This window comes from Canis lupus, chromosome X (assembly GCF_048164855.1).
Source record: "Canis lupus baileyi chromosome X, mCanLup2.hap1, whole genome shotgun sequence".
Classification (NCBI taxonomy): domain Eukaryota; kingdom Metazoa; phylum Chordata; class Mammalia; order Carnivora; family Canidae; genus Canis; species Canis lupus.
Window position 1 is genome coordinate 101,235,431 of NC_132876.1, and position 72,089 is coordinate 101,307,519.

The 72,089-nt window shown below is 37.9% G+C and overlaps 2 long non-coding RNA genes across 2 annotated transcripts in view; both read left to right on the forward strand.

Moving 5' to 3' along the window:
• The first annotated feature begins 23,536 nt into the window (after window positions 1-23,536).
• On the forward strand, window positions 23,537-53,208 carry LOC140628676 (uncharacterized). The gene is made up of 5 exons (XR_012026686.1): window positions 23,537-23,801; window positions 40,140-40,334; window positions 48,142-48,302; window positions 49,227-49,408; window positions 51,126-53,208. It is a non-coding gene; the product is annotated as an uncharacterized lncRNA (long non-coding RNA).
• A 17,986-nt stretch (window positions 53,209-71,194) lies between these two features.
• The window catches only part of LOC140627778 (uncharacterized), a 1,529-nt gene continuing 634 nt past the window's right edge, over window positions 71,195-72,089 (forward strand). Inside the window, exons 1-2 of the long non-coding RNA XR_012026384.1 lie at window positions 71,195-71,459; window positions 71,632-71,719. This is a non-coding gene — a long non-coding RNA (uncharacterized lncRNA). The remainder of the gene's footprint in view (window positions 71,460-71,631; window positions 71,720-72,089) is intronic.

Below are 72,089 nucleotides of genomic sequence, written 5' to 3' on the forward strand. Positions count from 1 at the left end.
CTTGAGGAAAAAAAATAACTGTAATTCAGGAGCAATTAAGCCAGTGTGACCAATTTAGGAGGCCAGAGATTTAAACTTCAGGAGAATTAAATGATTATTTAATCAGTGCTCTTTGTTGGGAATTTTGACCACAGGTGTACTGTCTATATTTATAGATATTAGCCTTTAAGTGTGCACCTGGAAAAATCTAACTTGTAGTGTAGTTCTTCTCAGCATCACACCTTGGTATAATGATTTGAATCATCTCAATCAGCATGTCACAATTATCACTGCATGACCGGTAATCAGATTAGAATTTAACTCATCCTTTAGTGGGTTTTAATCTATTTTATAAGTTATAATATGGAAGTGTTTACTATAAGGAAGTTATTGTTATTACACAAAGATCTGGGTTGAGGGCCACAAAGCTTTGAGGGTTTAAATGTTTACTCAAGTTTATATTATTAGAGGGTGGTAGAGCTGTGACTAGGAAGCAGTTATTCTATTACAACCCCTATTCTGTTTTCATTACCACTGGGACACTTCTCCTTGAGTGCAAGGAACAATTTCACTATATTGTAAAAATTCTCAGAGTCCAAATAAACCCCTAACTTAAAATTACAGGGGCAGATTAGGGACAGAACCCATTTTTTCCAATATAACAGATGAGGCTGGGTTTTTTCTTCTTCCTGGCTCTACTTTTGGCTAACAAGCTCTTTTCCCTAATTTTTCAACCCTAGGGAACCAAGTCTTTTGTAGTTGACTACCCAAACAAGAACCCAAGGCTCTGGGGAACATTGATGGATCACCACAGTATTTATTGAGCCGTGAAGGGGAGAAAAAATACACCCACCATCCAAAAATATGCCTCTCTGGCATAAGGATTATACTGAAGCTGGTTATTATTTTTTAAAGTTTTATTAAGTAACCTCTACACCTAATGTGGGGCTCGAACCCAGGACCCCAAGATCAAGAGTTGTATGCTCTTCAGACTGAGCCAGAGACCCCACTGAGCAGGTTATTTTTAAGAAACTGCAGACACAGGAGCAGCTCTAAAACCAGAGAAGTTACCCCTATTCATGAGAAACTGATATTTGAAAAAGAAATCCCCATTTGTTAGGGTGTCTCCCTCTCCACCAGGAAGAGAAAGAAATATCTAGAAACGTTTAGCAATGGAAAAGGCAAGGATTTACACCTGCATAACAATCACACTCTTGCTTTTTTAACTTTGCCTGCCTCCCACCACAATCTCCCAGAACTGGCTCCCCCACTTCCAACATACTCCTTTGTCTTTAGCTAGAGATGGTATTTAAGGTGGTTGCTCTAGCCATTTTGGAGAGTTACTCAGTTTTACTGAGTTTCAAACATGTATGCAGGAGATATAGATGTCATTAAATTCATGTTTGCTTTTCTCCTATTAATTTGTCCTTTTTTTTTTTTTTTTTTTTTTTTTTTTTTTTACGGGGTTTCAGTGGGAAGGCAATTCAGCCAAGAACCTGGACGGGTCCTGGGATGAGTTCTCCTCCCGCACAACTTCTCTGATGCACCAGAAACTGTACAAGATTCTTGGATACATGAAAACTAAGACACAATCCTACTGCTCCTTTAATAAGTAGGATGATCAATTTGTCCCTATTTGCCTGAAACAATCCTAATTTTAGCAATGAAAGCTCTACTTCCTGGGATCCTTCACAGGTTTGGGCAAATGGAGTGGTTGGTCACCTGCTTTTGAGGAGTTTTTGGTCTAGACCAGAGTCGTGCATGTAAATATGCAATTAGATAGCACCAAAGTGTTTAATGGTGAAATACTAGAAGTACAGTAGAAGCAAAACACAAAACCTTTCACATTTATCCATCAAGTCCATATTAGTGCAAGTCTCTTAAAATCATGCCCTTTCTAGCCTCAACAACGTCTCCAAGCTCACCTTTTAATCTCCCGCACTAACATTAACTCATTACTCTATTTTCTTTAACATTTTGGGCTGCATTTCCTTAACTCTAACAGGTCATATCCCCTATTATTTTTTCTAATAAATTTCTGGGCCAGCGCACTTTAGCAGAGGCCTGGAATAAAGTAGCACTTAAGAGACAGTTTGTTGAATGAATGACTCAGCATTTTGACTGTTTATCTACAACATAGATAAAGTACGTTGGACAAAGTCCATCTTTGTTCAACATAATACAGGAGGGTAATTTTTATGAGTGTTTCCTGATTGTGAAGTATGTGTCAAGCACTTAAGTTTCCTCACTTAATCTCCTTAACCACTGTGAAAGAGAATGAATATTATGATTATCATCATTTTATAAAAATGCAAAGCAGGCACAGAGAAGTTAAGTAACCAGATCACTGGTGTAACACAAAAAAATTCAGCTCCAGGTCTGTTTTACAACAGATCTTCTGACTGCACCATGCTGTCTCTGGCCCTCAATACACTGAAAACCTTAGTAGCAAAAGGATATCATGATAGGCAATAAGCAGTTTCCAAAAAGCAAGCATTAGCCAACAAAGACCTTCAACTAGGAGAAAAAGGGTACCCCAAGAGTTGGATGGACATAGCTATTTGGAATCTAGTACTAGGAATTTATGACATTAAGCCAATAATCCACAACACTTTCACTGGCTATAGCTATTACAATTCATTTACAAATCTGTGGACACAAAACTGAGTATGAAAAGATTTCTTTTGGAGACCTAGCCTGGAATTCAGTAGCGCTGCCAAGGAATGAGTAGAAAGAACCCCCTTTTAGAATTCCCTTAACTGTGCTCAAGACAGCCCCCCAAAATATGCAATTTAAGAAGAATGACTACAATGCAAGCAAGGCTTCAAGGCAAATTGTTTTCCTCTCAGATCCAAACAGCTTCCCAGTGCTCGCTTCGGCAGCACATATACAAACAGCTTCCCAAGCACCACCTTACATACAAAGAAATTCTAAGACTGTCACTGCTTAAGACTGAGATCAGAGTATCAATCACCAGGAGAGAAAGGGTCAGATACACAGCCACCAAAAAGATGTTCAGATTCAGGCAAATGGGAGAACCAGAAAGCAATGCAGTCACTAGCATGAAGGACGACAAAGACTTGTTCTCAGTAAAAAGAGAGAAGTACACTTACTAGGATTTGGGCACAATGTCCAAGTCAAGCAAGCAGCAATGGATGAGGACCTAAGCAAAAGCCACTGGTGAGACAATGTAGCCCTCCAAAGTTGTCTGCTATATTAGTTTTCTTTGACAATAAGTTTTCAGTTTAGAGTTGCAGTACAAACCCATGATACATGAAATCTATACTTAAGATTCAGGCAGACCCAGTTTGTGACCTATTTTACAAAGATTACAGAGTAACAGTATTGCAAATCTAGGTAAGTAGCTAATTAGTCACCTTAACTATCTTGGGTAGTAGGCATTGCAAATTTCCCAAATGTATATCTTTAAAAGTTAATTCAGTAGACACTACAGCTCAAGAATGATTCCATTCACTTGCTTGGAATTAAAAAAAATCATGACCATCTTGAAAATACATACATATTTCTTCAATAGAAGTCGTTTCTTTTTTTTTTTTAGAGTTTTTTTTTCTTTTTTATTTATGATAGGCACACAGTGAGAGAGAGAGGCAGAGACACAGGCAGAGGGAGAAGCAGGCTCCATGCACCGGGATCCCGATGTGGGATTCGATCCCGGGTCTCCAGGATCACACCCTGGGCCAAAGGCAGGCGCCAAACCGCTGTGCCACCCAGGGATCCCTAGAAGTCATTTTCTTCAGTGAATTTAAAACTATTCCTTAAAAGAAAAGTAGAATCAACATATCCTTGAAAGTAATAAATATCTTTATTCTACAATAAAACTGTCTAATTCGGGATCCCTGGGTGGTGCAGCGGTTTAACGCCTGCCTTTGGCCCAGGGCATGATCCTGGAGACCCGGGATCGAATCCCACGTCAGGCTCCCGGTGCATGGAGCCTGCATCTCCCTCTGCCTGTGTCTCTGCCTCTCTCTCTGTGTGTCCCTGTGTGACTATCATAAATAAATAAAAATTTTAAAAAACTGTCTAATTCAAGACGCAGATTGTTAACATAAAGCACACTTAGAAAACCACTGCTAGATAAATAAGTTTAGTAATGGTAAAAATTCAGCCTCCAATACATGGTGGGATTAATCTACTTTTGTTTGGCAAGGCATCTTGACTGAACAAAGTCACAAACATATTTACCGACATCAATTAGCAATTCACTATAATCACATAGCAAAAAAAGGGGGGGCAGGTGACAGCAAAAATAAATCAATGCCACCTGTTTGATTAAAAGTTTCTATTCAGAACAGCTGAGTTTTTCAACTGGCTATCTTTTTAAGACCAACCTAGAGCAACAGGACCAAAAGAAAGAACTTAAAATTCTAATTAGAAAAGTTTATACTTTGCCATTGTTTTGGGCATTAATATGGTCCTAAGTACGTAACAGCAGATTTCATTTGTAAAACAAGACAATAGATTTCATTTTAAAACCACCCACTAATAAACTTTCTTTTGTACTTTGGAAGTACTGGATTAATTACCTTCTTTTTTTTAATTTATTTTTTATCGGTGTTCAATTTACCAACATACAGAATAACCCCCAGTGCCCGTCACCCATTCACTCCCACCCCCCGCCCTCCTCCCCTTCCACCACCCCTAGTTCGTTTCCAAGAGTTAGCAGTCTTTACGTTCTGTCTCCCTTTCTGATATTTCCCACACATTTCTTCTCCCTTCCCTTATATTCCCTTTCACTATTATTTATATTCCCCAAATGAATGAGACCATATAATGTTTGTCCTTCTCCGACTGACTTACTTCACTCAGCATAATACCCTCCAGTTCCATCCACGTTGAAGCAAATGGTGGGTATTTGTCATTTCTAATAGCTGAGTAATATTCCATTGTATACATAAACCACATCTTCTTTATCCATTCATCTTTCGATGGACACCGAGGCTCCTTCCACAGTTTGGCTATTGTGGACATTGCTGCTAGAAACATCGGGGTGCAGGTGTCCCAGAGTTTCATTGTATCTGTATCTTTGGGGTAAATCCCCAGCAGTGCAATTGCTGGGTCGTAGGGCAGATCTATATTTTAATTCTTTGAGGAACCTCCACACAGTTTTCCAGAGTGGCTGCACCAGTTCACATTCCCACCAACAGTGTAAGAGGGTTCCCTTTTCTCCGCATCCTCTCCAACATTTGTGGTTTCCTGCCTTGTTAATTTTCCCCATTCTCACTGGTGTGAGGTGGTATCTCATTGTGGTTTTGATTTGTATTTCCCTGATGGCAAGTGATGCAGAGCATTTTCTCATGTGCATGTTGGCCATGTCTATGTCTTCCTCTGTGAGATTTCTCTTCATGTCTTTTGCCCATTTCATGATTGGATTGTTTCTTTGCTGTTGAGTTTAATAAGTTCTTTATAGATCTTGGAAACTAGCCCTTTATCTGATACGTCATTTGCAAATATCTTCTCCCATTCTGTAGGTTGTCTTTTAGTTTTGTTGACTGTATCCTTTGCTGTGCAAAAGCTTCTTATCTTGATGAAGTCCCAATAGTTCATTTTTCCTTCTGTTTCTTTTGCCTTCGTGATGTATCTTGCAAGAAGTTACTGTGGCCGAGTTCAAAAAGGGTGTTGCCTGTGTTCTCCTCTAGGATTTTGATGGAATCTTGTCTCACATTTAGATCTTTCATCCATTTTGAGTTTATCTTTGTGTATGGTGAAAGAGAGTGGTCTAGTTTCATTCTTCTGCATGTGGATGTCCAATTTTCCCAGCACCATTTATTGAAGAGAGTGTCTTTCTTCCAATGGATAGTCTTTCCTCCTTTATCGAATATTAGTTGCCCATAAAGTTCAGGGTCCACTTCTGGATTCTCTATTCTGTTCCACTGATCTATGTGTCTGTTTTTGTGCCAGTACCACACTGTCTTGATGACCACAGCTTTGTAGTCCAACCTGAAATCTGGCATTGTGATGCCCCCAGATATGGTTTTCTTGTTTAAAATTCCCCTGGCTATTCGGGGTCTTTTCTGATTCCACACAAATCTTAAAATAATTTTTCTAACTCTCTGAAGAAAGGCCATGGTATTTTGATAGGGATTGCATTAAACGTGTAAATTGCCCTGGGTAACGTTGACATTTTCACAATATGAATTCTGCCAATCCATGAGCATGGAATATTTTTCCATCTCTTTGTGTCTTCCTCAATTTCTTTCAGAAGTGTTCTATGGTTTTTAGGGTATAGATCCTTTACCTCTTTGGTGAGGTTTATTCCTAGGTATCTTATGCTTTTGGGTGCAATTGTCAATGGGATTGACACCTTCATTTCTCTTTCTTCAGTCTCATTGTTAGTGTATAGAAATGCCACTGACTTCTGGGCATTGATTTTGTATCCTGCCACGCTACCGAATTGCTGTATGAGTTCTAGCAATCGTGGGGTGGAGACTTGATTAATTACCTTCTGAGAAATGCAATTCATCGCTGGTCTTTTCTTCTTAGGTCTCCTGTTTGACAGGATCATAAGATCCAACAAGAGACGCTCCTCGCCACCAGCTTCCCCATATCCGTTATATTAAGCATAATGTTCGTGAAATTCTTTCCATTAGGCCAACTCACACACAGGTGGTGTCCATCCGGGGTTTCTTTTTAGCAAGTTCAAAATCCACACAGCCTAGGACTGGGCAATTTGGAGGGAATTTTACAGGACTTCGGGTCATCATCAAAGAAGCCCGTCCTTCTGTGTAAAAGCCACCTTCCAACCTCAGAGGTACCAGGGCCACGTGGCAAGCAGGAAGCCGAGCTCGCCCCAAGACGCTCTGTTGCAGGAGCCCACGGAGCGCAACCAGCTGCGGGGCGGCCGCTCTAACCCGGGCGGCCCAGCGGCCTGCTCGCAAGAGCTGAGTCTGCGCGGGGCGAGCCTGCGCAGTGAATGTGCGCTTAGGCGGTGGAGCGCGAGCGAGCATGCGCAAACACACCGGCGGGCGCGTGCTGTTCTCCAGAGTTGGCAGCGCCGTGAGTCTCTCATTTTTTACCTTCCCTCCCAATTCTATGCTGTTTGGGAGTATGAGAATAATCGTACTAGTCACTAACCTCAGGAAATGTACTTTTTTTGGATGATCTTTGTTGCTTATAAAATATATTGTAAGTCGGGTTGCCAGATTTCGTAAATAACAGCAATACAGGAATGCCACAGTAGTTAGTATCTCAGGCATTAATAGAACAATTTATTAAGTATAAGCTTATTCTACGTAATATTTGAGGAATACCTAGATAAAAAAAATCATTCTTTTTTTTTAAAAGATTTTATTTATTCATTCATGACAGAGAGAGAGGGAGAGAGACAGGCAGAGGGAGAAGCAGGCTCCATGCAGGGAGCCCAATGTGGGACTCGATCCCGGGTCTCCAGGATCACACCCCAGGCTGAAGGTGGCGCTAAACCGCTGGGCCACCCCGGCTGCCGCCCTCATTCCTTGTTTTTCATCTGAGTGTCCTGTATTTCATCTGGCAACGCAAGTTAACAGTCTTGTTAAAAAGTATAGTTATCACAACCAAAAAATTTTTGCTTGGAAACAATGACTCAGGTCCTGGTTGACTGCAACACCTTATAGTCTCAGTGATCTGATTATCAGTTAGTGATGCTCAGCCACAAGACTGCATTTGTAGCATATTATGTGTGCTTTATCAGAGTACATGTATTTTTAGAAATTTTATTCTAATAAATGTTTAACCATCTTGTTCAATGGATCCAACATACTTTGTCCCTAAATTAAATGTCTCTCTCTAAAAAGCAAACAGAAATAGGTATGGACATAGTTATGCCATATGGCTTTATCTACATGAATGAACCCATCTGAACACCAGATTTAGAGTTTAGCAAGTGGCTGGTAGCTGCGCTCTTCTTCCCTTTCTACTAGGGAGTCCCCTGGAAGTTGCCTACTTCACCTTCCAGTAACTACAAACTTATATCATGGCAATAAGCCTGACAAGTATAGTTCTCTGAGTTCTGAGCAAAAGTTAAGCTTCTTGACTCAGTACTGAATCAGGGCAGAACATAGTTTACAGATGATGAGCATGTGGAGAGAAGAGGATTCTGAGGTGGGGACAGTACACAGTCTTGGATGAACTCCACAGGAAAGGGTAGAAAAACCAAGGAAAGACAAACAGTACCATTGTTTACACGTAAAAGATTAAGTTTCTAGAATGACCCGACAAAACCAGCAATATAGAATTACCTTGAGGGAGATCAAAAGGGAAATTCAGTAGAGCTAAAAGAGACATGCAACCACATGTCACCAACGCAAGCCAAGGATGGTTAGACAGAAATAGCCCCCTGCAGATATTTTGTGACAGCCACTCCAAATAAATTCTTATTCTTTTAATCCACAATGCAGTCTTTATGCTCATCATATTTTCTGAAATCACAGTACTCACATTGATATAAATATAGAAATTGAAATTGTTTTTCTTCACGTTCCAAAATTTTGAAAAGATAACATTTATAGATTGATGACAGTTCAGCTCAAAGCACAAGTGAATTCAGGGGGAGGAGGGCAGTTAAAATGTAAAAATTAAGGTGTTCTCTGTGGATTTATACTTTTGTTTTAAAAGTTAGCTACATTTCAAGGTGTTTGATTTGTTGTCTTCTATTGGTATAGAAGAAACAGGAAAGACATCTATAATTATGCATACTTTGCAACGATTAGGCATTTAATATGCAATGAGATATTTGCTAGAGAAGTATGTCTATGGTTAGAACAGAAAACAGGCTCCAGGGTTATGTCAAGCTGCAAAGTGATATGTATGCGAATGAATTCTCAGGCTCATTAATCATTTTTATACTTGAAGTGCTAAACTGCTAATGTTACACTGAGAGTGAAAATGAAGTAATTAAGGAGTTTAATAGCTACAGTCTTTTGAGGAGAAAACAAGTTGATAATGCTTCTTTTAATATGTTACATAAATTGGATTTTTTGTTGAATTACAAAAACCAGGTTCATCTCTTGTGCAGATTTAAATGGCACAAATCATTTGATTATATTTATATAGGAGGTCAATAGACGGCTATGTGAAGGCAAAGCAGTTCGCTAGACCACGTTTATAAGAGAAAGTCTGTGTTACCAAGAGCACAGAAACACCTATCAGGTTCTCACCTTTTTCCCTTTTGATGTTCTAAAGCACTATTTCTCACATTATCTGTGGTGAAGGGCCAGTTTTTGTTCCTTTGTTCTCAACTCATCACAGATAAATCCTTTTGTAAAATACAATACCAATTACTTGAGAAATGAAACAAAAAGACATACAAAATACTAGCCTGTTTTTAAATTACTGGATTCAATGGACATAACAGTAACCAGTCACATTTCTATAAAAATCTCTAACCTCAATTACCCTATAGACCAGAAATAGTGCGAGGACTCACAGCAGCCCACACTGAGATGAACTACTCTAAAAGCAGAAGTCTGGGGAACAGTAGATTGGTCATACACTGACACCGATTCACGTAAGAGCTGCATGCTCAGGTTGCCTACAGACCAGGGATGCCAGAAAGGAGTTAATACCCCATGTTAGCCTCCTGCTGCCTTTACCAAGGTCTGTGAATTTGTCCAGGTAAGGGTAAGAACAGCACTCGTGGTTAAGTGTCTCTGTTAGGTTCCTTTCATAGGAATTTGCTTCTTTCTTCTCTAGTAACTCTAAATACTTTTTCTCCCATTCATTCCCCTTTCCTTTTCCTCCATTCATTTTTCTTCTCCCCATTTTGGGAGATTTCCATGCAGTTAAAAATAAATAATTTAATTTAATTTAAAAAACAAACCTTGACCTTGGAGATGGGCAGAATTGGGTTTGAACAGGGACACTGCTACATTCTGAGTATGAGAAGGCAGTCCTGGAACTCAGTCCTGCTAAGTCAGGATTTCTCATCTGTAAAATGGCCACAAGATTATCCTTTACACAGTATGAATGGGATTCTAAAATTAGGTAAAGGGAAGCAATATGTAACCATCAGTTGCTGCTTACTTCTTCAATCCCTTCCTTTCCTAATTGTTTCCTTTTTTTTTTTTTTTAGCGGTATGGAAGGGGATGTCTAAGAGAGAAAGCTGTATTTGTATAGTCTAAGTTAATGTATTAGCAGTTAGACTTGTGCCTTATAAACACAATTCTTCTCAGAAAATTGATTACATAAAGCCAATCAACTAACAAACCAGGTAAACAACAGACAACACTGTGTCTTTTTTGCTTTCCCAGGTAACAGTACTCTCTCCACAGTGGTCCAAGCCAGAATCCCTGGAATCATACTCACACCTATCTCAATTCCAAATGTCACACGCCCCAAAAATTATTCCCCCCAAATGATTCTCACATCCATTTCTTCACTTTTACCCCCCTTGCCACTCCTTCACCTCTTTTCTGAGGTTTTGAAATCGATGCTTCTGTAATTTTTTCTCAAACCCATGTAGTCAGTCATCTTCAACATTGCTATCAGAAGGCTCATTCTGAAATAAAATCCTCCTCAAAAATAATAAATAAAATTACATAAAATCCTCCTCAAGTCAATTTCTTGCTGGAACCTTCCCCAGAGGCTCATTCACTATGACCTATGGAGAAAAGTTCAGAAGCCTGAAGGTTTAGAAGCTGTCACAGTTCTGAAATTGTTAAACTCTTGAAACACGAGTTGGTAAATAAGAGCTTCCCTAGATCCAAGACATGCTGGCCATTCCCAAGGCACCCCTCTGTAACTCTGCCACCATCCAGCATTTAAATGGTTAAATCTTGGGGGCGTATCCACTCTCCAGCAGAGCTGTCCTGATAGGTGGTATCCCAGCCTTATCAGATGGAACATATTTTGAACAGATGATGACATTAGAGAATATAGAATGTTCTTTGATCGCCAGAAAGTTTATTCTGTTATATCCAAAAAGTATCACATGTAAATTGGTTTTCCTTATTATCCACTCATGTTCTATTTTGCCTATTAACATCTTTATTAATTACTATAGTTTCATGGTAGAAATAACTGTTCATGCTATATTTCATCTCCTGAAGCTAGTGTTTTTACATATAAACACAAAATATTATAATTATAAAAATCTAGCCTATTTAAAAGATTTTTTCACTGTGATTAATTGAGTATAAAATATATGACTAAGCCTTCTCAGTGATCCATTTAATTTCGAGATTACTTAGTCTAACAAATCCCCCCTAGGCACAAATATTTGGAATCAAACTTGACCTCAATCAATTACTAAATTCTTCAGCATTTACTTGTTAATGTGAGTATATGAGCTTTTATATCACCAAGATGTTGTTACAGAAATACTAATTTTCTATTTTCTTTTTAATGACACAGTAGTTACCCTCAACTAAATCTTATTTTTATACATCAATTGCATATTAATCTTTTTTATTGCAGTTCAATTTGCCAACATATAGCATAACACCCAGTGCTCATCCCATCAAGTGCCCCCCTCAGTGCCCATCACCCAGTCACCCCCACCCCCCACCCACCTCCCTTTCCACTACCCCTTGTTCGCTTCCCAGAGTTAGGAGTCTCTCATGTTCTGTCTCCCTCTCTGATATTTCCCACTCATTTTCTCTCCTTTCCCCTTTATTCCCCTTTCACTATTTTTAAACATATGTATGGCACTCCGAGGAATTAGACTTTGTTAAAGAAATGCTAGTATTTTTAATTTTGTTTTAAAGACAAATTTGCCTTCCGCAATTGAATTTTATTCTTATACATCAATTCCATATTCGATTTGAAATCTAGATGGCTAGTTTTCCTGTAAGAAAGAAGCAGACTTAAACACAGGAAACCTAAAGCAGACTAGACTTGGAGCTGAGTATAAATCATAGCACCTTTTTTGGTAATATAGAACATTTGAGAATGGAAAGAGGCCAAGGTGTACATTTAGGTCTGGCCCATCTTTGAGTTATAAATATTATTATAGCCTACTCTGCTTTCTCCCCAACCTCTTCTTGCCAAAACTATTTTTAAATTAGACTTGTAATACTTTCTTCTTTTGCTGGCCTTGCTGACTTATTCTATGTTATCCGTTCCCAGCGTGATGAGTCTCTTTATATTTCTTTGTGACTTTTCTTTGATAGAAGCTAGTGGTGCTGCTGGCAGTTGACATTTGTTCAAATAGTTAGGATCACTGTTCCTATCTATTCCCTAATAACTGTGCAGATATGAAATAATCCCTTCTTAATCTCTTCACTCTCAAAGCACACAGTTTTGAAATTTCCTCTTCTGTATAGCAATGCTCACAGTTGAATATACACATTTCTAGTTACTCAATGTTCTGTCATTCTTTAAATAATAAATTTCTATCAGAATATAAATTTGAGTATTCTATATCTAATATTTCTTATCTTACTTCACCCTTTATCTCTTGCATCTAATATAAATCTTGGCTTTTCTATTTTAAGGAAAAATCACAGGGTGTTCGAGAATAAAATCTTAATTCTTATCTATCAAGATAAGAATACACCTATTCTTTAATGACTATTAACACACCTATTATTTAATGACTAATTTTTTAGAGGAGGAAAACACATAGGAAATAGCCATTAACTCCATTATAAAACCAAAACACTAATAGATTTAAAAAAAAATCATAAATACCTAAATGCACTAGCGTTCAGTATTTATCCTGGGCATGACATGAGAAAACAGAAAAATTACATCAAATTAACATAGTTGCAACCTCATAATTCCCACCACAAGTGTATATGTATGTACACATACACATGTACACAAATAGTCATCCCTACTCTGCTTTGTGATAGGAGAAGTTTCACAGATGAGGAGTTACAGTGGTTTCTCCTTATACAGGTATGAAAAAGCCAAAAAAAAATAATGCAGGTAGGAATGTTTCCCCTCCTCCCCATCTCTCCATCATCTAAAACTCAGAGCACTGGTCCTCAAAATTAAATGTTTTTTTTTTTTTTTTTTTCTGATTTTTTGTTTCTAGGCAGATTCTTCAGCACCATCAAGGAGGCCCTGGAATCTTCATTTTAAAACAAGCATTCCAGAGAATTCTGATCTGAGATTCAATGATTAATCTTTTCGTTTTTTTCTATCACAGTTTTTTCCCTTCTCTGGTTACTAAATACTAAAATCATTTCCTAATAACTTAAAATATCTTTACAAAGCTATAACGCAAGCTAGGTAATTACATTTTAAGAAAATATACTTAAAACTAATTGAGAAAGTGAGATAAATTCGAGAGACAGAAATTCACTCATTCAGTGTTTCTGGGGCATCTTTTTCTTTATCTGATTTTATTTTTATTTTTATTTTTTTAATTCTTTTTTAATTGGAGTTTAATTTGCCAACCTATAGCATAATACCCAGTGCTCATCCCGTCAAGTGCCCCCCGCAATGCCTGTCACCCAGTCACCCCAACCCCCCGCCCACCTCCCTTTCCACCACCCCTTGTTCATTTCTTTCTGGCGCATCTATTGTCAGGTACCTAGCTCAATGCTGGACATACAAATATACGAAACAATATTTTTATTATCCAAGGAACTTACAGAGTCTTGCAAAAGGCAGACCTAGAATAAGTAAATCAAAACGATAATTTTTGGGCACCTGGATAGCTCAGTCAGTTAAGTGTCTGCCTTCAGCTCAGGCCATAATTCTAAGGGTCCTGAGATGGAGCCCTATGTCAATCTCCCTGCTCAGCAGTGAATCTGCTTCTCCCTCTCCCTCTCCCCCATTCATGTTCTCTCTCTCTCTTTCTCTCTGTCTCTCTCAAATAAATCTTTTAAAAAATATTTTTTTGTTTTTGTTTTTTTTTGGGGGGGGTTGTTTTTTTTTAACTTTAGCATTTCTTTTTTTTTTGTATTTTTTTATTGGAGTTCAATTAACCAACATATAGTATAACACCCAGTGCTCATCCTGTCAAGTGCCCTCCTCAGTGCCCATTATAGTCAACAGTATTGTTTTATTTTTTTAATTAACAAATATTGTTGACTATAACAAAAATTCAGATAAATATCTTTTGGTTTAGTATATAAAATGTGGATAAATGATACTTCTCCAAATCTTATGCCTATGGGTTCTCTTCCCCAGAGTGCCAGAAATTATAAAATCTCCAGTCAGCCTCACCTACATGGAAATGTTTGTGAACACCAACCTTCAACTTCTAGTTCAAGATGACTCACGAGGGTATTATGCTGAGTGAAATAAGTCAATCGGAGAAGGACAAACATTATATGGTCTCATTCATTTGGGGAATATAAATAATAGTGAAAGGGAATAGAAGGGACGGGAGAAGAAATGGGTAGGAAATATCAGAAAGGGAGACAGAACATGAAGACTCCTAACTCTGGGAAACGAACTAGGGGTGGTGGAAGGGGAGGAGGGCACTGAGGGGGGCACTGGACGGGATAAGCACTGGGTGTTATTCTGTATGTTGGCAAATTGAACACCAATAAAAAATAAATTTATTATTAATAAAAAAAGATGACTCACGACCCTGAACTCCAATTTCTCCGCTCTCTTAGATGTGTTTATTCGACTCAGTTGTGTGCACAAAGTTCTGGCACAAGCAAGAACAAAATTAGACGAGTGGTATTTAGATATACATCAAAATTATAGCTTTAAATTTTCAACTGCCCCAATCCACCAGGCCAGAATTCTCAGCCTTTTCCATGCCTCTACAAGGGTCAGTCAATATTTACAAGCATTTGACTACTTTTATCAAAGAAAGAAGTCCTTGAAATTTGAATGTATAGAAATGTCCATATATTTAATACTTTTTAATCAGGTTCCCTTAGAACTTCATTTTGGAAGTATAGTTAAGTCCCTTATACTGGGAATCTCTTTTCTTTCCCCTCAGTTTATCTTCTTCTCTTCTGTTATCAGCCTCTCTGCTCAAATGTTCTTAGAATAATTTGGGGGAAGAAATAATGTAGGCCAAGGTCACGAGTCTGAATTTCATTGGAGTCAGACAAAATGGGAGAGGAGGGGAATGACAAAAGTGAAATTTCAAAATCTATTTTTGTTACAGTAAAAATAATTAAGTGAAAATATCCTGAACGAACCACTAATAATAATTTTCTACCTTTAGAAGTTACATAGATTCAAATGTACAAATATCATACATCCAATATTATCCATGTATTCAACAAATATTTATTGAATATCTACTACATGCTAAGCCCTATGCAGTAGACTGAGGACATAATGATAGCAACTATGAACAGATATCTGTCCTCATAGAATTTATAGTCTGGTAGAAAAGGAAGACTCTAATAAACTTAAAATTGCAACTGTGGCAAATGCTAGGTATACAACACTATGAATGTAAGGAGATTTGACCTATTATAGGAGGTCATGGAAGGCCTCTGAGATGGAATCTTAAAGACAAGTAGGAAATAATTTAGGCAAAGAGGAGAAGTAAGAACCACCCAGGCAAAGGGCAAAGGCTCTGTGATGGGATTGCATGTGACAAGGATAGGAACAAAACAAAAGCTTGAAAGTCTGGAATTCAGAGAGGGGTGAGCCATAGGAGTTGAATCTGGAGGATGGGTGAGGTGAAACACTAGGAGAGGTACTGAGAATGTAAGTGAGAAAAGTGAACAGCCTGTGGCTCCTGCCCTCCAGAGCTCAAAAGGAAAGATCCAACCTCCAATGGAAATGGCAATTCATTAAGTACCATAGCAGGACTAGTGGCAGAAGAATGAAGCAGTGCAGTCAGAAAAGTAGTAAAGAAGACCCTGCCTGCATGGACAATGTCTGAGTTGGGTGCTGCAAGATGAGAAGAATAAGGGAGGATGAGAAAGCAACAGCAAGTGTCTGAGCAGTCAGAGAATGCTTGACATCAGAAGCAACTAGATTACTAATAGTTTGAGATCTTCTCCTACAAGTTGCTTTTCTAAATTCTTAATTTTTCCCCTCTTTTTAACAAAACCCTAAGTCCATATCATGGCCATGTGTTTCAAAGAAATACGGAAGTTTTTTACATCATTCATTATTAATCTATTCTAGGCTTATGTCTGGCCTTCATCTTCAAACACTCTGTCTTTTTTTTCCAATTTGCTTTTTAGTTATTTTTCTTTTTCTCTAGAAGTATTCAGCAGTCAGTGGGCCTCCAGAAGCATTCATCCCAATGAAATTCATTGAATGTTAAAATTCTGTTTTTTCTTTCATTTCCTTTCATATATAAAATATGCATGTGACTTTGCTGCTCAGGAAGAATAATTAAGGTCTTCTCTTTAGTTACCTCCTTCACTTGGGGGCTAATTGAGTACTTGCACCCCAACTCATGTTACAAATGAAACACATACAGTGTTAGCCTTTGGTTGCATTGTCATTTTCCATTAGAAATTTTATTTTTCAAACTTCTGCTTATATGCTGTAATTAAGAGAAAAAAATATTTTTAAAATATTTTATTTATTCATTCATGAGAGAGAGAGAGAGAGAGAGAGAGAGAGAGGCAGAGACACAGGCAAAGGGAGAGGCAGGCTCCATGTAGGGAGCCTGATGTGGGACTTGATCCCAGGACTCCAGGATCATGCCCTGGGCCGAAGGTAGGTGCTAAACTGCTGAACCACGCAGGGATACCCAAGAAAAAATATTTTTAATGATTTGTTACCATCACAAATGATCAGGAAGTGATTGTTTGGTGTTCTTTTTGCTGGTGGAAGCATCAAAAGGCTTTCTTTTTTCACAGTTTGGAATAGGAGATGTAATATCAAAAAATATTAGGATCCCGGGATCCCTGGGTGGCGCAGCGGTTTGGCGCCTGCCTTTGGCCCAGGGCGCGATCCTGGAGATCCGGGATCGAATCCCACGTCGGGCTCCCGGTGCATGGAGCCTGCTTCTCTCTCTGCCTCTCTCTCTCTCTCTCTCTCTCTCTCTCTCTCTCTGTGACTATCATAAATGAATAAAAAATTAAAAAAAAAGAAAATAAAAAAAAAATTAGGATCCTTTGTCAATATATTCTAGGATCAATTTCTGGCTATTTTTTAATCTTTTCCTTTATAATGTTGATAGCATTATAATATGGTGCACCAAAGTACCTTCCTGGTAAGTATTTTTACCACCTGAACTTTTCTTACAGGAAATATGATTCCCTAGTTTCATCTGCTATTCCTTTTCAAGGATTTCTTATATAAGAGTGTATGTCAGGTTAATTTATCTGGCTTCATTTCATGTAGACCAAGGTCATGAGTTTAATTTCTTTGGAGGCAGCTCAGTGTTTTAAAAGGGAACTAAATTTGGTCCCAAACAGACCTGATTTTCCATCACAACTCTTCCACCCCCATCCCTATCCTACCCCACCCTTTACCCAGGTCGCAAGAGAAAGAGTGCCCTATTCTCTCTGGACTGAAGACCCTTCCAAGTCAGCTTTAATCTAAAACACAGTTCTCCCTATAAACCCCTAAAAACTAAGATTTAGCCAGTATTATGGGTTTACTTGTTACTTTTTCTGGGTCAAGTTAAGGTGTTTAGACAGATTTCTTAATTTCTAGGAGCCTCAGTTACTCATCTTTAAAGATTTTAAAAAGGTTCTCACAGGGTCCTTGTGACTCCTAAGTATGTCAAACACCAAGTGCAGTGTCTGGTATTTAGTAATTGCTGAATAAATATTAACACTTTCCTTCCCTTTCCTTGATTTTTTTTCATCTGTGGAACAGACATATTGGTAAATTACACATTGCTGGCATGATCTTGGCAAGAATCAAGTTCCATTCAGAATTATCTTACTCTCTCATATATCCCAAATAGCTTTGGTATCCCAAGTGTATTATTACCTATGAGTCAAAATTTTAAAAATATCTATGTATTTGAAATGATGTATGATATTTAAAACCAAATATTTAATCTGCCCCATAAGCTTTATATGACTATAATAAAAGACAGTGGAGGGTTTTTTTTACTTAAAGTATTTTATAAATGAGGATAATAACACCTACCTTGTAGATTTATTACTAAAAATACGTAGGTTAATAAATGTAAGCATTTAGCATAGTGTAATGCACAAAATTTAATTCTCAATAATTATTATTTTAAAAGGGGCTTTGATTTATTTAGTAAATACACTAAATTATGAGTGCTAGAATAATTTAAAAAAAAAGAGAGATCACAAGCACAGGAGAAAAACAGAAAGAGATGGGGAGGGAGAGAGAAGGAAGTTTCCATTTTACCTATTTGGAATAGGACTATTCACTCCTGCCTTTTGCCCCATACTAGCTGAATGACCTTGCACAAGTCAATCACTGAGCCTCAATTCTTCCCCTTAATTCCTAGGATGATTCATTTCAGCACTCCATAAACGTTTACTGAGCACCTACCATAAGCCAGACATGATGAACTTTACTATGATGGCAGATATAAAAGTGATCTGTTACCTTATAAAGCACCATTCAAACAAATGCAGCTTCCTGTGTTTTGGTGACTGGTTATAAAATGGGCTATCACTTTGGCTGCCTGACAAAGGAGTTTGGATTTAATGCTGTGCTTATCAAGATGCCATTCCTGTGAAGCCTCATGACACTAAAACGCAGGTCTTCACTTAGTGCCTAGCACAGGATCAGGCATAGAAGTGTGTTCAGGTGGATGTAGGATAATTGATGGGTTGCTATTATCAGTTTCCTTCACTTTTATACACTTACTAAATCCCAGGTCATGCAGAGAACCCCATGCTCATCTAGCAATGACAGTGCACAGCCATTTATATACCCATACGTACATTAAAGCCTGGTATCTAAGATACAAAGACTTTGGTGGTAAAAATGGAGTTACAAAGGGTAGCCTGACCCATAGAAGGCTTTACAGAAAGGAATGTGATGTTAAAATATGTCCCAATCTTTGTTGGACAAATACTTTATGCTATATTGAAAAAATATCTGGATCAAGCTTCCTTGAGCTGAGATAAAATACAAGTGCAGAAACTCATGTGACACAATTAGGTTGGCACAAGCAAAAAGATTGACTTCCCTTGTTTTTATCGTCCTCTTTTGCTGAATGTGATATACTTCTTTACTCAAGACTAATTTATTAAGTTGGTTTTCTTTCTATCTGGAACAAAAATCCATTCAAGTTAGTTTTACTTTAAAATACAACCACCCCCTGCCCAGATTCAGCCAGTGTGGTGAGTTGGCATATATTTTATTCTGTAATTTTTTTCTGTACTGAAGGAAATTCAAGTCATAGTTATGCATTTGTTTCACAAAGGCTGAATCTTGTTACTGATATATACATAGCATCATTTCCTTGGTCAAAATGCATTTTCACATTTACTTGCCCCTCCCAGAATATAGCATGAAACTATTCTCAAAGATTCATTAACCGGACCTCCCTTTAGCAATGAGATGATTGGGGTCCTTCCTCAGCATTGTACTTGAGGTAGAACATAATTGGCACTCCATCAGCATTGTACTTGAGGTAGAACATAATTGGCACTCCATCATACAAGTACTAGTTGGCTTCTAGATCAGACTTCTTAAAAGAAATGAATTATACCATATAAATAAAAGTCTATTTTATTATCGATTGTATGGGGAAATGCATGTACAGAGATGGTTGGTTGCTTTCCAATATAAAATATTCAATTAGATCTACTCTCTCTTCATCTTTTGAAATAAAGATGCTTGCAAAGAGGTTATACAAAACATTCTTCAATAAACTCTGTGCTGGGGAAGTTAAGAAATAAAGGAATCCTGCTGCTATCCATGAAAATTTCACATCATGGATGGAAGAACAGAGCATGTGACAACAGTAGTATCCCAGCCCCCACCCCTGAATCACCATCCTTAGAGGATGCCGTAGAACATAGGGAAAGGAAAGGGAAAATAAAATAAGATGAAAACAGAGAGGGAGACAAACCATAAGAGACTCTTAACTCCAGGAAACAAATTAAGGGTTGCTGGAGGGGAGATGGGTAGGGGGATGGGATAACTGGGTGACAGGCATTAAGGCGGGCATGTGATGTAATGAGCACTGGGTTTTATATGCAAGTGATGAATCACTAAATTCTACCCTTAAACTAATAAAAAAGAAGATGCCATATCTGAAAAACTATGGTTCCCATATTTAAGACCCCAGATTTTAAGGAAAAAAATCATGATTTGAATAGCTAGAAACACCGCCCCATTAATAAAGTATTTTGAAGTCTTAAAATGGAACAACTCTAAATATCCTTTTGATCAGATATAGGAACCCAAGGTACAAATCATTTGACAGCTGAGGCACTAAAAATGAGTGTTTGGAAATGCTCTTCTCAGGGAATTTAAAAAAACTATGGTAAACCAAAACCTTTCAGAGATGCTTTAAATGCAATTCTGTCCAGAAGAAGTAGGAGAGATTAGATGGCATGTCAAACTTCTTATAACCCTGTAACTGTCATGCTAAGATACTTATAGTGCAGAGGATCTGTGCTGTTTTATGTAACTCGGTTTAAACATGATAGAAAAAAGAAATGTCCAACATAATAAAAAGTAGAAAATACCAAATGCCGTTTAGAGTGAAGGTGAGGGCAGATCACAAGACATGGATTATTTAGGTAGTATATGTTCTCAAATGATAAGTATTTCTGTAACCAAAAATAAAGGGATTTCATAACACAGTGAGAGTCCTGGCTTGGTTTGGCTTGCTTTGAGTGGGCTCCTAAACAGCTGGCCAATTCCACAAAGATGAAAAAAAAAAAAATCACATGTTGGTGGTAAAAACGGATCTTTGTGATCATCTGGGTAAGAAGTCAGCAAACTTTTCCTGTCAATGGCCAGATAACAAACATTTTAGGCCTTGTAGACCATACAGTCACTGTAGCCAATACTCAGCTCTGCTGTTGAAACCCATAAGCAGAGAAGCAGCCATAGACAATACCATTAATAAATGGGGGGTGACTGCAGTCCAGTAACACTTTATGGATGTTAAATTGGACTTTCATATAATTTTCATAGAAAGTAATACAAATACTATAAAATGTTTTAACCATTAAAAATGTCAAAATGATTTTCATGATAGGCCATACTAAACAGGTGGTGTGGGACACCTGGGTGGCTTGGTGGTTTAGTGTCTGCCTTTGGCTCAGGGCATGATCCTGGAGTCTTGGGATTGAGTCCCACGTTGGGCTCCCTGCATGGAGCCTGCTTCTCCTTCTGCCTGTATCTCTGCCTCTCTCTGTATGTCTGTCATGAATAAATAAATAAAATCTTAAAAAAAAACAGAAGGTGGACTTCATTTTTTTTAGCCCAGTGGTTTCCAAACTACCGTTTTTTGTAGTAGATTCTTCTCTTCAAATGAAAATATACAGATAGAGCAAACAAGAGCAGGTTTGCATTAACAGAAGGCACAGACCTAGGCTATATGCTGCTCCCAGAGACCTACATTCCTGCCTTGCCCCAGAGCTAAGACTAAAGTTCCTCAGAGCTCAAGTCAGAATCCATGACTATCACCCAAGAGCCTCAGATCCCTCCTGGAGGATCTGAGGCACGGGAAGATGAAATAACTGTTCTAAAGCATGCAAGTCATTTTAAGTGGACAAAACATGAGCTCCTTTGTGTGTCCTGGTTTTAGCTTCCCAACAACACAACAGCACAAAATTTTAGGGATAAAACCCAAGTTGAAATGATGTGTGATGGCCAAACAAAACAACAAAATGCTTAGTTATCTGGTAGAAGACTCTTCTCTTGTGACACTACATGTTGAAGACACAGGACGTGTGATTGAGACTGGAAGGTGTTCACCAACTAGAGAGATGTTATACCGGGTACTCCCTTCTATCTGAATGCTTTTTTTGGTAGCAAGAAGGATGCTTATGTACATGATCTGGAGAAGCCCCACCCCTACAGGAAAGTACTGCCTCCATCTATGCTACTCCCTTATTCTGGAGTGACTCACACAGGATCACTGCCAGTGAGTCCCATTTTGTTTCCAATGATGGTATCCCTGACTTTGGGGATAAAACTGCTTATTTTATTTTATTTTATTTTATTTAAGATTGTATTTATTTATTCATGAGAAACAGAGAGAGAGGCAGAGACATAGGTAGAGGGAGAAGTAGGCTCCCTTCAGGGAGCCCAATGTGGGACTCAATCCCAAGACCCCAGGATCACACCTGAGCCTAAGGCAGATGCTCAACTGCTGAGCCACCCAGGCATCCCTAAAACTGCTTAATATACCATTTCCCAAAGTATACCCCAAATAATACTAATGTCATGTTCCCAGAGATGCAAAAAAAAAAAAAATGTTTCCAGAGGGGGGAAAAAAGCAAAAAAAAAAAAAAAGTTTCCCTGATCAAACAAGTATACATTCTATTCCCCTCTTAGTAATTCACAATGTACATTAGCATATTAAAGGATCTGAGAAGCCTTATAGGAAAGAATCCTATTTAACTTTATTTAACTAGCATTTCCCCAATGCACATTAAAATGGAACTGATTTTATGTGTTTTTTTTTTTATTTTCTGTTCTTTTTCTGGATCCACACCTTTCAGTGGAGGTGAAAAAAACTAGGAACTGGTTTTATGCTCAAGGTAGTTTTGTGATACTCAAAAGTTTATTAATATAGTCAACAAATACAAGTTGTGTGCTTACTGTATGCCCGGTATTGCTGCAAACTCTTGGAATAATGTGGCTAATAAGGTAGATGTGTTTCTGCTCACTGAGTTGGTATAATAGTTAAGGAGACAGATAAGCAGATAAATAAATTCATCCATTCCACAATGATTTCTTGAGTACCTACTCTGTGTCAGGCACTGTTCTAGCACCACTGTGGCTTATATGAAGATAATAAGTGGACTCTAAAACTTACTTTTTCTTTTTAAAGATTTTATTTATTTATTCATGAGAGAGATAGAGAGACAGAGACAGAGGCAGAGGGAGAAGCAGGCTCCCTGCAAGGAGCCCAATGTGGGACTCCATCCCAGATCCCGGGATCACACCCTGAGCTGAAGGCAGATGCTCAACCACTAAGCCACCCATGCATCCCTAAAACTTACCTTTTCTCAATCTCTTATATACCAGGCACTGTTCTGCTTTACATGCTGAAGACCAAAACCATCTTCTCCCATAATAGACATTGAGGACTAAAGCTGCCTACTGTTACATATCCACAACAATGTGACCTTGCTATTCTAACCTTATTGTTTTATTTTTCCAAGTCTCTTGTCAAGGAAAATAGCTTGATTGATCATTTGATTGATCATTACAGACTTTCCAAAAGACCCATCAACTCTTCAAAAGAAAGAATCAACAGAGTGCTTACATCCTAAGATTCTTTGAAACCCTCTCTTAAAATTCCTGTTTCCTGTTTCTACCAATCCAGATTGTTATGTCCTGATTCTTATCCAGTCCTAATAAAATCTTCACTTTAAAGAAAGCCTTATTAAATCAAACTTCCAATTCTCAATAAATTCTGACTGGGCCTTCCCCACTTAGAGACACAACCAAAGTTCTACTAAATTCTAGTTAAGTTCTCTCCTACCATTGTTATTTTACAATGGGTTGTGTTGTTGATATTTGGGGAGTCAGCATTCCACAAAGCTGGACTCATTTATGACTTCATAAGAGCCTATGAGGTAAGTACCATCACCTTCTTATTTTATGGAGAGAGAAACTAAAGCACAGAGAATCGAAATAATATGCCCAAGGTCCTATAAGACTTAAGACTTAAGTAGCAGAGCAAGGGTTTGAACCCAGGCTATCTGACTGTAGAGGCCATAATTTTGTATAGGGATGAGTGTGAGTACCATCATGAAGTGATGTTGAATTCATGAGCTGACTTAAATGAGAGGAGATATTTGAGGGAGACATGAATGAATAAGAAGAAAGACAGACTCACTCCAGGGAGAAGCAACCAGCAAGGGTAGGAATGAGCTTGACTTATTCAAGGAGGAGAAAGGCTAGTGTGGCTGGAATATAATGAGGGAAACAGTATTAATTGAAGGTAGGAAGAAGGCAAGGGACAGCATATCTAGGATATTTTCATCTGAGTTTGGATTTTATTCTGATTATAACGGGAGGTTTTCCAATGATTATAAACAGGGATATGAGGAATTGTGTTAAGTCTAAATACTTGTGAAACATAATTCTGCCTATGAAATTAGAACGAGGAATACTTTTCTGCCTCTTATTTTAAATGATACTTATTCCAAGCAAAAATAACCTAGATGATTGCTCTAAGAAACACTTGTTTCTAAAAGAACCAACTCAGCAACATCTTTGTCAAGACTCACTTCAAGACCCTTTTCTCAAGGTACCCACCAATCCAGAGCTACTCTATAATAAATTCTCCAATATCATCTAGTCTTGGCCTAGCAAGACCCACCTAAAGTTCACCCAGCCCAAGCCCTAAACTACAATAAAAAAATAATTTACCCTCATTTCCCAATTTTGAGCTCCTACTAAGACTCTGTCAAGTTATGTTCTCCCATACTGTAACAGATCCAAAATTTTGAATTTGCATGATCAACAGATTTTTTCTGGTGTTCTTATGGGGAGTCAACAGCTGACACTACAAACTGCAGACAGTAGAACAGAAACCAGTGAGGAGATTCCTGAAGGGGTGCTGGAGGCAGATAAGGGTAAAGTAGAGGCAGCAAGAAAGGAGAGAAATGATTACACTTGGATATATTTTGCATTTATAAGTTTCTGGAGACTTATATACTTGTATAGAGGTTTAGGGAATGAGAAGAATAAAAAATATCTAGATTTTTATTGTTATTTCTTTAAATTATCAGCATCAGCTTTAACCTGGGCGCCCACATAATGGCAGTGCCATATACTAAGTAGAGAAGCTGGAGGAAAATCAATTGTGGGAGTGGAAGGATAAACAATTACTTTTCAGGCATGTTTAATTTGAAGAGACTATTTACCGTCAATTGGAACTATCCAGTAGTCATTTGGAATGATGCTACTGTGAAGATGTCACAGTCATTCAGTTTACAATTCAGCTAACTTGGGTATTTTTCAAAGCTACTGAGGAACTAGGGGAAACAAGAAGTGAGAGAGAAATTTGCAAGGGCCATGCAAAGACAGCTAAATGTTATTTTTATGTCTGAGCAAATGTTATCTCTGGGATATGAAATGGAAAGATCTGAGAATAAAAATTATGAAATGGAAGGAGTAACAATTGGGAATACAAATAGTGCTAGAGACAAATTGAAATTGCTACTAAGAAGTGCTCTAAAAGTATTGCTTGTAGGATTTTCTATTTATATCCATCTGACTTGTTTCTGTCCCACAGAGGAGAAAATCAACAATTTTTTTTGCTTTCAGCAAGCACATGTATATTCAGAATTGCCACATTTCCTTGCTCTTTAGAAAGGTAAAAGATACAACTTTGTATAGAACAAACCTGCAACTGGAATTACTTTAGAAAGGATAAATATGGTACTATGATTATACTATCATTTTAAATTAATTAAACCATAACATCTCGTATTAGTTTGTCTAGTTTGTCTAAGTGAATTTTTAAAGTCCTTTTTACAGTAATTCTAAGCACAGCACACTCACAGGTTATATGCATTCACTGAGGCCATTTTAAAAGCTTCATTGTTTTATAACCTTACAAAGACAGATGCAGCATTCAGTAAAATTACCAGAATGTGACTTACAAACACCAGTGAGGTAGAAGAGGAATCAGAGATTCTACAAATCAATATCATTATCATATTTTCAATTCATACTGCACAAAGCCTAGATTTAAGAGCTGCAAAGAAAAAAATAGAACATTAATTTGCATCAGAATATTCATGGGCTCAATTCTTCTCTCTCATTTCCAAATTTCTGAGATTTTTCTAACTTACTCTTCCTGTAGTTTCTCCTTTCATTAATCTCTCATGGACATGGTGAATGGGGTTAATCTTTCCAATAGCACTATTTTCATTATGACTCTTTGAATCCTCAGTGGCTCACTCACTGCCTATTGCATCAAATCCTGAGTTTGACCTGCAACTCAAGACCTGCAATCCAGAGGAAACTCCTTTCTAGCCTTCCCTCTCATCATTTATCCCTCTATTCAGATTTATATCTGAAATTGCCTCTGAAAATATCTGCCCATATCTACCTCCTCTGTGTACTCATAATTTTCTCCTAAAAAGATTACACCACCCTTGAAACTGAATTCCTTGTCATTCTTCTTAGCTCATTAATAGCCCTTCATTTTCAGCCTTTCATACTACATAATCAATAAATATATTTCATATTTTATGGCTTTATACAAAAATGCAGTATAAAACATGCTTAATTAAACTCATTCCTTTAAAACCTGTATCAGTATTCTATAGTCATAACTTGATGGTCTCCAAGTTAAAGTATGAGCAGTGAGAGGGCAAAGAAGTCACTGATTTATTTTGTTAATGCCCACAGACTTATAGCTTGAACTTAGGAAGCTTCAATGATGATCTCCCTTGGAATTTGCCAAAAGTTTTTCCAGTTTAAGAAAATTAAGGTGAACATCAAAGTATAAGGTAGAGTTCATTAACAGAGATTATACAGTAAAGAAGCCTCCACTCTCATGGCTTCCCTTATCCAGGGAACCTCAGTCAATTTGAGGCAATTAAATGACAGACATGTGAACCATCTCTGCTGAGTACAAGGTACTGGATGGGCTGTGCATCAATGAGTGCAGCAAAGCTAGAGCCCTTTAGTAGCATCCACTCATAACTGCTTGTGTTCTTTAAGGGCAAAGATTTCATCTCCCTTATTGAATCAGGTAAATGGATAAACAGAGGTCATGACAATATTTCTAAATAAGATAGGATGTTAAGGTGGTTAAGAATTAGGTAGTTAGCACCTGTGTGGCACAGTCCGTTAAGTGTCTGCCTTTGGCTCAGGTCATGATCCCAGAGTCCTGGGATTGAGCCCCATGTCGGGCTCAGCAGGGAGACTGATTCTCCCTCTGCCCCTCACCTTGTGTGTGCTCTCTCATAATAAAATAAACAAACAAACAAACAAGCCAAGACTTAGGTAGTTAAGAACTCCGTGACAAGAAAGCATAAAGGGGTGCCTGGGTGGCTCAGTTAGGTATCTGACTCTTGATCTCAGCTCAGGTCTTGATCTCAGGGTAGTGAGTTCAGGCCCCACATTGGGCTTCATGCTGGGAGTGGAGCCTGCTTTAAAAAAAATGATGCAACAAACTCAATAGCAAAAACTTGAAAGCTGTGGCTTCTAACAGATATAGCTGCTGGTCCACAAGAGGCTCGAGGACCACTGTCCTCCTTGGGTCTGGACAACATAAGAGCATGATATACATAAAACATTTAGGACAAAAACCTTATTTTCTGGACTAGAGAACATAATTATTTATCTCCTTCCACCCCAGAAAATAGGCCTTTTAGCAATGAGCCACTCTGCTCTATCATTTTCCATGATAGGGCAGAGACCCCTGCATTTTAAAGAAAGTAAGAATGGCTGTCAGGATTTTGTTTAGCCAAGAATGTGTTTGTAAGCTCAGGATCAGAGCTGAATTTTTTGGCACAAGAGAGGAGATTTTGGATGCTAAGTGGGAAAGAGATAAAGAGAAATCAGATAGCTGGCAGCTGAAGAGAGGGACTTTAGGAAAGGAAAGCAGCCAGATGTAAAAGAAAATTTAATTTTGTTTCCATGGACTGGCATGTGATGTAAGTCCTCTTCTTGATCTCCTTCTAAATATTCTGTAGTATCTACATTTCCTACTAATGTGTTTAAGAATTTTTTTTTTTTTACTTTGCTACTTTTAATTTTTTATGGGTGAGTATAACAAAGTATTTAGAAAATCTTCAGGGAGGAAAGCAGGAGGGCCACAGGTTAAAGTAGGGTAAATAGCCCCCAAGAGGGCCCCAAGTGGTTCTTACCTTGTGGTATTCTTCTTATCCTTGTGAAGTCTCCTCACACAATGAATAGGGTTGATCTTGAAACCAATAGGATGTCATGAACATAATGGTATGTGTGACATGTGACTTCCAAGGCTAAATTACAAAAGATATTGCAGCTTCCAACTTGCCCTGTCTTAAACCAGTCTTTCTGGGAGAAACCAACTGGCCTTTAGTGAGTGCACCCAAACAGTCCTATGAAGGGGTCCATGTGGCAAGAAATTGAGGCTTCTTGCCAAGAGCCAGTGCTTATTTACCAATGATGTGAGTGAGCCTCCAGTTAGTAGATCCTCCAGTTCCAGTCAAACCTTCAGATGACTACCGCTCTAGACAACACCTTTATGACAACATCTGGAGAGAAAGTAAGCCAGAACTACCCTGATATGCTGTTTCTGAATTGCTGACCCACCAAAACTATGAGGATGATAAATGCTCTTGTTTTAAATTTGAAAATAGTCTATTATGCAGCAATAGATAACCAATACTGGTAGCTCCTATTATCTCACAGATCCTATTACTGTAATTAAAGTGTAAAGTTTAGCTCGTTGGAAGGAGCAGAAGTTTTTGATTTACTTTATGAATCCAGGTCTACTTTAGCCACTTACTAGCTTTAGGCTTTTAAAAAGTTTTCTGATAACTCAGTTTCCTCATAACTAAAATGAACCTTGTGATCACAATTCAGTAAGAAATAAAGGTATATAAACCACCTAGTATATAGTTTGGCACATGCACACTATATATATATTTAACATATATATTAAATACTGACTAGTAAGATGATACTAGTTATCAATATATTTGTATTGTTACTGAGAATCCTTACAATGAAATTGCCTATGCACACTATGCAACATTCAATTAAGGTAATTCCTACCATATTTGGGCACTGTCTACTTACTAAAACAACCAACCTTACTACAACTTAATAATACTCTGATGGCCCATATATGTGTGTTCCTGATTCAGAAGATGCAAAGAGCCTTAAAGATTGTATTGGACACATTTAGGGGTCTGCCCTGATCCTCTTTATCCCCTTTACCAGGGGATGGTTTCCATTCCATACTATGCTATGTGATAAGACCTTACAGCTGCAACTTCTTGTGAGAGCTGACCTTGGGTACTGGAGCTGTCTCAACCAAACCTAGAACTAGAAGTTCCTGAGAGTTTACTTTCCTTGAGGCAGCCTATCTGTGACTGACTGGTTCTGGATTACAAAAGAATAGTTCCTATGCCCTGAAACAGGACAAACTCAGAGGTAAAATTTATGCTCCAGGGCTCATCATAGGATCAAGCTGACTGTGGGACATCATCTGAAATTGAACTCCTGCTTAAAGGAGACTTTCCTCTTTTGTTTTTTTTAAGATATTATTTTATTTATTTATGAGACACACACACACACACACACACAGAAAGAGAGAGAGAGAGAGAGAGAGAGAAAGAGGCAGAGACACAGGCAGAGGGAGAAGCAGGCTCCATGCAGGGAGCCTGACACAGGACTCGATTCTGGATCTCCAGGATCAGGCCCTGAACTGAAGGCGGCTTTAAACCGCTGAGCCACCCAGGCTGCCCTCCTCTTCTGTTTTCCTGATCCCTCGCTGGCAGTTCATGGAAGCCCTTCCTAAATCTCTTGCACTGGAATCCTTGGATCAAAGTAGGCTTCTAAGAGAGTCCAAGCTAAGACACAGAACTTAAGGTGGGTTTGCCCTCCCACAGACACTTTTATTTTCTGTCTTTAGGAATAAATGTGACTGATCATCCCTGAGTCAATCCAATTATTGATCTGGTTATTTGGAAATTAACGTGAGTTAAGGGGGTTATTAGTATTATTATTTTGCAAGTTCAAAATTCCTAGAAATGCCACCACTTCCAACCTAGCTGACAGGTAATTGAGTTACAAGCGACAATAGTGAGAGGAATATTATTTTTAGTTAAATTCAAATGATACACATCATGCCTAAACTATGTAATGCAAATATCATACTCAGTGATAATAAGGGGACTAATGAAAGGATATATAAGCAATACTGCATTTTATATAATTCTAAAATTTATTCTCAATAAAATTACAAATTCAGAATCACTCATTTCTCCCAGGAGGAGAATGGTAAAGAGATTAATATGTAATGAGCACTGCTGCCATGCCACACATTATCTTAAAAAGTTTTATGTGTCCTTCAATTTTCATAATTATAAGGAAGAGAGGAGTCCACTTCATGAAGGAGGAATCTGAGGGTGAGAGTGTTTGATTAACTTCTCTGTGGTTACAGAATCAGTACTAAGAGAATAGATTCAAGCTATGTCGGTGTATACACCAAAACCAGGCTCTTTCTAGCCACAGCTGTCATCTATAAGAAAAATGCTGATGTAATCACATTGTTGTTACAAAACTCCTATAAAATAGACACAGTTTAGAGTGAGTCTGATTCCTAAGAGGACTCTTCTTGTATGCATATTAAAGAAGATTTTCAAAACCTATCCATGTATTTCAGACCATATGGATTCACTCTAATGAATCGACCAATGCAATAGTAGGACTCTGTGTGATATGCCTACATCTAGATTAGTCCTATGCTTAAACATGTAACGTAAATATGTTAATGTTTTCAGCTCTCCCTCACAAGAATGTCATTTTCCCATATTGTATTGATTATCTAGTAGGTCTGAAATGAAATTGAGCGAGAAAGCAAACACACAATCATGCCTATATTTGTCTTATTGCCAAAATTGTTTGGATCAAGCTCATTAGTAGATGTATTTCCAGAGCAGTGAATATTCAGCCAATAGATTTACAAGGGAACCTAACAAGGGCATAAGTAATGCAGAAAGATTGAGATAAGACAGGGTAGATCTTTCACTTGAGAAATGAAACATGAAAATGCTCTTGGGAAGCTAGGGCAATTTTGAATTATGTTGATGGAGGACTCTATTCAACTCACTTGACCACTCTTCTAGGACTGCTCCATTCTCTGACTTGTGAAGATTAATTCCATTTTTACTAACCCATATTTCCTTCTTTAGCCCATTTTAGATCACTGCTTCTGGACAGGGCATATAATTTTACAATACATACCAAAAAAGTCTTTAATGATGGTTAAAAGGTTGTGGAAAATTCTTTTCTCCAAAAATTCCACTTCCCTTGTAGAAATTGTGCTTAAGAATTATCAAATCATTGACCCAGGAATTTCTTATCTCCATGAAATTGGTTATTGTATGTCCTGCTCTATAGAGTACCTTCCAGTTCTACTCTAAAAGGTATTCTAAGATATCAGCAAAAAGAGCTAACTATTTTCATAGAATCTACATGGCCTTAAAATATATTTTAAAAAATATTTTTTGGGAAGACAGAATTGAAAGATTGTGTCTTATAAAGGTATTCATTGATTAAAATGTGATCAAGTGTTTTCACAACCTAATTGTCTACTGTTCATCATCTGACATTCTGCAAAAGACTTCAAAAATACAGGTGCATAGCAAAAAGAGGAAGCAAAGCAAGCCCAATGATGCTTTCAACAAACATTATATTGATTTTCAATCAGAATAGCCTTTTGGCTTTTTTCTCTGAAAATATCCAATATCCTATTGACTTGATATTCTTAGGCATGATGTTCTAAGAGAGGGTGGTTCAGGTATGAAATTTGAAGCATGCTAAAGTATCTTGTTAAAAATCTAGTATGCTCTATCCAACACCTCTTATGCCCCATTTCGTACCCTTTCAGCCCACCTTTTCCTCTACCCTTTGCTGTAGTAACCAGAAATCCAACCTCACTTGCTTGCATGCAACTTACATTCTCTTGGGTTTGGGATGGAGAGCACAGAGTAAAAGGGTAATGATAAAAACTAAATTGAAAATATGACTGCTTAATGGTACAGAGAGTGACTGGGAGGCTATTTTATATCTAGTTAGATAAGAAAGATCTCTCTGAGGATTTTTTTTAAATTTAAAGTTGAGATCTGCTTATCCATTTAAGATTTAGGGGAAGAGCTTCTTGGCAGAGGAATCAGAGTGGAAAGGGCTATGATTGGAATAGTAAAAGAAAGAGACCAGTGTGATGGTAGCACAGGAAAAAGAGGGAGAGTATGGTAGATGAGATATTTTTTTGATGTTGCTTATTATCTTTTTTAAAGATTATATTTATTTATTCATGAGAGACAAAGAGAGGCAGAGACCTAGGCAGAGGGAGAAGCAGGCTTCCTGCGGGGAGCCTGATGCAGGACTCGATCCCAGGACCCAAAGGCAGACACTCAACCACTGAGCCACCCAGGCGCCCAGATGTTGCTTATTTTCAACCTTAAATATCCAATTCTTATCTGTATTCTATCAGGTACTTGTTCTACACAGAACTTTTCTTCAAATCTTCTAACAAAAGGAAGGCCCAAGAAGATGGTTTATATTTATCCTGTGGTTTCAAGAACCTCTGTCCCACTGTTGAATATCTATGTGGCAAACATGACTAGTTTCTAGCCAATATCTCTTGTCCTCTTCTTAACAACAATCCTTAGACTGTGTAGAGTGTTCAAATGCTTGGTTAAATGTATTCCTGTTCTCAGACTTCTTTGCAGCTAGCTAGAAGTAGTGACTGACCCAGTTCTGATCAATGAGGTGCACATAGATGTTGTTATATAGTATTTTCTGAGAGTTGTTGAAACTGACAAGGCTCAAATGGAATGTATTTTGACCACTAACGATTTCCCTTGTTCTCTGTGGTATCCCTTCTTCCTGCCTTGAACATAGTCACTATGCCCAGAGGTGGATCAGGCCACTTACAATCCTGAGAATGAACTCTACACCCCACCATGGTGGAGCAGAAAACCAGATGGGTCCTGAGTCCCTGATGTAATCATTACACTGCTGGACTGCTTGCCCTGTCTTCTTCATGCCTGAAGAGAGAGAAAAGCCCTTTTATGCTTAAACTATTATTAGTTGAGGAAAAAAATAACACAGCTGTCTGCCTTGGAAGAATTTACAATGCAATTAGGAGGCAATGTAAAAAAAAGTGATATATCTTCAAATCCAAATATACATATATCAACTGAAGTATATGTTAATTTAGAAAATATAACTTCCATTATGATATTCGGGATCTCTGCTGATTTGCTCAGAATTTATGGTAGGCACTCAGTAAATTTAGTAAACTAATAAAATATATAAATGCGTGATGACTAAAGTATTTGGGATTACTCACAAAAGCCCTTGTAGAAAAAGTAAGTTTGAAAGAAATGAAGATTATATATACACAGACGATAGAGATGGCATTCCAGATAGGATAAAAAATGGCACGTTCAAACATCAGTTGATGAACATCACTTTGTGGGTAAGAATGACCATGCTAATGCTTTTGGAGCTAGAGAAAGGATATGGATAGATTGATTAGTTTAGATGAATATACTAAAAATAATATAATTTCCTTTTAATGGACATTATAAACCTTACAATGATTCTGACAATGAGCAGAGAGTAAGAGGTCCTTGGACAACAGGAAGATACTGTACCAGAGAAGGAAACTTGCCGGTGTGATATGAAAAACAAGTACAATTATAATTCAAGACACAGTGTCAGTGGATAACCATGCCTGCCAAGTCACACACACAACACACACACACACACACACACACACAGAAATGATAAAATGGGTATGGTATAAAAGTAACCCGGAAGATTTATCTGCAAATTTCAATCCATATGTATATACAACAGATATGCAGATATGCATACAAAATCATTGTCAAGAACTGTAATGGTACTTAGATTTTACTATAGTTGCAAGCTCACAAGTTAGCCTGCTACAGTTTCACAGATGCTAACAGAAGACGTGAGGTTCCCAGGTTAGAGATAAAGAATGGTTTATTAAATTTGGCAAAAGAAGTAGCACATTTTGTGCTAGTTCCCTAAACCTTAATTACTACAGACTGACATGAAGAGGACCAGATGATATCTATGTATGCAGTGAGGCACATTATAAGAAAAGAACTTTAATCTTAGGGAACTTAAATCTTTTATAGTTGATAATAAGCATGTCTGTCCTTTGCTCTAAAGGGAGATACTATTTCTATCTTCCAAAATAGTCCAGAGAAGATAGCTCAGAAAAAAAACAGTCAACACATCTTCTCACAAGAAATGCGGAAAAGTCAAGGCACATGGAAAACTGTCTCCCAACAATCATTTGAAAATATCTGGAGAAAAGTAGAAAGGCCATAATACAATAAAAAGAATTTTAAAATTGAGAACAAAAATATTAATTAAAAAATAAACAGAAAAAAAATAAACACAGTGACTGAGACAAGATGACTTCAAAAGTGATGAGAAAAATAGAAAGGATAAAAATGACAGAAAAACAGAACAAAGAATTCAAGAATGAGAAAGGTTGGAATAGGACAGAGTCTTTACCATGTAAAATAATGTTTGTGTATCTTCTGTTAAATTCAATTCTAAAATCATTTATTGAGCACCAACTCTGTAAAATTCAACCTGGCAGGAGTTGGGGAAATTAAAACACAATAGACACGACTTATTTCTGTCCTTGAGGAATATGTAAACTCACACACCTGTAACCAAAAGTCTCCATAAAAAAGTTGATCGTTAAATACTTAGTATTTTTAGGGGATCCCTGGGTGGTGCAGCGGTTTGGCGCCTGCCTTTGGCCCAGGGCGCGATCCTGGAGACCCGGGATCGAATCCTACGTCGGGCTCCCGGTGCATGGAGCCTGCTTCTCCCTCTGCCTGTGTCTCTGCCTCTCTCTCTCTCTGACTATCATAAATAAATAAATAAAAATTTAAATACTTAGTATTTTTAGTGAAAACAATGAAATGTTGGGGACTTTTTATTAGCTACTAAAACTTGGCTTGATGCAGTCATTAAAAAGTGAATTACCATCTACAAGAGTAAAAAGATGGTCTGTTTCATATGATGACGGTGGAGGATAACTTCTCAATGCAGCAGTCCTAAGCTGTAAATAGCAACCAAACTTTTTTTTAAAGGTTATATTTATTTATTCATGAAAGACACAGAGAGAGAAAGGCAGAGACATAGGCAGAGGGAGAAGCAGGCTCCAGGTAGGGAGCCCGATGTGGGACTCGATCCTGAGACCGCCCATCACGCCCTGAGCCAGGGGCAGGTGCTCAACCGTTGAGCCACCCAGGCGTCCTGCAACCGAACTTTTGAACATTAGGATGAAGTTCACTTAAAAGACATAGGCTGGGACACCTGGGGGGGATCAGCGGTTGAGCATCTGCCTTCAGCTCAGGGCATGGTCCCGGGATCGACTCTCGCATCCGGCTCCCTGTGTGGAGCCTGCTTCTCCCTCTGCCTGTGTCTCTGCCTCTCTCTGTGTCTCTCATGAATAAATAAATAAAATCTTTTTTAAAAAGACGTAGGCTAAGTTTCTTTAGCAGTAAAACAGATCTGCTCCAGCAAGACATTTCAGAAAAACATTTGAACTGGTCCACTGAAGAATTGCCTAGTAGATGTTACACAAATGGTTCTACTTCATTTTCATTGTGAACAATGTATGGTTTGGAAAGTGCAATTATTTTTCTGAAAATTATGTTTATTATGGGAGGTATTATTGGTACTTTCAAATTAATAAATATTTTATAGTTTCTCAGTTTTGATGTTTCATGTGATAAAATTGGTAGATATAACCCACATAAGGAAGAGTTCTTTGGTGTCTTCAGTAATTTTAAAGATTATTAAGGGGGTCCTAGGACCAAAAAGTTTAAACATTTCTTTGTTCTAAGGAATGACATTTTCTTGTAAAAATTACAACACTTGCTATTATAGACTGAATTGCATCCCTCATAAAATCATGTGTGAAAGCCCTAAACCCCAGTGTGACTGTTTCTGGAGATAGGGCCTTTAAATAGGTAATTAAATGAGGTCCTAAGAATAGGGTCCTACTGCAATATGACTTGTGTCTTTATAAGAAGAGGAAGAGACATCACGGGTGTGTGCAGGGATAAGGCTACATGGGGACACAGTGAGAATGCCTAAGCCATCTGCAAGCTGAAGAGAAAGGGTTCAGGAGAAACCAACCCTATCAGCACTTGATCTTGGATTTCCCACCTCCAACTGCAAGAAAGTAAATTTCTATTATGTAAGCCACCGATTCTGTGGTATTTTGTTATGGGCAGCCCTAGCAAACTAATATCTTTGATAATATCTCACTGAGTGCTTACCATATGCCTAGCATTGTTTTAAAATTTTTTTATCTGAGTTTCTTTACTTAATCATCACCCCACCCAACCCTGGGCAGACAAGTAATAATGTTATTCCCATTTCACAAATAGTAAACTAAGGCACAGAGTGGTAAATATCATAAGCAGCACCAATATTAGATCAGCCTTTTGAGTACTTTCTCTTGACTTCTAACCTATACTCCATCGCTTGCCACTTGAAACAAACCCAAGGGTACATAGGCCTCCCGATAAGGCCTTTAGTATAGTAGTTTGGGGAGGTATTAGGCCTGAGACAGTTAGAAGTCCCTTATCTGAAATAGTGTTTTGACATGCCTTGTTTCTGGAAAAAAAGTTACTCTGGCAAAAAGCCTAAAGATTTTGGGGATTCAGTATCTATCTAGGAACCACATAATTAACTAGTAAACCAAAAAATTGACTTTAATCTTCAACATCTTTTGCTTTAGTAGCACTACAAACATTTGATCATGTCAAGGAGCCATAACAGTTTGAAGGGGTTTTTCACCCCATGGTGTGTACCACTATTTGGAGTGTGTTGTACACCATTTACTCTTCAGCACTTATCACAGTTTGCAATTGTGTATTTCTCTACTTTATCTTATTACCAGCTATGGCTTGAGCTCTTTGTGTATCTTTTTGGCTCACCTTTTATTCTAGCTGTTGATGCAGCAACCAGCTGTGTGCAGGTGTGGCCTGGGAGGGTCTTTCTTCACAGGCACTATTTATTTATTGCATTCTCTACCACCACTTAGTGGGACGATTTCAGGGACCAACTGACCCATTCCAAAGAGTGGAAATACAAATGAGTGAACAACAGGTGGAACAGTCTGTGACCCATGGGGGACAGCCAGTGGATGTCTGAGGCAGCAAGCCCAAGGTACATTCTAGATGGTTTCTCAGGAGGCTCCCACTGGGACTGAGTCCAGTTCAATGACATACCCTTCCTTTCTTCTATTTCTTTGACTTGTGTGCATCCCCAACTTGAAGATTCTTGGGTTTTTGCTCCCCCAAATAAACCTGCATCTAAACTTTTGTTGCAGCCTTGTTTATGGGTCAATTCAAGCTATAGCACTACCTATCTTGGCCACTCAACTATAAGCTCCCTAAGAGAATATGTTTGGATTCCTCACTATTAGTAGAAAGAAGGCATTTAATAAGCATCTGTGAATTAATTCATAGAAGCACCTATGACCCCACATAATATGTCCATGTATAATTTCAATCAGAATTTCTTTGTCTTTAACAGATCTATTTATAAAGTACCTCCCAAAGATCTGAAATAATTCACTCCTGGCTTATTATGAATTTAATCGGAAATTATTTTTAACAGCCTTAAAATTCCTAGAATAGATCGGTTGCAGTAGAAGAATGGGAAATCTGAACTGGGAAAAGGTAAAGAATGAGAAAAGAGGGATCAATCAGGAGCAGGGTGTTGGAGGAGGCCAGGACTTGTACCTAGGCCATCAGAGGTTCCTCAACTCCTCTCTTGTCCTTGAAATGTACATTCTGCCTATATTACCAAAGCTGGAGTCATTTTCAAGGACTCAGCCTTGAGAGAGCAATGTGTTGTTGAGACCTCTGGATGGTATATGTGATTGAAACCAGTTAGGCTTCTAACCAGTTAGGGGGATGTGGAGATCTATTCATCTTGCAGCACCTGAGATAAGCCTTGTAGGGAAGTTCCCTTGCCTATGAAACTTGCCAGCTATCAATCTGGACTGGTCCACCTTTTTCTTTGGTCTCTCCTTGACCTCTGTGTACTGGGACCAGTTTGTGAACAACCCAGGGCCACTCTGAAGAAGGGAAACTTGGGGTGGTCTATAGGGGTTGAAGGCAGAGGGGGTGTAGACGGTTATATCTGGAAGCCTAAGGATGCAAGATGAAGGAAAGGCTTGAACGTGTGCACAGCCTGCTTCGCCCTTTTGTTCACCCCATCTCTAAGGTTAAACAATTATCTTCTTGAAGATGATCAAGTAAATCCTAGGAAGGAACTGATCAGAAGCGTCCTGATTGGATTGTATAAGCTAGCTACACCAGTAGGAGAATGGTAGAATGAGGTGAATTAGGGCTTGGGAAAAGGAAATAGATATTATCTGGGAAGAAAGGTAGAAGAAATTGAAAGAAACATAAAACCAAGAATAATGGGGGGCATGGATGGGAGAACAAATGAAAGAGCAGAGCTGTCACTGACTACAAATCAGCAACGAAAAGAAAGAGAAAAGTTTATGACTTTTCTCCCTCCAGTTTCTAGTATTGTTGTCATTGCTTTTTTAGACTTCCTTGGTACAGCTCCCTGCTGTGACAATAATTTCCCTAGAATTAACAAACTGAGTTTTGTCTATCTTTAACACATCAGATAACTGAAAAAAATTAGGAGGCAATTTGCTGCAGAGGAGAATAAAGTTTATGTGTAATGTTAAAATAATACTTCATCATGCTGTTCAAACCTGCCACACATTGGATAGGATAACTGCAGAGGAAGCACTCTGGCCAATGTATAGCCTCTCTTTGCCATCTATGCCTATCGTTAAAGGGCTTCTTGGCAGTCATTCATTGAGGTCCAGGTGGTGTTTCCATAATGGGCCAAGGATGGAATTTGATCTCAGAAAATGGATGTGACTTTAGTCTTGGAAAACTGTGGATCCACAGAGAGTGTTTTGGCATGCTTCCAGTAACCCTAATTATCAGATATTCCAAATTTCAATTGATAGCAACTACTATCTTTAGCTTTACCACCTCCAGGGTTCCACCTATGTGGACAATCCCTAAGTTCTGCCTGTTAAACTAGATAATAAAATCCACTTTATTCTGTGTTTCCAATGTATGTGTCTATTATATTTTAGCATGTATCATATTTTGTTGTGATTGACATGTCCATCTCTTTAATATACCATATCTTTCATGAAGATAAGAATGGTGGCACACAGTAAGCTCCCCCATAGTCAATCAGCTTTTGCTCAAACACTTCCAGTCTTGACTAGTCAACAAGCCACTTAGAAATGGATTTGGTTTCTTTCAACGCAATGTGTTATTCATAACTGGAGGTTTCAGGCAGGACAGGACTGGGAAATCCCTTAAGTTCTTTCAAGTCTCAAACTTTATATTTCTATAGCAAAGCCAAAAAACAAAGGCACATTCTCTTTGTATACATTTCCCTTGTCCACAGTATTAAATCTGCTACTCTCCCACACAGTGTGCTATGCAGAGTGTAATAAACCACGTGCTCATGCTACACACTCACTAAATTTGTCTTCTGAAAGATAACCTCTCAAAGATCATGCGCTATTTAGTAATCTCATGTAAAGCATTTCAATTTTACAAAACAAGATTATTACTTAATATCCACATTTATTTGGTGGTCTTCTGTGATGAAATGGCACCAGAAAGAGAATTGACTAGCAGTAACCTCCAAACATCTTAATTAATTAAAGAATAAGAATGAAAAGGAAAGGTTAAAGGTTTAAGGATTTTTTTTTTGACCAGATAATACAAAGCTAAAGGTCAACTTCAAGTTTATAAAAAAAAAAAAAACTCATCAACCAGAGATCTGTTTGTGTAGAGGTGAATTCAGAGGCTCTATATGATCCATATCAAGGTATTGATTGTGTCCATATGTGATACAGAATAAACAAATGCATTCTTCATGCAATTTCATGCATCTGACCTGGCATTGCTTTAATCTGATGAAAACAGAACTATGGCTGTTTCTTGGGGGAGTAAAAATGCTTCACTTAAGAATAAATGGGCTCATCTGCTGAAGGCTTCAGTGTTTCTCATTCTCGAGAACACCTATGATACCTAAATAATCCTTCTGTGTTATAATTTTCTTCGTAAGTATGATGGATCAATATTCCTTGTAGATCAAAATAGCTGTTCCAAGAAAGAAAATTCCTTGACATGGCTACATCATGGGAAAAGCTAAGAACGTGCAGCAGGTGGGGGGGAAAACATAATTCTTAGCCTTTTCCCGTATCCATACCTCTCGCAATGTGATTTTGCTATTCCTCTCCCTAAGGAGAAAGAGTCTATATCTCTATATCCCCTCCCTTCGAATCTGGACTGACCTTGTAAACATTTCGACCAACAGATTGCAGTGGAATACACAATATGCCAGTTCTGAGACTCAGAGACCTCACATGCTCATTTTTGTTCTTTCTCAGGACCTTGTGACCATGGGGAAGATAAGTCCAGCCTGCTGAGTTTTGACAGACATGTGACCCAGCCAACTCCAGACATGAAAGTGAAACCATCCTAGATTAGCCAGCCGCCATGCAACCTGTAACTGACCATGACACATGCTCAAGCGCCAGAGAGATCAGTTTCAACTAGCACAAACAGAACAACTGCCCAGACTAGTGAGCCCGTTGTTTTGTCCTTTACATTTTGTGGTGGTTTGTTCCACAGCATGAGATAACCTATAAATGACAGTTGTTTGAAAGAGTGTTGCTTAAAAGGAGGCAACAAAAGAAATGACACAATCCAGTAAAGTAAGGGAGTGCCAGAGTATTCTTTTTAAATGCCAAGATTCAATAACAAATGCCAATTTTCCAATGTGCAACTGACCCTAGAAATCAGGTACACTTCATGTGGTTGTTCATAAAGAAAAAGGAAATAGCATAGAAATAGGCAGGGAAATGATTGAAAGTCTGAAGTACCAACAACAGAAAGATCTTTAGAAAACAAAAACCACAGAAGCTGTGACTGTCACCTGGTAAATACTGATTAACGAAAATGGAAACTAAAAGTGTAAAAAGCACAGACTTGAGCATAGGTGTTGGCTATGGGCCCCTGTTCCCTCCCCAGAGATTACTGCTCATTTCTTAGCACTGTATTCAGGATGAAATGGCAGATTCTGTGAAGCTGTTAAAGCAATGTCTTAATGTTTTTGCTTCCCAAGCAGTGAGAGCTTTCTATTTAAATTGCTATCTCTCAGAAGAGCTGTGTTAGTGAGCAGCAAAGTAGACTTGGTAAACCTGCCACCTTGGATTTACTTCCTACCCTCTCATTTTGTCCTTTAAAATTGAGGTTTTCATCTTTTAAGAGTATAAGCCTTAAACCCACCCGACTTAAACTTTTTACCTTTAACACTAGATTGAACAGTCAAGGCCATTTTCTTTAACATTTTCCTCACCCTCCCCATCTGCTTTTTCAATTTAGTTAAAGAGAGTCATGAACCGAGAACTGTTTAAAATGCACAGTTCATAAATCTTTTGATGTGGGAACAATTCAATACCCAAACCACATAGCTGCCAACTTCTACTTCTTCACCTTTGCTCTATATTTTGATTTGGGGAGACACAAAGCTAAGGGAGCAGGATGTATCCCAGGGAGTGGGAAGAGTATAAGCATCCATTATAAAGTCGGGATACTCTGAAGTGTGATCTTAAACCTGTGATCAATCTACCTTACTTCATTTTATTAAATTATTCTGTAGATCCATAAGCAAGAGATGAGAAAAGTTAAACAAGGTATTGATGGCAAAGTACTAAAAACAAACCAAAAACAAAACAAAACAAAACAAAACAAAAAAACAGGTGTAGTGCAAAATGATCATTACTGATCAGGGCCTCTTAAGACCAAAATACTAAGGTCTGAAGGACAGTTGTGTATGGTTTTAGGCAGCACATAAACGGTTTCTCCACACTTCAGAGCTGTTAGGCTAGAGATCCCTGTCCTTTGGAACAGGCAACCTGAAGTGTCCTTCTCAAAAAGGAAAGTATTTTCATACCAGTGAGACCAGATTAAGGAGGACACCTGTTATGGTTAGTACTGTTCTGAAATGTCCTTTTGCAGAGTACCTAAGGAAGTCAGGAGATGGTCCTGGAGTCGAGGAATAAATTAGCTTCTGAAAGGATTATAAACTCTGTATATAAAAAGTATGTAAGAAATCAAGTAGTAAAGAGAGGGGCTGAAAAGGAGGGCTTTAGCTATACCTTTAACTTTCATTTCCTCAAAAAAAAAAATAAAAAAGAAAGTGGAGAAGATTCAACAACATATAACATTTGTTCAGTCTTAATATTGAAATATTTTCTTATTTTTCTATCTTTTATATTTAAAATAATTCATAAGAATGTATGTATAACAAAAAAAATGGAGTGGAATAATCTGTCAGCCCACAATAGGACTAGCTGCCTCCTAGGAGATGTTTAATGATAATACAAAAAGGGATGTCTGAATGAAAAGGTAGGCCTATTTTCTGGCCTACTTCTGAATGCTAGGTTTCAATGAGACTTAGAAAAAGACCTTTATCTGGCAGGGTGGTGAGTCTCCCACCTATAACTCATATTTTCTGTATCTTCCCTGGTATAGGACTGTTTTCCATGGTGTGGTCACAGGAACAATAAACTATAACAGCAATGGTAGAGCATGAATGATCTCTGGTTGTAATAAAGTTCTTATGTGCTTAAAAGCATGAGAAATAATCCCAATTTCTTTACCTGATGGAGTTGATTCCCTTATCAAAGGAATAAATTTGCTAGTCTGACTAGTTAGAATTTGAATGAATCCTCTCAATAAAGGCATGAGAAAGCATCTATATGGATTCTTGGTGTAAAACAGATATTCTGATTGCTTTCTTTGGTTTCTTGGTCTACTGACATTTTAAAATTTGTCACATGGAAAATAACCACGTGTTAAATCTGGATCTCCTTCCCCTAAAGGATCTTTTCCTATGATCATATCCCCTGGGTGCCAGCAGTACACCTGGATCTCTGCCCACTTGGCTGTGTGGTGTTGCTTATCTAGAACAATGAGAGACAAGTACAAAGCAGTGAAGAGTTGCCCTTCCCATGTGTTTGCTAAACACAAAAAGGCAGGTGAGGAGCATACAGTTCGGTGAGCAAGAGGCCATCAGCCTTACAAATATGTAGTTTGAAGCATTCGAAGGAACAAGGGCCCAGTAGGTGGCTGATCTGCTGCCTCTCTACTCTGTGTGGGCCCTTAAATCCTTCCCTTTGAGCTCCCTAATATAGCTCTTCTAAGGGATAACTATTTAAATAGAAAGCTCCCACTGTTTGGCAAGTCAAAAAGCATCAGTTCACTGTTCTAACAGCTCTACAGCAGCTCTGAAAACACAGAGGAGATGGGTGAGCAGGAATCCCCAAAATAGTCTATTTGATCTACCAGAAGTCACTTAGTCACACTGCTGCAATTGAGAAGGGAAAAGTCTTTCCTCTGGCCACTCCTTTTCATCATTAATATCCTCAGAGATATTCAAGTAATAAGTTAACTTAGAGAGACTCTGCTTCTTGCTCACCTGCAAGTAGGACTTCCCAGTGATGCCAGACTAGAGCAGGGCATTTATTTATGTTCTAGCTGAAATTCTGTGCAACGCTCCACAGCCATGATGAGGAACTGTCGTTCATTCATGGTGACATAAATGTTCTAAAGAAAGGTTGCAAAATATGCAAGAATCGATCTTTAAAGATGTTACTTAGTATTGAAAAACTAAATCCAAACCATTGGATTGGATTCATTGGGAACTAGAAAAGAAGTGTAAGGAATTGAGGGGAAGATCAGCAGCTACACAAAATAAAGCAAGGATATTGTTTAATACTCCGAGCTATGCTACAGACAATAAATTCAGAGTTCAGACAAGGGAGAGATTATTTAGGGGCAAATAGATCAAAGTCTCACAGAATTGATAACAAAAGATTTGAGGTTTGATGTGAGTACAAAGGGTTCCATAAGATGGGGTAGGTCTAATGGTGGGAATAAAACAGACTATATGAAGAAAGGGGATAATCAGTAGGCACAGAAGATGAAATTACCTTGGGGTGTGTGTGTGCGTGTGTGTTTGGTAATTCTGGGTAGTGGAAAAGAGAGTGATGAGGACTAACGTCTAAGGACTGGCAAGACTCAGTCCCAGTTTGTCAAAGGAAGTTTTGGCTAAAAATAAAACGGGCTTTCAAGAAAAATAATGCTGCAAGAAATAAGGAGACCTAAGTTTTGGAAATGTCTTCACCCCCTGATAAGTTGAAAAGAGTGGAAATTAAACACACAATATCATATATGGTTTAAAGAGATTTCTTTCCATTCATCTCAGGTGTAGTAAAAAGAAAAAAGAAGTAGAAGAACCATTTTCTCTAATCCTGCTGTAAATATTCACAATTAACTGACAAGTACTAAAGGAGAACAAAACTGACGCTAGAGAAAAGCATGGATGAGGAGCAAGTGACATGTACAAATTTGAAAAATTTGACCCTATTATTTAAACTCTTCCTAAAATATATGAAACGTTCAAATGATTTTTTTCCCTTATACAGTTGAAGGGAAACAGTTTAAGCCTGTGGTCTTTGTGGTAACAGGACATCACAGCAAGAAATGAAAGAAGTACCAAATGTCCCCAGTGCTAGTTGACACTAAAGAATTTCTAAATGCAGCCTCAAAGGTTTTTTTTTTTTTTCTTTTTCATACTGCTTGTTAACTTAAAGGATATGTAAAATCATTCCAGCGACTGTTAAATAATCCATGACAAAGAAATAGATATATATCCAGGACTTGTTTGAACACAGGACTGTGCAACTGCTCCTCTGCGGTGTCATTAAAATACAGGGGCACAATCCCCCAAAGCCAGATTTCTCATGTTTTGAGATAAAAAGTATGAAGGAAAGAGTAAAAAGCCATTCCTGAACCAATAGTCCAATCTTCTCTTTCTCTTCCATTCTCATGTCTACCAACATAGTGCAATGTATACAGGGGATAAAGCCACACTTTAAATATCACTATTGTCTGAGAAGGTTTTAGCCTTCCTGAAGTCTCCTGCCTGATGCTGTCTGTCTTGCTGCAAGAGACACACTGAGTAACATCAATCAATTTACTGAAAACAGCTTTGACCTAGTGCCAGGCCATTACAGAATACCCTTGTGATAAATTCAAGTTTGGTAGTTGGTACAACACAATCTGTAACTTTAGCCACACTTAACAATTCTCTCCCTGATCTGTACAAGGAGAATGAATGAAAACATCATAATTTGACAAGGACAAAAGATACATAGGCAGTATAATGGCTCTCTCAGAGATTCTGACCTGACAAGCCCTGAAATGGATATTTTTATGGCATGACCCATATAAGAAAACCCAGGGGATAAGTTTAGCATAAGGGCCACAACCCAAAAAGCAAAGATGTTTCATATATATATATATATATATATATATATATATATATATATATACACACACACACACACACACACACACACACACACATATATTTCCCCATGTCCCCCTAGGTAACTAATGAAGTTAGAGATGTGTTGTGTTTGTTTCTGAAAGGAATGAAAACTGATCATTTGGCTAGTCTATTTTTTCCTGGAGAGAGAAGTTTAAGCATTTTATAGCCCATTTTTTCCTACACATGTTTTTAGTTCTCACTGGTAAGTTATAAGCCCACTACACACTAGATATTTGCTTGCAGAGATACTAAATCTTTGTATATTAAAGGGATAGGCTTTTCAAAATATGACTTAATTATTCTTTAAGATACTCAGAGTCAAAAACTAATATTTACCAGTACTCTAAAATTTGATCTTCAACCACAGATGGAATTTAATCCTTTAAAAGTCTTTGAATACTGATTGAGTTTTGTTGGGGACTTCATTCACAGAAAACAATTGTGATTAGAATCAATTCACTTCACAATTGCATTTTACCCAAGTAACATTTACCGAAAACACACAAAAAACATTTATAGGTTCTATGGTTCCTTTCACAAACTTTGTGATGAAGCTATATTCTGCTTTTTCATATGGGATTGCTTTTCTGACTGATTAATAAAAACCGTAAGTGAATGTTATCATTAAATAGACAAAATTTTTGTGAGGAAATATATATTGCTGTTACTGGATTCTATTTGTCTCCCTTTTATTTTTAAACAAATAAAATCTTTATAGTTTAGAAGCCTAAATGTATTATGCATTTAATATAACCAGGGAAGATAATTTTATTTTTTATTTGTTGCAATTTGGTATTATTTTAATTGATCATTACAAACAAATTTTTCAGGTAATAATAATTTTAAATGATTTTTGTATCTGGCAAATAAAAGCCAGAGCAGAATACTGTATATAAGAGATGTTAGGAAGATTGTTTTTATCCTAGAGCATCAGAGTAATACATCCTAATTTCAAAACACTAAAGAAAGAAAAATATTTAAGAAGACATTTTACCTGTGGATTATATTTTCTTATCTCTTTATTTTCTCAACTTGGTTTGGTATTCTTATAGTACTTTTATAAATTAAAGATATATATATCTTTATTATATCTATATATATATCTATCTATATCTATCTATCTATCTATATATATATAGATAGATAGATATCTTTAATGTCTCAATTGTGGGGAAAAAAAACATAATAGGAAGCAGCCCTATCAAAACAAAGGCAAGAAGGGGTCATTGTATAGAGATCTGCCACTTAATTCTTCCTTCCTAATCTTAGTAATGTGAATAAATAATATAAGGGGCTCATTTAGGACCATTAACTTTTTAAATATTTCATTTATTTATTTATTCATGAGAGAGAGAGAGAGAGAGAGAGAGAGAGGCAGAGAGAAAAGCAGACTCCATGCAGGGAGCCCAACATGGGAATCCATCTCTGGTCTCCAGGATCACACCCTGGGCTAAAGGTGGCGCTAAACCACTGAGCCACCTGGGCTGCCCAGGACCATTAATTAATACTGATGCTTTGTTTTTCATTAGACACTGTCTACTTTTGGCATTAATTAATACTGATGCTTTGTTTTTCATTAGACACTGTCTACTTTTGGCAGTGCATTTATTCACTGAACCTCATTGAAATATGGTAGAAAATGCCTTGGGCGTTATTAAGAAAGAAAAGAAGAAAGAAAAGAAGGATGTGGCATAGTTCTTGCCCTAAAATGTACCTAGTCTGCCTTATGACACAATATTAATAGACAATGAACAACAGGAAAACAAGATTTAGCTGGCATGTTTTGCTAGCACTGCAACAGCAAAGCAGAGAAGTTAGCAATGAGATTAAGCTATAGGTGTCAAAGGAGAGGATATAGAAGGCTTTTTGCCATATATGTAAACTTTAAGTATAGACAAGAACAGTCTCCAAGGTAGTTTAATATAAAGAGACATGAAAGATTAACTCAGACTCTCAGAGAAACTGTAGAATTAGAGATAAGAAAGGAAGATGGCCCATTTTATGGAATGGCGTTGAGAGTGACCAGGGGGAGGGGGAAAATAATGCATAGAATGGCTGCAAAGGGTGACTGAAATTTCCAGTGATAAAGACCAAGAAAGGGATGCCTGGGTGGCTCAGCAGTTGAGCGTCTGTCTTTGGCTCAGGGCGTGATCCTGGGGTCCCGAGATCGAGTCCCACATTGGGATCCTTTCATGGAGCCTACTTCTCCCTCTGCCCATGTCTCTGTCTCTCTCTGTGTGTCTCTCATGAATAAATAAATAAAATCTTTAAAAAGGAAGAAAGAAAGACTAAGAAATAAGCAAAAAAATAAAAAGCATGAAAAGGCAAATATTCATTCATTCATTCATTCATTCATTCAACAATTATCTGTAGATTCTAGACTATTTTCCTGGCACTGTATTAGGAAATGGGGAAGCAGTGGAGACTAAGATAGATAATATCCCAGCTTTCATGGAGCTTTTGGATTCTGGTTGGGAGAAACCAAAAGATAAATAAACAATAAAACATCAAATAATAATAGGTGCTATGCAGAGAATTAAGATAGGGTGATGTTGTACTGGTTGCACTACCTGGTTGTAGTGAGGGACTAGGTAAATACTCTGGTCTGGTAGTTAGAGAAGACTTCTCTAAGGAGTTGACATTTAATCTGAGAGCTTTGATTTCAAGGAATGGTCAGTATGAAGAGCAGGAAAGATACTGGGAGAAGGAACAGCAAGGACCAGGAAAGATACTGGGAGAAGGAACAGCAAGGACAAAGGCCCAAAGGCAGAAAGTGAATCAAAGGCCTATCGGGCTAGATGGAGAGTGCTATGTAATGAAAGAGAGAGGCAGGGCCCAGGATATAATCATGTAAAAGCCAAAGTTGAATGTAAGTGATGCTTTTTCAATTATGTAAGGGTCTAAATGTTTTCATATTCTTTTTTTTCATATTATTTTAATATGGAAACTTAATGTTTGTTTTTTCTTACCCTCTGTTAAACTGGAAATAGAGAAAGAATGGAAATCTGTCCTCTCACCTACCTGGAACTTTGGAGGAATAATCCCACTTTGAACACACAGAAAGTGAGAGCAAAATAAACTTTTAGTTACATGAAACAACAATATCTATGGTAAAAGAAATAGAATGAAGGTGAACAAGAGGTTTTCCCAGGTGAGGTGGAAAGATGAAATGAATTCTATTTAAGAAAACAGAAATGTAGTATACTTTTTGCAAACCTTACTTTATGTACTTAGGTTCATTTCATTAGAAATACATAGGTAAATTCGAGTCTACGTGATTGCGTTAGATGTCTAAATTGGCATTTCCCAAAATTCTGTGAGATATAACAAGACATTATGCAAAAAAAGCATGCTCCATGATCCAATACATCCAGAGAACACTGGGTTAAACACTCTTCAGTGTTTTTTTTTTTTCTTTTACCTGCAGGACTTCTCAGAGCCTTTAGTTATCTTTATGTCCATTATGAAAATCCAAGTAGAAGACACAGGATTTAGCATTTTCCAAACTTATCCTTTTTTCCCCTTATAATATTTCATAGAATAGATCTTCTAAGAAAAATGTATTGGTATGTAAGTATGGGACTAGACATTATCAACAAAAATGTGAAAAGAGACATGGACAGTAGAGACAAGTTAAACACAATGCAAATTAACTCATAGAGTCAGATAACCACAGCATAAAAACACTTCAAGAATGTTAAACCCTATTTAGCTCAACATGATAGTCCTTATTGTAAACTATGCCTAAATCTTATGGAGAGAAGCAAAGCTTTACAATCAGAGTTATTCCATAAATATTATATGCCAAGCTCAGCTATTGGTATTTATGTTGCACAACTCAGTTAAACAAAACCATCTTCTACTCTAACCTGTTGGAAAGAGTTGACATTTTACATCATGTTCTCTATTTACCACCAACATTTTTATAGATTAAAAAATGTATGAAATGATGTAAAGGATAAGAGAGCCATCTGGTAAAGATTAATTTAAATAATTTTATTACATCTGTTAAAATCAGATAAATAAGACCTTTATCTTAGTGAGTAAAATTAACTATTGAGTCTCTGATGTGTAGATCAAGATCTACAAATGGACCTGCAATGCAAACTTCTTTCAGTAGATCCTGGAGTCACATACCACTGGCACTGGCCCTTCTCAGCCACTTCACCCCTTCTTGCTTTGATGGGATTCCCTGTGGGGAAAAGAAGGTGCAGCCAGCAGGGTTACATTCTTGCTGAGTCTGTGACTCTACACACTGTGAGTACCCTTCCCTTCACCACCCACACTACAATCTCAAACTATCTTCAGAAAAATGGGATCCCTCCCCACATTGTAGTCTACCCAAATAGCCTTTCATTGACTTAATGTGGAATCTGGCTTCCAAATACTCTATTAATAATAAATTGAAAGGTTACCTTTATAATCTCAGAATAAGAAATACAAAGACTTTATAAGAAATATTTTTATAATTTAGTTTCCTTGGTAATTGTGCTGAAAATGAAATTTGCTCTTGATCAACTATTCATCTCATCCAATACAATTAGAGTAACTTCTGTTACACAGGTCACCAGAAAGTACCATTAAAGTCATGTTGGAATACTGTATAATGGTCACTGTTATAAGGATAAATTCCATTCACCTGACTCTCCTAAGAGTTTTGTGAAAATAGATAATTATACTAGAATACATTTAAAAAAGCAATATTTTTACCAATCCATGCAGTGTGTATATTAATCTACCCCAAATATCCAATTGTTATTCTCTTATTATTCAAGATAAAGTCTGGAGGCAACAGTATTCTATTACTTCAATTTAGAATCATTGTGTATCAGAGTAGCATGGAAAAAATCAGATAGTTATATGTTTCACACCTTGAACAAGTAAGATGGAACTATCCCCAAAGAAGTTTCCTTTCAAGTCTAAAGTATAAAGCAAAGTTCTGATAAAATCATGTTTGTAGAAACTAAACCATTGAAATGTCTCAAAGAGATAAGGAGAATCATACACTAGAAGAGACAGGTGTGGAAAAAAAAGATATCTATTCTTGGAGTACTGGCATAGAGTGCTCACCTATCTCTGTAGGTTCCAGAAAAATGGAGATGTCAAAGACATGGGAGGGTGACATAAACTATTTTGTAATCTAACATCTTTTAAGTAGCCTCCCAAGTGAACTGGATGGTTGAATGGGATAAAAAATGCTAGCGATACAGTGATGTATATTGAGAATTGATAAACTTGAGTCTAACATACCTTCTCATTTTGAGAATTCTGTTAAAATGCTTTGCAAAATTTCAAGAGTGGAACATAAAGGTAATCTGTCTACTGCCACTTTCCCATGCAAATTGCTTGAATCTATTAACATACGAAATTTCAAAATATTAGTTCAGTTCTATAACTATTCTAGACAAAGCAGAGGAAAGGACCTCCCTATTAAGTAATCTCTACGCCCAACTTGGGGTACAAATTCACAAGCCCGAGATCAAGAGTCACATGTTCTACTAAGTCAGCCAGCCAGGCATCCCCCAACTCTTTCAATCCCTAAAGCAAGCCTTTGATATCAGTATTTTTATTATCCTCATTTTAAAGAACATATTGATAATATATGGCAGAGCTGAAATATTTTGAGAATAAGAATATTAACAGAATTATCATATATTCATCTATTCAATAGAGTCTGGAAAGTAACTACAGATAACAGTATGGTGAATAATAGGGACTTGGTATTGACAGCCTCTTGTCCAAAATGAGTGTATGACTAGTGTTAGGCATGGAATGAGGGTATTATGGGGCTTACTCCCAAATCCACATAAGATTTTACAAAAGCAGACTACAGACGAATCAGCCACTACAGCACCTGAGGATGTTACCTTTTTGTCCAGTCACCTTTGTTTTTCCTTTTGCTCCTATTCTCTGTTCCTTTCCACTGCCTCTTCCTCCAACATTATTACTCTTGGTTTTTGTTTTTATTCCCCAGGTATTTAAAACATTATTGAAAGTTTTAAAGTTCTCTGAAGCGTCTCTTGAAATCCCCTGGGAGGAAAGCAATGCAAATTTCAAGTGAAGAAAAGGAAGAAAATTGTAAAGTTTCACAGTTCATGAGCATTTCCCTATGGCCAATGTAGTTCTATATTCTTTAGCACTATGCATTCTCATCAATTACCTTCCACTGTGATTTATAGATATCTCTTTTTTATACTACAACGGTTTAAACTACTTTACATTGAAATCCATTCCAATTTAAGTTAGATATTTTTCTAAAGTGACAAAGGAATAAGGGCTTATGAAAATGCTCAACTATGAAGAGAAAAATGCTTTTGCTACAAATAGAAAACCATGGGGCTTTTTAATGTAAATTCTAGGAAATAACAAATCAGTTAGGTTGCTTTGAGCTATACAAAGAACAAATCATCAATTTGTAAAGACCTACAAAAAAAATGGAGATGATAACCAATAGCGTGTGTGAAAAGTCTACCTTATCGGAACCTTCTAATTTCATTTTATAAAAAAATGACAGGCCTGAGAGACATCAAGAAACCTAAATGTAATCTGTCCAAGAGTCCATAGATATTTGTATCTGACATGAGGATCAACAATCTCAAGCTCCATATGTGACTCTGTCAAATTCCCTGGGGATGCTCCTTTCTCAAATAGTAAAAACAAGGGACTGGAGGAAGAAATGCACTCAGGAGTTGCACTTTCATAAAGATTTAGATCAGTAAAGGACCTTGATAAATATGACTTTAAACGAAATTCTTGCCATTATTACTATGATTATTATTTTAAGTATTTGAGATATTTTAAGTACAATCCACCTTGATGGCTGTTGGAAGAAGGGACCTGGCTGGGCCCTTGCAGTCAAATTTCTGTCACTAAGAGGTGATGTCTGTGTAACCTTGCTTTCTGTCTTTAATTTAGCAGATCTAAGTATGATTACGGGTGTGATTACTACCTTTTTCATATTGTCAATGTTTCAAATGTAGAAGATGTCTCTTATCTCACAGAGATGAACACAGCTACAAATCTGAGTGGCCTGCATTTAAGAGTTAAATCTGGAGATCACCCCTACACATACAGTGTCTGACCTTCAAACTTCCGTGGCCTTTGAGAGGCTGGCTGAGCTGTTGACTTCATAGGGAAACTCAGCAGGGCAAGGGCCTGTTGATAGCTTTTATCATTCTATTGAGAACTTGGAAGTATGTTTATTATTTATAGGGCTGTTTCAAAAATATAGTTATACTTATTTTTAATTAATTGACTTTACCAAATTAATGCATACATTTATATGCACAATGCAGAAGAGATACTTAAAGGAATATATCTATTAAGCACTAGTTTTTAAGGAAAAAAAAGATGAAACTATGGTAAAATATTGCTAAAATCTAGCATTTACTGTTTACTGTACTAAGCCCTTGATGTAGATGATCTCTTTTAACCCTGGTATCAACCCTGTGAGTAGTTTCACTCATTTTTAGGTGAAAAATGGAGTTTATGTGAGATGTCCAAGTTCACGGAGCTGGAATGAGATCTCAAGTGATGGCCTCCAGGATCTTCACTTTTAACTACAACTTGTACTGTAATGTAGCTTAAGGAGGCCAATATTCCAAACATTAAAAATTTCTTACCTCAGATTTGTAAGTATTTGTAATTTACTACTGACAACTTATCAGTATTTTTGAAACATTAATGTATATTGCCATATGGGTCATACAAAGTTCATTATTGCCAGCCTTACATTTCATCTTCTATTTCCTAGTATTATTATAGAATCCACTTATACTGGACATGACTCCACCATTGAAAGTCATTAATTAACTTTTTAAAAAATCCTTATGCTAGTCAGAAGTACCAAATATTGCTAATGCCAACTGGTAGTCTTATAATGAAAGACAATAACGTATCACTGCAATTTCTTGATTTGAAAGTCTCATTAACATTTGCATTGAGTGGTATCTTAATGAAATATCTGCTAAAAGTAGGAGTTGCGTATGTGTGTGTGTATACTCTCTTTGGTTCTAGGAAAAATAAAAACTTACAGATGAAACTGTGCAGTATGTTTACCTCCAAATTTTTCCATTTGGTCAAATTTCAGAGCATTTATTTTGTGGAAATGTATTTCAAAACGTATCTGATATTACTTCAAGGTAAGTATTTTCACCCAAGAAAACACAAACAGCAAGCACAAAGCTCAGGGTTCTACCTTAGAACCTCAGACATATGGACTGCTCTTTCCATTAACTTTCAATGTGATCCTTTAGGAGAAATTTGCTCACCGATGACCTTTGTGTTTCCTGCTGGTAAAGTTCTGCCCTCCCCATTTCAGTGATCATGGAAAGAAGAAAAGGTGAGAATGACCAAGAGAAAGTATGAGGAGCATACATTAGTAGCTGCTCAAAGTTTAGGAGCTAAAAAAATTTCTGAGGACCTAACGCTTCTGTAATGTTCTGTGCCAGCCTATATTTAACTTGTGTTGAAAAGCCCATGTTCTCTGAGTTAAAATTAATCTGTCTCCATGGTGAGTTCCAATAGAACTGTGGCTGGTTAGCTCAGCGAGTTAGAGTATGGCAATGATAAAATCAGAGAAGGTCAGAAAACTGCCTTTTGTTTCTTGGCCTGAGGTGACTCCGTAACTCCAGTCTCATATATGGGTACTCCAAAGACCTCAGTGAAACTGGGCAGACAAGATCACGGGGATGGGTCAGCACAAGTCAGTCATCTTCCCTGGGGAAAGAACTCAGATCTTCAACATACTAAAGGCACTTCAGTAGAGAGCTACCATCCCAAAGTGAAGAAAGTACAGTACATTCTAACCCACTACTTTTCTAAGTGAGTCCAAGGACCACCTGTCTCCAAATTTCCACTGGTACTTTGTAAATGCATAGGTGCAGATTCCCAGGCCTTGCACAGACCTTCAGAATCAGAATCCCTTGTGTTTAGCTAAGGAATCAGCATTTCAGAAGACTCATGAAGGGATTACTGTTTTCACCAAGATTTGAAAACCACCAGTCTAATACACCCCCTATTTCCCACTGGTGCCATGTTGCTGATTATTGGATTTAGTATAGAGGACAAGCAACACCAGGCTCAAAGTCATGAGGATTATTTTCTAATTGCAGCGCAGACACTAATTAACTATGTCATTTTATTTAAGTCTAACCTTAAAATAAAAGCAACTTGAGCCATTTTCTAGACTGAGTACTGATTCTCTACTTAGAGGTGGCTCTTCTTTCTCTTCTCTCCCAAATTCTACTCCAATACATCTAAAGCATACAACAAATTCTTATTATTAACAATGATACTCTCCATATACTTAAGAATCATAGATCTAGGCTAGAACAGCCCCTGATCTTCCAAAGTGATGGCTGAAATATTAAGAGATTTTCTCGAGATGTAGCTGATAGTGTAGGGGTTCAGAATGAGTCACCCTAAGATGTGGCATGCAGATTATTTTGCTCTGAAAACACTCCAGGTCCAAAAGACTAAGAAAGAAACTTTGCTCCCCTAATTGCCTCAAATAATTTGGATGGAGGACCTTCTCCAGGAAGGAAGCTACCAACATAGATAACTACATCATAATATGATCTAGCTGTGGTAGACAGGGAGGAATTTAGCAAAGGCTATTAAAATTCCTCTCTGTGTCTCATTGTTTCTGTATGGCCTAGCAAACATTTGTTTACCAAACATTTACTCATTTTCTTTTTTTAAAAATATTTTATTTATTTATTCATGAGACACACACACACACACACACAGAGGCAGACACAAGCAGCCTCTATGCAGGAAGCCCGATGTGGGACTTGATTCTGGGACTCCAAGATCACCCCAAGCTAAAGGCAGGCGCTTAACTGCTGAGCCACCCAGGCATCCCTTGTTTTCATCTTCTTGTGAACTGCTTTCCTTCCCTTCGAAGTGCCAGATTCCACAGGTTAAAGGCTCAGTTTTACAAGATTGCCCCTCCTCCCACTTCAGACACAGGTCACAAGCCCAGCTCACTTACGCTTCTGACCAATGGGCTATAAATCAGAGGTTCCAACAATTTCCTCTTTGGGTATGCTTAATTTGCTAGAGCAGCTCACAGAACTCAGAGAAACATTTTACTCACTACATCATCTGTTTATTATAAAAGGATATAACTTAGGGGGCTCCTGGGTGGTTCAGTGGGTTAAACGTCTGACTTTGGCTCAAGTCATGATCTTGGGGTACTGGAATTGAGCCCCCTGCTCAGCAGAGGGGGTCTGTTTGTTCCTCTTGCTCTCCCTCTGCAGCTCCCTTCTCATGATCTCTCTCTCTCTCTCTCTCTCTCTCATATAAATAAAATCTTTCCTAAAATTTTAAAAAAGGATATAACTTAGGAACAGCTGGATGGAAGAGATGTGTAGAACATGGATGGGAAAAGGGTGCAGAGCTTCCATGCCCTCTCCAGGAGCAGCACTCTTCCCAAATCTCCCTGTGCTCTCCAACCTGGAAGCTTTCCAAACCCTGTCATTTTGGGTATTTATGGAGGCTTCATTACATAATCATGATTGACTAAAGCATCGGCCAATTGCAAGTGATTCAACCTCCAGTCCCACTCTCCTCTCTGCAGGTGGGGGAGGTGAGAACTAAAAGTTCTAACCCTCTAATTAAAGGTTTGGTTCTCCCAGTAACCAGCCCCCATCTTTAAGTGCCTTACAAAGATCACCTCATGAACATAACAAAAGACACCTTTATCACTCTCAACACTTAGTAAATTCCAAGGTTTTAGGGAATCTGTGCACAAACAGGGAAGTAGACCACATATATACCTTTTTATAAATCAAAGTATCACACCTAACTAAAAGACTTTCCTAATATTTCCCGTGTCCAGCTTCCAAATTTAATGAGACTTCTTAGTGGTATTACCCTTAGAACCAGGCTTAGAGGCCCCTGATCTAACTCTCCCTGTAGAGGTTCTACTCTGGCCCTGTTCCTGCTAAGCCACTGCCCATGGGGCAAAGAATATAGGAGACCCAAGGAGGTGCACACACCCAAAACCCTTGTCTCCTGCTTTCCAGACTATATGGTATTCCAAAACTCAACATGTCCCGCCCAGCAGGCCTTGTGAGCTTCTTCTTTTGGTTGACTCCCTGAAGAGAGAACCCTCAGTGCTTGGGTGTGCATTGCTACCCTTGAAGGAAGGTCAAGGTTTGTGGGGCAGGGCTGTGGGGAGGGTGGATGAAATGTGGATATGAACAAAGTGCAGGAGAGAGTCAGAACTGTTCCCTGGCCCTGACCCCACACTTATTGGTACACCTTAAACTTATACAATGTTATATGACAATTTATAATTTTAAAAAAAATGAGCCTACTTCTTAGACTCTAGGGGTCAGCAAACTTTTGTGTGTGTGTGTGTGTGTGTGTGTTTTAATAAATTTATTTTTTATTGGTGTTCAATTTACCAACATACAGAATAACACCCAGTGCTCATCCCGTCAAGTGCCCCCCTCAGTGCCCGTCACCCATTCACCCCCCCCACCCCCTGCCCACCTCCCCTTCCACCACCCCTAGTTCGTTTCCCAGAGTTAGGAGTCTTTATGTTCTGTCTCCCTTTCTGATATTTCCCACACATTTCTTTTTATTTACAGGGATTTATTTTAGGTTTTGCAAGCCATACAATTTCTGTTATACCTCCTCGATTCTGTGATTGTAACATGAAAGCAACCACAGATAACACAAATAGGTTCCAATAAAACTTTATTTACAAAACCCAGCGGTGGGCTGGATTTGGTCAGCTGGTTGCCAACCACGCAGGACATTATGTTTCACCTCTCTGGTGTTTACTGTATTCTATCTCATGGTCTACAGTTATCTGTTCCCCTCTCTTATCTCTTCTTGGAGCAGTTTAGCTACATGGCCAAATTTAGTAGCTATCCAAAGAGTATATAATTTTACACATGGAAACAAAATTAAAACTCTGGGACGCCCTTTGTAGTTTAACAAGAAGATTACTCCTTGTGCTAACACAGCATTTAGCCCACAGTCACATTTTGTTTTTAAAGCAGGGCTAAGAAGCTATGATTTACAGACTAGAGGTGGCATATGATTGTCACTCATAACTCTACTAATCATACCATAAATGTGTGTGATGACTTAGCCTTAAAAATATAATATATTCTCCTTGTGTTAGTGTCCTAGCCACATTTTGGTTAATAAGCAGTAATTAGGTGTGCACTTTTATAAATATAAAGTCAAAAAAGTGATCCTTTACTGTCAACTTTCTCAGGTAAAAGACTATGCTTTATGCCTTTGTATCTCTATTGCCTAAGACACAGTGCCCCACATATAGCAGGAGGTCAATAAACAAGACTCCTCCAACTGCTCTCTTTGGAGAGTTAGGAGAAAAAGCTGACCTGGTGGCAATTCATAGGACTCCCTAAATTCTTGACAATAGAACTTCACTTCTTCTATAGCTCAGAATGAATTGTCTTTCAATGTACAAAATCATTCTGTTCACAGATTGGGAAGGGGGAGTAGCCAACCATTTCTCTTCTCCACAGAGAACTTTAAGAGCCCTGTGTAAGGGAGACCACTAATCCAGGCATGTTTCCACTGTGAGTAAGTTTGCACTAACATGAAGTAGTGATGAGAGAACTGATGTATTTTGTGTGTTAGGGCATGTTCTTGTCCTGTGGCATGGTTGAAGCACCGAGATATACAGGCATGCCCATTAGCCAGTATTGCTTTTTGAGGAACTCACTCTTCCCTCTATATCCTTGCTGCTCAATGTGAGGTCTTCAGAGCAGCAATACTGGCATCGTGGTACCACCTGGGAGTTTGTTAGGAATGCAGAACCTTGGCTCTCTTCCAGATCTACTGAATCAAAATCCCTTGGGTGATTCATAAGCAATTCAAGTTGGGGAAGCATTGACCTGTAGGAATATGTACCACTTCTCTATCCCTGAGGAGAGCAAGGCAACACATGCAACAAGGTACGGTACTTTCTATTAACATCAGCTTCTTGCTAAAACACCAATTAAGGTGAAGAATATTGGTGTTCTTTCATCTAGAACTACGAGTAACAAAATAATGCCTACTGCTACCAGTGCACTTTGCATGTATAATCTCCTTTACTAGAAAGCACTGACAAAGTCAATTCTGCATGGATTTACTTTCATGCCTTAGTCCTTATTGGCACTGGAAAGCATTCACCTTCACTGCTGGCTGTGGCAGCATGCCCAGGTTCACCACTCAAACGCCTACTGTAATACAGGATCACCAGCGACAAGATGCTGGAAGCTGGCCAGTCTCCTAGTCTTTCTTGTCACAAAGTTACCTGGATGGGTGAGGCACAGGAGGGGAACGGGTCACAACAGGATGTCCTGGCAGCATGCTGTACAGAAACTGAGAGAATGAAGTTGAGCAGGGCAGAAAAAAACAGACACAGTAAAAAACAATTTTGAATGCTATAACCACGCCAAGTACTATTGGAAAAAAATCCTATCAGTGAGGAGCGTACACCACCCAAGGATGTGTTGGCAGACCATAAAACTGACTGGAAGAGCTGCAAACAGCTTCCAACTCTGCACATTGAATTGGCACTCGCAACCACAGGTTGTGCAAAAGCCACACATAAAGATTTGTATATTCAGTCAATCAAGTATTCACTGTGATCTGTTATGATGAACCCTACATGCCAGGCTAATTTTTTCAGAGATATATCAGGTCTTTATGAAGCTTCTATTCTAACACACACACACACACACACACACACAGACACACACAGAGAGAGAGAGAGAGAGAGAGAGAGAGAGAGAACTAATTACAATAACATAAGTGCTTTAGCACGAATTTGTGTTCTTATCATTGGGGATGATAGAGAGTGGAATTGTATCGCATGCTCTACCAGAGAAGTTGAGACAGGCTTAACAGAGGAGACACCTGAGATGGGTATTGAAGGATGAATAAGAGTTTTCCAGGCAGAAATTAGTGGGAAGCATGTACTAACCAGAGAGGGTTGTGTCTGTGTGTGTCTGTGTATTCAGCATTGTAAAAGAATATGCATGCTGAGAAGTCATTTTGACCAGAGCATGGAGTAAAGCTGAAAAAGAATTCTTCAACTAGGTAGTAAAAAGTGCCTGTCAGGCTAACCTGTTTACAGTTAATCCTGTAAGCACAAAGTATGGATTGGAGGATTTTAAACAAGGGAACATAAGAATCAGGTATAAAGTTAAAGATTGATAAGATCATTTTACATAGATAACGGTTGTCAGTAGTATCACCTACAGGTCAAAAAACAAAACCTAGGAAAACAACAACAGTGATCATGGGAACTTTTTTGTGGAACTTGGAGAGCTAGAAAGAAACAAGAGGGTAAAGGGAAAATGTATAATCAAATACGTCTCTCAAAGGGATATTCGATATTCCTGCATTCAAGCAGCTACTTTGTGCTAGCCACTAAATAGCTTTTCTTGAAGCAATAATAAAGGCAGCCTTGTTCATCACTGCAGCTGGCTAGATCTGCCCAATTTACAATTTCCCCAAACTCAATCACTACATTTTTCCCCTTTTCTACATTAAGGACTATTGCAATTTGCATGTTATATTAGATTCAAAATCTCAAATTAAAATATGTCACTTATTTGAAACATTCACATCTTCACATCAGTCTGGTGCTCAGACGGTCAATTACATGTAACTATTTCACTCTTTAAGCAACAGGGAAAAAAAAAAACCCAGCACTTATAGAAGTTGTATCACTTATAGAAGTTATGAAAGATATAAATATCTTTTTTCCCCAAATCATTTAGCATTTTCTCTACTTTCTTCATTAAAATGCACATCCTAAATTATGTCCATTTTTGGGCTTTTTAAATTCTGGTCTTAAAACTTGCCAATAAAACGAAAGTAAAATGTTCTTTTAAATGGGCTCTCTATCTGAAATCATTTAGACACTTAATTGTGCTAGTATATTGAGTTTTTGAATGATAATTACAACACAGTATATGTAATTTGATTACTGGCTCTCTGCTTACAAAAGTTATGATTCAGCTGCACACATTACTGTAGCTACCCAAATCCCATGCTTTGACAAGTAGCATTGTTTTAATAAAGTGGGTCATGAAAAGCAATGATTACTCAATCTCTGAAGATTAAGATAAGTGGTAAAAATTAAAGTAAAACATATTCTCAGATACAGAAAATACAAGAAATGGGAATATAATGATATCTACTTAGAATTTATTATAATCTAAATATCACTTAAGTGAAGTGGTCTTTCCAGAACAACCAGCAAAAATCTTCCATATTTTGAGAGCCTCATTATTTCTGGTGGCCAGGCCACACAGAAAATATCTGCCAAGTTTAATGGTGCTTTTCATGTATACATAGCATCACTGGTCTCTACCAGCTCCGTTTTTCAAAATATAAAAGAACTAGACTTCAAATCAAAGAAGAGAATGTACTCACTTGGCATCTAAGCAGATCATGTGACTACCACAGGTACACACAATATAAAGCCAATCAACATAAATGCATCACATCTAGAGTCAGAGCAGTGTATACAAGGCCCAAATGCTGTGTGCTTTGATCTGCTGCAGTGGGAAAGCAAACTCTTGACAGATCTTAGCAACTTGTACTTGTATAGACCCATAGGCATCCTGGTCCATGTCATGCATTCAGGAGTGAAACTTTGTCTACCAAATAAAAGAATCAAATTTTGGAGATTAGAACCCCATGCACACAAAGCCTTCATAGGAATACGAAGACCCCATGGAATTCTCTTCAGATACTGTTGGTTCCTTTACAGATGGACTCTGCTATGTGCGTGGTGAACATAGCCATTAAATATTACTCACTCTCAGGATTTTAATAGAAGGATCACTATCTATATAAACATGGCTTTTTTCTCAACCCACTAGAGATTCTTGAACCCACCCACCAGTAACTATTCTGAAATAGTCAAACTCCATCCACCCACAACCAGCAGAGGAGTAACAAAGTGAAGTAGGCATGAGTGGCAATAAAAACGCTAGAAAAAGTGGTTCTTCTAAAATAGTTAGAAGAAAACTTACAATATTTAGATCTAAGGAGCATCCAGACAATAATGTGAAGTTTGCCATTCTTCTCTTTCCCGTTCTTCTTCCATTGCTCACCCTTTTTCTAGTGGTAAGAAAAACAATGAACTTTGATAGGAGGAGGTGAATATCTGAACATATTAAGCTGGAAAAAGGAAATGAAGTTGTGTGAAGAACATCCAAAAGAATGAAAGAATAAGAAAAAACTGGCAATAGATTTATTCACAAATTGCCTGTTTAGTAAATTCCAGAGTCAACATCCTTAAAGTATTTTTAGTGAAAGAAGAAATATATACAAATGTATCATTTACCCCTGACTTAATGTAAATCTCTGCATCTATAGTCAGAAAGCCACAGAATAAACTATGGGCACATTCTGTCATCTAGTTTAATTACATGAGGCTTGGCAAGCAGTAAAACATTTGTAAATTCTCTGGAAAAGACTAAGCTATATGAATGAAATATAGAAGAATGAATGTATTTTATTAGAATAGGCAACTGATGATTGGGAAAGAGACAAAATGAGAACATCCATTCAATAGTTGGAAATAATACTTTTTGTTTTGACTTACAAAAGGCTTGCAGTTATAACTATTATTCAATGTTGTCACAAAAAAAGATAGGAAAATAAAGTATTTATTTTCTATTGAATCCCACACACTAAAACCTGCATTTGCAATACACATAAGAATATCTCATTACAATTATTATTATTTTCTATTTATGAAATATAGAAAAGAACCAAAAAATTTAAATATATCCGACAATTCTAACTCGTTGGACTCTACAAAAGGAAATTGGTTATTCATTAAAATATATAGTGGGAATATCATTTTTTTGTCAGCTCCTTAACTCTTAGGGAGTTCTCAATAATTTTGTAAACCATCTTATTGCAATATTTAAAAAATTTCCAATGTTAGAGAATATTCATTGCCACCAACTTTTTAAATTATGTTAAGTTTAATTTTTAAAGTAAAAAGAACAATGTTATTTGATTTTACTGACATATCTGAGCTATTGACTATTGCTAAATATTTATATACCTTTCTTTGTCCTTTACTAGATGAACCTAATAAAATAGGATCTGCTTGTTTATACCTAGAGCAGATATTCTCTTCCCATGGTGCCAGATAGTAAAATTCCAACTTGGAAGAAAGGGTTCGTGTTGTAATACTGTTGATTTTGGTGTATGTCATATGAGTTAACTGCTGTGAGACACTTAATAATAGCCAACATTTACTGAGCCCCTAAAATGTGCCAGGCCTCATGATAAAATACTTTAACCGCACCATCTTATTTAAATCTTCACAACAGTATCATTAGTTATGAATGATAATTATCTCTATTCTATAACTATATTTATTCATTTTATAAATTTTCATCAAATTTACACTGTTCTTGGTGCTTGGGACACCAAAGTGAACTAAGTGGACAAGGGTCACTGCTCTTGTGTAGCTAAAGTTGTAGTGATAACCAATAAGTACAATAAATAAGTAACTTATAAAATATGTTACAAGCTAGAAGTGCCTAAAAAATTAAACTGAAAGCTGACAAGGAGTTCAAGAGTGTGGAGGTGGGTGTGTTAAAATTTTAGAGGGTGTGATCAGGGTAGGTCTCATGGAAAAGATGACACATAAATGCCAAATGACACATAAAAGCCAGAAATGATGGAGGTGAGAAAGTGAGCCTTGAGACCTCTGGGAAATAATGCTCTAGATGAAGAAAACAGCCAGTGCAAAGGCCCTACGGCAAGAATTTACCTATTGCGTTTGAAGAATAGCCAGTTGAGGATAGAGAGGAATAAGAAAGTTGGAAAAGCCTGGATGAGTAGGGGAAATGAAGTCAAAGAATTAATAGAGGCCCGTGTCTCTAAACCATCACGAGTATTTTGCTTTTTCTCTGAGTAAAACCAGCAAGCTTCACATGATCTGCTTCTATTTTCAAAGGACAACTGTAGCTGCTGTATGAGGAACAGGTTGTAGAGGGCAATAGCAGAGACAGAGTCAATTTAGAGGTTACTGCAGCAATTTAGGAAAGAGATGATGGAGGCTCCAAAAAAGTAGACATGGCGAGAAGTGGTTAAATTCTAGATGTGTGTGAAGAAAGTACCAACAGGGCTTGATGACACATTGGATGTGGTATGTCAGAGAAAGAGAAGAATGATGAATGAGTCTAAGATTTTTGACCTGAACAAATAGAGGGATAAGGGGATCCCTGGGTGGCTCAGCGGTTTAGCGCCACCTTCGGCCCAGGGCATGACCCGGGGGTCCTGGGATCAAGTCCCACATCGGGCTCCCTGCATGGAGCCTGCTTCTCCCTCTGCCTGTGTCTTCCTCTCTCTTTCTCTGTGTGTCTTTCATGAATAAATAAATAAAATCTTTAAAAAATAGAGGGATAAAAGTGACATTGGTTGAGAAGTGTCTCGGTGGTTCAGTTGGTTAAACATCTGTCTTCAGCTCAAGTCATGATCCCAGAATCCTGGGATTAAGCCCCATGTCAGGACCCTCTGTTCAACAAGGAGTCAACTTCTCTCTCCTCTGCTCTTCCCCCCTGCTCCTTCTCTCTCTCTCTCTCTCTCTCTCTCTCTCAAATAAATAAATAAATAAATAAATAAATAAATAAATAAATAAAAATATTTTTAAAAACTGACATTAGTTGAGTTGGGACCACAGAGTAGTGGGAAAAGAGAAGTTCAGGTTCGGACAGGGTAAATGACAAATGTAAAGTAGGTGGTGATGTCAGATAAGCAGTTGGACACACACATTTGGAGTTTAGGGAGAGACTTAAGCAGGCGGGGAGGGGGAAGAGCAGGGTATAAATGTAGGAAGTGGTGACAAAAATGGTATTTATAGCCATGCAAATGGATGAACTTTTTAAGAGGTGAGTGTAAACTGAGAAGACCATGGAAAGCTAAGCCATAGGTCATTCCAACATGAAGAAAAGGCAAGAGACCAGCAAAGGAGACTGAAAAGAAGCAATCAATGAAATACAACTTAAACCAAGAGATTGTGTTATCCTGAAAGCCAAGTGAAGAAAATGTACCAAGGAGAAGGAATGATCCATTGTATAAATGCTGCTCACAGTTCAATTGAGATAAGGATAGAAAATTGACCATTGGCTATAATGGGAAAACTACATAATGTTCTTAACTGCTATATTTTAATAGCATAGTGTGTCAAAATATTAAAATAATAGGATTATCATTTATTGTATAGCTACTGCACTATACAATACACTGCACTATAGCTTTACAAATATTATTTTTACTTTCCCCAGTAATTCTAAAGGTAGGCATTCTTTTCTCTTTAGAGATCTGGAAATCAAAACTCTGAAACACTAAGTGACCTGTCAAAGGTTACACAGCTAATAAATGTTAATGTCAAAATTGAATCTCAGACTTGTCTTGATACTAATGTCAATGCTAGTGTACCATGAGATCTTCTGCAATTAGGAAAGGACATATTAATATCTAGAAGAGTGAATATGAAAATTCAATTTTTTAAATTGAGGCACCTTTAGCATTTTAAAAAAAGATTTTATTTATTTATTTGAGAGAGAACGAGAGTGTGTGTGTACATGTGCACGAGTAGGGGGAAGGACAGAGGGAGACGGACCAGTAGACTCCTCTCTGAGCAGGGAGCCTGAGGAAGAGGATGATGACAACAATGATGATGACAACTACTACTATGACACCAGGCTTGATCCCAGGACCCTGAGATCATAAAGGAGCCAAAGTCAGACACTTAACTGGCCAAGCCACCCAAGTGTCCCCCAATCCCCAATGGTTTCTTAAAAGCTTCCTCTGAATGAATACTTACATGTTGGGGAAAATTACAGAGGAAAAAGTCACAAAGCTAAAAAAAAAAATATGAGGAGTTTTATCACCTTGTAATTTATAAAAGTATAATAGCTACCTAAGTATAGTCTCCAGTCCAATTCTCTTTCACTCATCTTAAAAATTTTTATCAAGTTAATGGTCCTAAAACACTGTTTTCTGCATTATTGATGCTAAAAGATCTAAGCTCTCAGCTTGGCATTCAGAGTATCGTATCAACTGACCTGGCATTTTAATGCATGTGGTAGAGCCTGTGTTCTGACCTGAGGGATGGATTAGACACTACCTTTACTATATAAACAACCCTGCATAATTAACACCATTATATGTACTAACCCGGGCTTGTTGTGTTGTTTCAATAAATTCCTTTCTTTTTTTATCTTGCTGAGACCAGGATGCCTTGGGAGACCTTTGCTTTTTTGTTTCCTCCCTCCCTCTTTCCCTCCCTCCCTTTCTTTGATCATTATTGAGTGATACTGAGGGCCAGGCACTCTCCTAGGCACCAAAGATATGTGGTGACCCAAATAGACAAAGTCTTGCCCTCTCAGACTTACATTCAAGTTGGAGAGACACACAGAAGTAAATTTTTTAAATGGCAAATTTGATGAGAAAAAGACACAGCTCACAGTGACTTGGGAGCATATAATATTCTTAGGAAAACAGTTTTCTCCATGGTGGGGAACTCCTAGCATTCAGAAATCAAAGTTATTTCAGTTGGTGCACATTGGTCAAAAGAGATAGGGAGCTGCTTAAATTGAGGCAGAAGTATATCACAGGCAAAATCTGTACACCTCACAGTATCATTGGGGCCAGGTAGTTGTGGATTTAAGCTTTTTTTTTTTTTTTTTTTTTAATTTTTTTTGGATTTAAGCTTGTTATATTTAATGGCTGCTATCTTGGTCTACATAGCTCTTTCTTTGCTTGGACAGTGACTTGGAACTCAACATACTTTGTGCATTGCCCTAAATTATCCCACACTTTATTATTCCAAACATAAAATCAGAACAGGTCTTAAACGAATAAGTTTTATGAGAGGCTATCCTCTGGTATTATACAATCTCCACTTATCTTTTGAGATTCTCAAAAAGAAAATTTGTACATATACAAATACACACTTTGAGGGCTGTAATTTTTTCTTAGAGTGGTACTAACTTAAGTATAATAGCTAGGTCTATTTAACATCTGTGGCTTAACTAATGATTCCAGTGAAGTTAAACTGAACCCTCAATTTTTTTTTAGTACCCTTCAGATCCAAAAATCTGGACTGAAGCCACATAATGGGATTTTATCATGTATTCTTTTTATACTTTTGTAATAGTAGCCATAGTAACATTAAAATGAATAGTATAACTAATAAGATTGGGCTAGCAGGAGTCCCAAAAACAATATATGATGAATTTAGACCTATTAGGGTTTGAATCTTTGGTTCCAGGAAATTGAGTGAGGCCAAGCAAGATGCTTAGAGCAATAACCCATACCTTCTCTGATTATGATCTTAAGAAATTAAAGCTAATTTTAATACTGGAAACAGGAAATAGTAATTATTTTTGTTACTTACAAATACATATGAGGTTTAAAGAGCTTCTGATGCAGTCTGTCCCACTAGGCATCACTCCTCTTCCATGCCACCTACATAGCTCCTGAGTAGGAAATTTAAAATCGCATGACTTACCTACTTTAAGAAATGTGATATTTTGTGTGGCAAAGCTAAAATCAATTGACTCAACTCTAGGAGGATAAAAGAAAATTGTACTGTGTACAAACAGCTTGATGCAAACAGTATAAATAGATCAACTTATGAGTCTGGAGCCTTGAAGTTATACTGATTTAAAAAAATACAGTCACTGTATAGAGATGATGAATCTCCTCAATAAACTTAATATGTTTTTGAAAAATAAATCATTTACATCCATAAACACAAGGGGAATATTGTAATAGAAAAGGAGTATCATCTTCACTGAATTCTTGGTCTTTGAAAAATACCATAAACTTTTCTAATTACCAAAGACATGCCGGGACCAGAGAAGAAATGGATCCACTGTTTTCGAGCAGACTTAGTGATGGTGATCACTTTTCTCTTTTAAGACAAATCTTTAAAAATACCTAGCAATCTACGCCTTTACTTACTTTGGCAATGAGTGAATTGCTCATTCTAGCCTAGTGCTTGCATTTCGCATGGAGAAAGTACATAATCTGGGAGTATTGGTTGAACTGAATTGAGTTGACCGTCTAGTCCAATGTCCGATTGAGTGAGAAGAAAAATAATCAAAGTGGCTGTTGATTAAAGTGAATATGAGGTAATGGATAATTACTTGAGTTGTAGCAGAGAGATTTATATATCTGCAAGGAGGTATACTAAGTTCATCCCTATTCTAATTTTCTATGATTTAATGAGCGGGTGCCCATTTAGACACAGCCACTACTTTTAAAAATTACTGGCACAATGGTCTCAGTGTATTCAACTTGACTGAATATCTTTATAGGAAATAAAAAACAGAAGATGGCTTCTATCACCTCACTAGGACTGAAAACAGCATTTTAAGATCTAGAGTAATAGCACTTCCCTTGCATTAAGGAAATAAATTAATATTTTCACATAATATAAAAGTGAATAGTGTTATATGAATCTTTCAGAAAATATTGAATTCTAGGATATATTATTTCTATAATTTCAAATTCATTATATTCAAAACTAGCCCCCTCCCCCAATAATCCAAACTGCAGATTGGCTAACACTAATGAAATGTTGCTTTCATTATGTTTGTTCTGTACCACTAAGTCTACACTCAGCTCATTCCACTGCCACTCAATTCACTGTGTCTTGCCTTCTGCCAACTTTCACTATCCCTCTGTAGCCTTGTCCCATACAACCCAAACAATTGTCTTACTCTCTTTGGAATTCAGGGAACTTGGCCCCATACTACTCTGTCCCATTTCCTTGTCCCTTCCATGACCTCCTACCAAATCCTCCCCTTAACCTTAGAATCAAGCACATAAACAACCAAAGAAAAATGGGTCCTAAATAAACACTCCAGGCATGGATTTTTGACTCCTTCCTTTCTCCTTATGGAAGTCCAGGACACATAGGAGATGCTCATTAAATATTGATAATTTGGTAACTTATTAACAGGAGTAATTACAATATGAATTCAACTACATTCTTCAGAAAACCAGTCTTTAATATTTAACTACATAGAGCAAAGCCTCGTACTCAATAACATTTAGTATCTCTACCCCGTTTAACAAATATTTAAGATTTCACAGTATTTCCTAAGTAATTTCCTACGGCATTACTGCAGCATTCCTCAAGTGGCAATGGTCTCAAATGTCCTTATCAGAGCTTCCAAATAGCTTCCATTCCCTCTTCGTGGCCTATGTACCCCTCCTGCCACTCACAGCTCACAGCTGAGTCCCTCACTGGGCTTTGCCCTTGGCAGCAGGAAGCTGTCTTGTTCACAGTTATGCCACCTTCCATGGGGCAGCCCACAGACAATGACTCCTGGATGGGGGAATAGAAAGCCTTGACCCTTGACTCAACTGCGGACAACTGTGAAAGACCCATAGGATACCGTGGGGCTTCAGATGCAACCATCCTGCAATTGCTTTCTTCCTCTGCCTCAGAAGTAACAAAACGATCTATTTCTAGGCAACCCAAATGAACCTAGATGTTTTCCCCACTAGCCCATAAGCTTTTGACGGCAAGAACTTTCTTTAACATCTTCAGCCCATGTTAAGCACGACCCTTATAGGAAACAGGACCCTCAAATAGTTCTCACTCATTCACATGAAGGAGTTAATCAATTAAAGTGGAAGAATCGCAACTGGAATGAGCAATTCTGCTAATTTAATAGGATCGAAGAACAGTGGTTACCAAGGGCCAGCATAAGCCACACTGGCTGCTCAATAATCACCTGGGAGAATGGCCACGCCTGCATTTCAGCATGGGAGGATCTTAGCCAGCATCCCTCTGGTTGGCAAAGGTGTCGAACTTGAAAGTTGAAGCTGAGTTGGTAGGGCACTTTGGAGAATATTGAGAAATCATCCATTATCCATTAAAAAGTATGGCAGAGGCAGGGCATATCGATAGAGACTTGAGAGGGCTCTGCTGAAACCCTTCTAAAGCACACCTTGGTGCTCCCACTGACCTCGACAGTTTTTAAAAGAACAAATTCCTATGCTCCTACTCCTACATCCTGCCACAGAATCCTTACCTCAGGGTAAAGGAGTGAGTTTTGACAACTAGACTGTTCTACTTGTTCTTTTAGCTGAATTCTGGAGATCATGCACGTAAGTTTTTAGCTTGTGCCTAAGTAAATTGTATTCCTTTTCATTTTATCTTCAATATTTAGCCATTTCCCAAGTTAGCAGAACTCCCAACATAGAATGATCGGAAAAAGCGTGGAAAAAAAACCAATCCTTATGGGTTTGTTTCATTCTACTTAGTAGAAGTGTAGACAAAGTATTTGGTAAGAAAAAGAATTTAAACTCAGCTAAAATGAGGGGTTTTTTTTTACTTTAGGAGGCTCGCTTTCTGATGTCCTTCTAAAATTTCAAAGTGTTGTAACTATTGGGAGTTAACAAAATGGTGCATACTTGCTAGGAATAAATTCTATTTTCTTTTCTTAAAAGATATTATTTATTTATTGAGAAAAACGGATAGAGACACAGAAAGAGAGAGGAAAGAGAGAGAATGCACAAGCAGGGGGAGCAGCAGAGGGAGAGGGAGAAGCAAACTCCCCTCTGAGCAGGGAGCCCAATGTGGGGCTCCATCCCAGGACCCTGGGATCATGGTCTGAGCAGAAGGCAGAAGCGTAACCAACTGAACCACCCAGGCACCCAAATCCTATTTTCTTATAACTGAATGCATATTATACTTTAAAGCAGTACACTTTTTCCATATGATCTTAATATAAAACCATTTTGGAATTTATATTTCTACCTTGCCATTCCATTACATAAAGCATTCTTTTTTCTTTTTCTTCCCAGCTGCCTTCTCCAACTTCCCCTTCTTCCCAAATGAATTGCCAAACATTTTCACTGAAGAGTTACATATAAACCACAGCATTTTTGCTAGGGTGGGTGGCAACTTTTTAACTAAGCAAAGAGTTTGAATGGATACATTCCATTATAGAATCTTGCCTTCTGCTTTAAAAAAAAAAAAGGAAGTTAATTTTAAACTCTGGCTCTGTATTTATCTAGCCCTGGTAAGAGTGGTTTAGTCTTATAAAACAGGAAAGGGAAAAGGAAATGAAGAGAGCCCATGATGGCTATTGGAGAACAGGGGGTCAACACAAAGACAGTTGCAGTAGTGATGGCACTTAAGGAATCCTTGGGAAACTCACAAAACTGGGAATCAAAGGTACTCTGGAGATATAAAATCTTAATTTGTTCCTCTTCTTCCTAAAGCATAAATCTGAGTCGGTCATAAAATGCTCTGCTTTCCTTACATCCCTTTGTTCCTGGCTGCCAGACCTGGAGACTTGGGGCTCCAGCCTTATCTTCTTACATTCTGCATCACGTACCCTGTGATATTATATCTCTGCTCTTGATTGCCCCCTATCAGGAATGTTTTTCTTTTTCACACCAATGTGAGCGTCTTCAAAGTCTAGCTAAACCTCATTTCTTTTATCGAGCCTCTCCTCACCCCTCCAAGTGCATGTGTTCTGACCCTTTCCCAAGCCTGTACCATGCTTGCCACCTCTCTGAGAAGTACAGATAGTAGACTGTCATGAATTACAGCTATATATGATCTTGTTTATCACTCCTACTGCTGACTTACCATTTTTGGGCCCAGATACATGCCATCGTGCATCTTTGTGTCCCTCGAACACCCTCTTATAGCTCCTTGCACACTGAAGTCATTCAAATATTTATGGTGAGAGTAGAAAGAAGGGAAAAGAGAAGGAAGGAGAAGGAAGGAAGGAAGGAAGGGAATGAGGAAAGAAGGGTCAGCCATTTTTGCTCCCTGTCTATTTGTAGATCACAAACTACTAATACTAACCCTTTCTCTTTATTACTCAGTTTTCCTTTTTGGCTTTCCCAACTCAGCAGGTTTTTATTTTTTATTTTTTTTCTTGCTTTACCAGATACATCATGGGTTTAGGAGAACTCTGACCTGAAGCTGATCTGTTGTCACTAAATGCTCCAGCATTAGTCCATGTCACAATGAGGTACTGGTGACCTATGAGCTGTGCACAGTGCTGTGCCCCGGAAGTATAAAACACTGGCCTCCCGGAGCTAAGCTAAACTGTTCACTCACTGCGATGACGAGCACACCCACTGACGTGAGCGGCTTGCTCTGTGACTGTGTTATTATGGGCCTGGAGGAGAACCCCGACAAGGAAAAGCAGCAGAGTCCAAATCCCCCAGAGACCCCTTGAATGCATTTACTCTACACACTGTGGCACTGGAAACCTCTTGAGTACCATTCAGGAGTTCAGGCATGGTGAGAACAATTAGGGGCTTTAACAGGGGTATTCAAAAGCCAAGCACTGAGAGCCACTGGATTCATTTGTTACATTCAAATTTTCTCCCTTGGCCACATGAAGCTTTGTTTACACAAAATAGCTGATACCATTTTAAGTCTCTCAGCTTTCCATTTTTACTGCTGTGTTTAGCTCCTCTGACTGTGTTCCTTCTGAAATAAAGTTGGCAAGAGGCTGGGAACATCGTGGTACCCATAGCCAGTGTCATTTCTTCAAACAGGTATGTTCGGCAGCTGCCTACTTAGGAAGACAAGAGGGCACTGCAAGATCCAACCAGAATAAGGGGATGCCCCCTCTCCACCTTATCAGCTACAATGCAATCTACTGAAGCCATTGTTTTCTGGGTCAGAAAAAAAAATTAATGGCATATTTTCTCCAAATGTCACTATCATACTGTGAATAGGCAAAACCTATTATCCCCAACCTTTTCCTTTAGCATATTAATAATGGCTCATATGTTAGACATCTTACTAAAAATCATAGATACATATGGCTGTATCTCCTTGACTTAGTAGTGTGTGGTGGTAGCTCAGCAAACCAAATATAAATAATATTGCCATCATTAATCACAAATTGGTTCATTATCATCA